This window comes from Hypanus sabinus, chromosome 8 (assembly GCF_030144855.1).
Source record: "Hypanus sabinus isolate sHypSab1 chromosome 8, sHypSab1.hap1, whole genome shotgun sequence".
Taxonomy (NCBI): domain Eukaryota; kingdom Metazoa; phylum Chordata; class Chondrichthyes; order Myliobatiformes; family Dasyatidae; genus Hypanus; species Hypanus sabinus.
Window position 1 is genome coordinate 76,344,248 of NC_082713.1, and position 68,452 is coordinate 76,412,699.

Below are 68,452 nucleotides of genomic sequence, written 5' to 3' on the forward strand. Positions count from 1 at the left end.
AAGGAGATGTCTTCCTTTTTTAAACAAAGGGGCTTCCCTTCGTCCACCATCAACTCTGCTCTCAAACGCATCTCTCCCATCTCCCGCACATCTGCCCTCACCCCATCCACCCGCCACCCCACTCGGGATAGGGTTCCCCTTGTCCTCACCTACCACCCCATCACCCTCCAGGTCCAATGTATAATTCTCTGTAACTTTCACCACCTCCAATGGGATCCCACTACCAAGCACATCTTTCCCTCCCCCCCTTTCTGCTTTCCACAGGGATCACTCCCTATGTGACTTCTGTGTCCACTCCCTTCCCACCGATCTCCCTCTTGGCACTTATCCTTGTAAGCGGAACGAGTGTTACACCTGCCCTTACATTTCCTCCCTCACCACCATTCAGGGCCCAGACAGTCCTTCCAGGTGAAACAACACTTCACCTGTGAGTCGGCTGGTGTGATATACTGCGTCCAGTGCTTCCGGTGTGGCTTTTTATATATTGGTGAGACCCGACACAGACTGGGAGACCATTTCGCTGAACACCTATGCTCTGTCCGCCAGAGAAAGCAGGATCTCCCAATGGCCACACATTTTAATTCCAGGTCCCATTCCCATTCTGATATGTGTATCCATGGCCTCCTCTACTGTCAAGATGAATCCACACTCAGGTTGGAGGAACAACAACTTATATACCGGCTGGGTAGCCTCCAACCTGATGGCATGAACATTGACTTCTCTAACTTCTGTTAATGCCCTTCCTCCCCTTCTTACCCCATTCCTGACATATTTAGTTGTTTGTTTTTTCTCTCTCTCTCTCTCTCTCTCTCTCTCTCTCTGCCCATCACCCTGCCTGTTCTCCATCTCCCTCTGGTGCTCCCCCCTCCCCTTTTCTTTCTTCCGAGGCCTCCCGTCCCATGATCCTTTCCCTTCTCCAACTCTGTATCACTTTCGCCAATCACCTTTCCAGCTCTTAGCTTCATCCCACCCCCTCCGGTCTTCTCCCATCTTTTCGCATTTCCCCCTCCCCCCACTACTTTCAAATCTTTTAGTATGTCTCCTTTCAGTTAGTCCTGATGAAGGGTCTCAGCCTGAAATGTCGACAGTGCTTCTCCTTAAAGATGCTGCCTGATCTGCTGTGTTCCACCAGCATTTTGTGTGTGTTTTCCATATTTTAGAGGGGCTATTTTGGATTGGGTGTTGTGCAATGAACCAGCGTTTATTAGAGTGCTTAAGGTAGAAGAACCCAGAGGGGTAAATGCTCATAATATGATTGAATTCACCCTGAAATTTGAGAAGGAAAGGGTGAAGTCAGATGTCTCAGTATTATAGTTGAGTAAAGGGAATTACAAAGCCATGAGTGAAAAGCTGACCAAATTTGATTGGATAAGTTTGAAATGATTCATTTTGGTAGGGCAAATATGATGATAGAATATAGTATTAATGATAAGACTCCTGGCAGTGTGGAGGATCAGAGGGATCTTGGGGTCCAAGTCCATAGGACACTCAAAGCTGCTACGCAGGTTGACCCTGTGGTTAAGAAGGCATATGGTGCATTGGCCTTCATCAATCATAGGATTGAGTTTAAGAGCTGAGAGGTAATGTTGCAGCTATATAGAAAAATGGTCAGACCACATGTGGAGTACTGTGCTCAGTTCTGGTCACCTCACTACAGGAAGGATGTAAAAACCATAGAAAGGGTGCAGAGGAGATTTACAAGGATGTTTCCTGGATTGGGGAGCATGCCTTATGAGAACAGGTTGAGTGAACTCAGCCTTTTCTCCTTGGAAAGACGGAGGATGAGAGGTGACCTGATAGAGGTGTATAAGATGATGAGAGGCATTGATCATGTGAATAGTCAGAGGCTTTTTCCCAGGGCTGAAATGGTTGCCACAAAAAGGACACAAGTTTAAGGTGCTGGGGAGAAGGTACAGAGGAGATGTCAGGGGTAACTTTTTACGCAGAGCGTGGTGAGTGCATGTAATGGGCTCCTGGCAACGGTGGTGGAGGTGGAAACGATAGGGTCTTTTATGAGACTTTTGGATAGGTACATGGAGCTTAGAAAAATAGAGGGCTATGGGTAAGCCTAGTAATTTCTAAGGTAAGGATATGTTTGGCTCAACTTTGTGGCCCGAAGGGCTTGTATTGTGCTGTAGGTTTTCTATGTTTCTATGAAAAAAACACTGGCAGGGATGACAGCAGAGCAGCAATAGCTGGAATTTCTGGAAGCAATTCAGAAATCATGGGATATATACATCCCAAAGAGAAGGTAGTAATCTAAAGACAAGATGATCAATGGTGGCTAACAAGAGAAAACGCCAATACAAAAGCCAAAGAAGGGGCACATAATAGTGCAAAAAATAGTGTGAAGTCAGAGGATTGGGAAGCTTTAAAAAACCAACAGAAGTCAACTAAAAAGCTATTAACAAGGTAAAGATGGAATACAAAAGTAAGCTAGCCAATAGTATTATAGACAATAACAAATGTTTCTCAGATACATCAAGTGAAAAAGAGATTCGAGATTGGATATTGGACCACTGGAAAATGATGCTGGAGTGAAGAGGTACTAATGGGAGATAAGAAAATTGTGGATGAACTGAATGAGTATTTTGCATCCGTCTTCACTGTGGAAGACATAAACAGTTTGCCATAAGTTCAAGAGTGTCAGGGGTCAGAAGTGTATGAAGTTGCTATTAATAGGGAGAAGGTTTTTGCTATACAGGAAGTTCTGAAGGTAGATAAATCACCTGAAGCAGGTGGTTAACACCCCAGGGTTCTGAAAGGGATGGCTGAAGAGATTGTGGAGACATGAGTAATTATCTTTTAAGAATCGTCAGATCTGGAATGGTTCTGGAAGAACTTGAGAATTTTAAGTGTCCCTCCACTCTTCAAGAAGGGATAGAATCAGAAGAAGGGAAACTTTAGGCAATTTAGTCAGACTTCTGTGGTTGGGAAGATATTGCAGTCGATTGATAAGGATGTGTTTTCGGGATACTTGGTTGCAGATGATAAAATAGCCACAGTCAGCGTGGTTTCAGCAAGGGAAAATCTTCCCAAACAAATCTGTTGGAATTCTTTGAAGAAATAACAAGCATGATAGACAAAGAGGAATCAGTGAATGTTATGCGTTTTCATTTTTAGAACAAGAAACATACTAGCATGGATAATTCAGTGGCTGATTAGCAGACACAAAGAATGGAAACAAGGGGAGCCTTTTCTGGATGGCTGCTGTTGACTAGTGGTGTTCCACTGGGGTCAGTGTTGGAACCACTTCTCCTTATGTCGTATGTCAATGACTTGGATGATGGAATTGATTCTTTGTTGCTAAGTTTGTGGATGATACAAAGATATGTGAAGGGACAGGTAGTTTTGAGGAAACAGAGAATCTGCATAAGGACTTAGACAGATTAGGAGAATGGTCAAAACAGTGGCAGGTGCGATACAGTGTTGTGAAGTGTATGGTCATGCACTTTAGTAGAAGAAATAAAAAGGTAGTCTATTTTTTATATGGAGAGAAAATACAAAAATCTGAGGTGCGATCAGAAGTGGGAGTCCTTCTGCAGGATTTCTTAAAGGTTAATTTGCAGATTAATTCGGTGGTAAGGAAGGCATTTCTAGTGACTCCTGGATCAATTGGCTTGTCATATGAAGAGCATTTGATGGCTCTGGGCCTGTATTCACTGAAATTCAGAAGAATGAGGGATGACATATTTGAATTCTATTGAATTTTGAAAGGCCTCGATTAGATTGGATGTGGAACGGAGATTTCCTCTGGTGGATGAATCTTTTACCAGAGGACACAAAATCAGAATAGAAGGGCTTCCTTTTAGAACAGAGATGAGGAGGTATTTCTGTAGCCAGAGAGTGGCAGCTCTGTGGAATTCATTGCAACAGGCAGATGTGGAAGCCATGACATCACTTCTTATCAATGATCTTGATGGTGGATTCAGGTGTACCCATGACAGAACTGGCTGAGACCGCTACTCTCTGTAGCATTTTGTATTCTTGTACATTTGAGTTTCCATATGAGGCCATGGTATAATCAGTCAGAATGCTTTCTACTGTACATCTGTCAAAGTTTGCTGGTCTTTGATTACAAGCTGAATCTCATTTAATAACATTGTGTTGAGCATTCTTCATGATTGTCTCAAATGTTCCGGCCCAGGATAGATCATGCTAAATAGTGACACCCAGGTACGTGAAGCTGCTCAATCTATCCACCACATTCTTCAATGAGACTAGTATGTGTTTATCTCTCTTCTCCTTCCTAAAATCTACAGTCAGTTCTGTCATGGTCCGAATCGGATCCCCTTTAAATTTAGTTAGGTTGCGATCCAGACCATTGACTCCTTGTTCCCTTCTAATTCCGTTTCAGTATCCCTTGAGCTTGGCAATCAAGGTAATCTACTCTCGACCTGACCCGGCAGTTTATAAGCCCCTGGCTTTAGCCGTTCGGGGCGAGAGTGTTAAGAAGCCTTCGCAAGTCGCCACTGCTACGACAAGCCAGAGTCATTCAGCCCGCATCGGAGTACCAGCAATTCGCCTTCCTGCGCCAGGGTGTAGTCCAGGCTCCTCAGCGAAGGGAAAGGGAAGCAGAGGCTGCCCCCCAGTAATGAATGGCTTCCGATGCCGTTGCTTGCGCAAAGAGGTCGTGGCCCAGATTCTGTTGCAAGGAGTCACTCGAGATCACTAGGAAACATAAGCTATTCACCAGCGGTCTCCACTAAACTGGAAAACACTTCCCCGGTGGTGAAGTCAAAGAAAAAGGAGATATTTCGTAAGTTGAATTCCTCTGGCGGCGGGGTGTCTGCATTGCTAATGCTCAACCTGGGACTGAGATATTTAACCTTCCTGCAGCTACCACATCAGGTGTGGTTTCATACAAGACAGGCGGAGTCCTGACTCGACGTTCATGCCCCTTGTCCATGTCTACCCCTTGAAGAGTTCTGGCTCGGTGCCTGAGTGAAAGGCGGAGTTCCGGCTCGAGGTCATTCTCGGTGTCTGTGTCTACCAACCGAAGAATAGTCCCGGCTCGGTGCCTGAGTGGGAGGTGGAGTTCCGGCTCGACGTTCATGCCCATTATCTGTGTCTACCCCTCGATAAAGAGTCCCGGCTCGATGCCTGATCTGGAGGAGTCCTGGCTCAAGGTTCCTTGTCCTATGTTTTGGTGTCCACGTTTCTGGTGACGACGATCCATGGTGTCCTCGTTTCTGGCTGGTGAATCAAGTTCCTAGTCTCCTACCCCAGGGTCTGCGAAGATCCAGGTTCCATGTTCTCGGCTGCGATGATCCATATTCCCACTGTCCAAGGTCTGCGGCTATCCATGTTCCCGCTGTCCAACTCATGGCCGCGGCGATCCCAATTCATCTGCTTCCAAGTCCCCTGTCCGCGGTGATCCAAGTCCCTAGTCCCCTAGTCCAAGGTTCGTATTCCCCTTTGTCGTCCTTGATTTCCCGATCTTCTGTGTAGTGATTAATAAACATTATTTTATTGTACCTAAGAAAGACGTGTTTGTGTCCTGCTTGTGGGTCCTCTCTCCCAACACTCTTGTCCCCACCACGTGACAAGTTCAGCTTGTCAATGGATTCAAAATTCTTTCACACTCTTGCCTCAAACTCAGTTGCATATGCCATTAGTGTCCTTGTCCTGTTTGCCTGAGCCTGTGTATTTAGCCTGATTTAGTCGATCTGTCCAAGCACTCTGGCGAAGTGTGTCTGAAGTCCCGTGGCAAATGTTATGAGATGTCCAATCTTCCATTGTCTAAATTTATTTTAACTGTCCAGTGACCCCCTGTTGTGACAAATGGCCATCAGGATCACTGCCTTAAGTTCCTTGAGCACCCTCTCCATCCCATTTCATAGTCATGTCAAATTAAAAATTGGTGATATTTTCCATTGTCTATTAAATGAAGACAATGAAAAGACAGTGTGAGAAGGAGGATAAGCAGGTGATAGAGAAGGGACACAGACAGACTGATGGTCTGAGATGTGTCTATTTTAATGGAAGGAGTATTATGAACAAAGTGGATGAGATGAGATGAGATTGTGTGGATCATTACAGAGACTTGGATGGCTCAGGGGCAGGAATGGTTACCTCAACTGCCAGGCTTTAGATATTTCAGAAAACATAAGGAGGGAGGGAGGCAAAAGAGGTGGGGGCATGGCACTGTTGACCAGAGATAGTGTCACATCTGCAGAAAAGGGCAAGGTCATGGAGGGATTGTCTGAGTTTCTATGGCTGGAAGTTAGGAACAGGAAGGGGCAATAACACTACTGGGTGTTTTTTATAGACCACTCAATAGTAACAGATGTCAAGGAGCAGATAGGGAGACTGTCATATGGGGGTGTTGTATCAGGACCCAAATGCAGAACGCAGACACAGCAGTGCTAGGAACAGGACAGGATGAGGGACTGGGAACAATGACCCTGGGGTGAACTCTGAGCCCGAGACTAGACAAGGACCTAGAACCTGGGTCTTTCCTCTGGCTCGGACCCCCAAACCCAGGCGAAGATGTGATGAGGCTTGGCTAGAGACTCGGGGTCTTGAGGCCTGGCCTGAGGCTGGGGTCAAAGCTTGGCTGGAGGCTTCAGGCTGGGGTTGAGGCTTGTCTGGAGGCTTGAGGCTGGGGTCGAGGCTTGGCTGGAGGCTTGAGGCTGGGGTTGAGGCTTGGCTGGAGGCTTGAGGCTGGGGTTGAGGCTTGGCTGGAGGCTTCAGGCTGGGGTCGAGGCTTGGCTGGAGGCTTCAGGCTGGGGTCGAGGCTTGGCTGGAGGTTTGAGGCTGGGGTTGAGGCTTGGCTGGAGGCTTCAGGCTGGGGTCGAGGCTTGGCTGGAGCTTGGAGGCAGACTAGGAACTGTACATAAACATAGAGCCAGAACTCATCTTTAACCCCACACGGAGTTGGGGCACAACCATCTGTCGGGTAATGGCAGAACGGCCGGAATTACCCGACGGAGGCCAAGACAAGACAGATCCCCCCGCAGGGCAATGGCAGAATGGCCTGACTTACCCCGATGAGGCAAGAATAAATCAAGACAGATTTCCCCCGCAGGGCAATGGCAGGGGCGAGGACAGGAAGAGACAAACACTGAAGAACAACAGACAGTTCCATCTCTGCATCGGGGCTGCTCCGAGTAGCCGTTACGGCCAGCAACCTTGACTGGCAATGGAAACAACCGGATCCCTACCTAGCTCAGAGTGGCTGACAGCCACCCAGCTGACCCAGGAAATGGATGAATCCATACCACAATGACAGCTCCAACTATGGACAGTAACGCTCCCAGAAGCAATGGTTCTCCAATGCAACCTAAAGATGACAAGTGGCTGTACCAGCCTTCCACCAGCCATTTGCTCCATGAGAATCTTTCCAAGGAAGCTTGACAAGACAACCCCCCAACCACACTCAATCCCAGGGCCACTTATATTCACAGCCAACAAGATAAGTATCAGGCATTTTTGGTTTAGTCCAACCGAAACTAAGGACAGCTGGAGGACCCGAAGTCCGGAGCCCGCAGATCGTGAACCGCAACGCAGACCCCGGACCGGACCATGACAGAGACAGATTCTAGAAAGATATAATAATATTAGGGTAGTCATGGTGGGAGATTTTAATTTTTCAAATATTGATTGGCATCTCCCTACAGCAAGGGGTTTAGATGGGGTGGAGTTTGTTTGGTGTGTTCAGGAAGGTTTCTTGACACAATATGTAGATACACCTAGAAAAGGAGAGGCTGTACTTGATGTGGTATTGGGAAATGAACCTGGTCAGTTGTCAGATCACTCAGTGGGAGAGCATGTTGGAGATAATGATCACAACTCTATCTCCTTTACAAAAGAATTGGAGAGGGATAGAAACAAACAGGTTAGGAAAGTGTTTAGCTGAAGTAAGGAGAAGTATGAGGCTATCAGGCAGAAACTTGGAAGCATAAATTGAGAACACATGTTCTCAGGGAAATGCATGGCAGAAATGTGGCAGATGGTTAGGGGATATTTGCATGGAGTTCTGCATAGGTACGTTCCAATGAGACAGGGAAATGATGGTAGGTACAGGAATCATGGTGTGCGAAGACTGTTGCAAATCTAGTCAAAAACAAAAGAAAAGCTTACAAAAGGTTCGATAAACTAGTGAATGATAGACATCTGGAAGTTTATAAGGCTAGCAGGAAAGAGCTTAAGAATAAAATTAGGAGAGCTATAAGGGGCCATGAGAAGGCCTTGGTGGACAGGGTTAAGGAAAACCCCAAGTCATTCTGCAAGTATATGAAGAGCAAGGGGATAAGACATAAGAGAATAGGACCAAACAAATGTGACAGTGGAAAAGTGTGTATGGAACTGGAGCAGATAGCAGAACTACTTAATGAACACTTTGCTTCAGTATTCACTGAGGAAAAGGATCTTGGCAATTGTATGATTTACAGCAGACTGAAAAGCTTGAGTATGTAGATATTAAGCTTGAGTATGTAGTATATGAGGATATGCTAGAACTTTTGGAAAGCATCAAGTTGGATAAGTCACTGGGACTGGATGAGATGTACCTCAGGCTACTGTGGGAAGTGAGGGAAAAGATTGCTGAGCCTCTGGCAATGATTGTTGCATCATCAATGGGAACAGGAGAGGTTTCGTTGGATTTGAGGGTTGTGGATGTTGTTCCCTTATTCAAGAAAGGGTGCAGAGATAGCCCAGGAAATTATAGACCAGCAATTCATACTTCAGTGGTTGGTAAGTTGATGGAGAAGATCCTGTGAGGCAACTTTTATGAACATTTGGTGAGGCATAATATGATGAGGAATAGTCAGCATGGCTTTGTCAAGGGCAGGTCGTGCCTTCTGAGCCTGATTGAATTTTTTGAGGATGTAACTAAACTCATTGATGAAGGAAGAACAGTAGATGTAGTGTATATGGATTTCAGCAAGGCATTTGATAAGGTACCCCATGAAAGGCTTATTGAGAAAGTAAGGTGGCATGGGATCCAAGGGGACGTCACTTTGTAGATCCAGAACTGGCTTGCCCACAGAAGGCAAAGAGTGGTTGCAGACAGGTCATATTCTGCATGGAGGTTGGTGACCAGTGGTGTGCCTCAGGGATCTGTTCTGGGACCCCTACTCTTTGGATATTTGTAAATGACCTAGATGAGGAAGTGGAGGGATGGGTTTGTAAATTTACTGAAGGTTGTGAGTGTTGTGGATAGAGTGGAAGGATGTCAAAGGTTACAGTGGGACTTCGATAGGATGCAAATCTGGGCTGAAGAATGGTAGATGGAGTTCAATCCAGATAAGTGTGAGGTCACACTTTTTGGTAGGTCAGATATAATGGCAGTATATAGTATTAATTGTAAGACGCTTGGCAGTGTGGAGGATCAGAGGGATCTTGGGGTCTGAGTCCATAGGACACTCAAAGCTGCTGCGCAGGTTGACTCTGTGCTTAAGAAGGTGTATGGTGTATTGACCTTCACCAATCATGGAATTGAATTTAGGAGCCGAGAGGTAACGTTGCAGCTATATAGGACTCTGGTCAGACCACACTTGGAGTACTGTGCTCAGTTCTGGTCACCTCACTACAGGAAGGATGTGGAAACCACAAAAAGCGTGCAGAGGATATTTACAAGGATGTTGCCTGGATTGGGGACCATGCCTTATGAGAATAAACTGAGTTAACAGACTTTTCTCCTTGGAGTGACAGAAGATGAGAGGTGACCTGATAGAGGTGTATAAGATGATGAGAGGCATTGATTATGTGGATATTTAGAGGCTTTTTTCCCAGGGCTGAAATGGCTAGTACAAGAGGGCACAGTTTTATGGTGCTAGGAAGTAGGTACAGAGGAGAAGTCAAGGCTAAGTTTTTTTACACAGTGAGTGGGGAGTATATGGAATGGGCTGGTGGTGATTGTGGTGGAGGCAGATACAATAGGGTCCTTTAAGAGACTCCTGAATACGTACATGGAGCTTAGAAAAATAGAGGGCTATGGGTAACCTGAGGCAATTTCTGAGGTAAGGACATGTTTGCACAGTTTTGTGTGCTAAAGGGCCTGTATTGGCCTGTAGGTTTTCTATGTTTCTGTTACCCAAATATCTGCCCTCATCACATCCTATAACAGGGATAGGGTTCCCCTTGTCCTTACCTATCCCCACACAGGCCTCTGTATCCAGCATATCATTCTTCATAATATTCACCATTTCCAATGGGTTCCTATCACTAAACACATCTTTCTAGTCCACTGTACCCCAACCCAACCCACGCTCTGCGTTTCCACAGGAAATGCTCACTACGTGATTCCCCTGACCTCTCTTCCTTCTCCACTGACCTCTCTGTCAAATGGTATCCCTGTATGCATGTTTTCTAAACCTATCCCTACACCTCCTCCCTCTTTGATGAAGGCAGAGCAGTGGATGTGTGTATATGGATCTCAGGAAGGCATTTGATAAGTTCCCCCTTTTGAGGCTCATTCAGAAATTAATGAGGCAGGGGGTCCAAGGAGACCTTGCTTTGTGGATCCAGAACCAGTGATCACAGAAGGCAAAGATTGGTTCTGGATGGCTTGTATTTTACATGGAGGACATGTCCTGTGGTGTTCCACAGGGATCTGTTCTGGGACCCCTCCTCTTTGTCATTTTTATAAATGATCTGGATGAGGAAGTAGAAGGTTGGGTTAGTAAGTTTGCTGAAGACACAGAAGATGGGGTGTTGTGGATAGTCTGGAGGGTTGTCAGAGGTTACAGCATGACATCAATAGGATGCAGGACTGGGCTGAGAAGTGGCAGATGGAGTTTAACTCATATAAGGGTGAGTTAGTTCATTTTGGTACGTCAAATATGATGGCAGAATATACTATAAATGCTAAGACTCAGGAGAGTGTGGAAAAGCAGCAAAATCTTGGGGTCCATGACGATAGGGCGCTCAAAGCTGCTGCGCAGGTTGACAGCACTGTTAAGAAGGCGTTTGGTGTGTTGGCCTTCATCAACTGTCGGATTGAGTTCATCAGCCTTGAGGTAATGTTATAGCTATATAAGACCTTAGACGCCACTTGGAGTACTGTGTTCAGTTCTGATCACCTTATTACAGGAAGGATGTTGATACTATAGAGAGAGTGTAGAGGAGATTTACAAGGATATTGCCTGGATTGGAGAACATCCCTTAGGAGAATAAATTGAGTGAACTCGGCCTTTTCTGCTTGGAGTGACAGAAGATGAGAGGTGACCTGATGGAGGAGTATAAGATGATGAGAGGCATTGATCATGAGGCTTTTTCCCAAGGCTGAAATGACTAATAAGAAGGGGCATAGGCTTCAGGTGCTTGGAAGTAGGTACAATGGGGATGTCAGAGTAAGTTTTTCACACAGAGTGGTGGGTGTGTGGAATGCACTGCCAGTGAAGTTGGTAGATGCTGATACAATAGGGTCTTTTAAAAGACTCTTCGATAGGTACATGAGCTTTGAAAAATAGAGGGCTATGTGGTAGGCAAATTCTAGGCAGCTTCTAGAGTAGATTCCATGGTTGGTGCAACATTGTGGGCCGAAGGGACTATGTTACATCATCCTTCAGGGAGAAGCAGTCCTTCCAAGTGAAACAACACTAAACCTATGAGTCTGTCGGCATCATCTACTCTATCCAGTGCTCACAGTGTGGCCTCTGGTACATCAGGGAAACTTAATGTAGAAGGAGAACCACTTCATTGAGGACCTTTGCTCCATCTATAACTAAAGGTGGGATTTACCGGTGATCAGCTTTTATTTCAACTTCCCATTCCCATTCTGAAATGTCTGTCCACGGCCTCCTCTAGTGCCATGATGAGACCACACTCAGTTTGGAGGAACAAAACTGTTATGTTTTGTAACCCGAAAACATAAAACTAATCAAAAGAAAAACATGGAGAGACTGGGACAAACGTGCTCTCTTCATTTTTACTTTTACTGAGGCGTGCACAAATGATGTGGTGATGTGATGATGTATGACATTCATGCACTGTTACATATAACCCATAATTATTATTAAATAAAAACAAAGAATGCTTAATCAAACAATACATTTGCAATATTACTCAAATGCACACACACACACACACACACACAGTTTACTACAGAATCCAACTGCTATATAGATATCTACAGAATAACTGGTGAGTTGTTGATTGTGGAGTGTGTTGCTTTACGACATGCAAGGACAAAATTGGTGAGTTTCTTAATCAAATTTCAAAGTACATTTATTATCAAAGAATGAATGAATCATACAATCTTGAGATTTGTTTTCTTACAGGCAACCACAAAGCAAGAAACCAAAAAGAACCCAATGAAAAGAAAATCAGATAAAGACCAACACCTGGTGCAGAGAGAAAGGGAGAAATAAACACAGATCATTCAAACAATAGAAGTCAGCAACAGCATTCTGAACCAAAATGAGTCATTCACTCCAAACCCCAGAGCAGCCCATAGTGGACCCAAAGCCTCAGTATCAGTTCATTACATTAGTGGGTACAGAGGACAACATCCAGGGCAGTCTTCATAGCCCCAGCACCATGGAGAGAGGAGTGGTCATTGCGGGACAACGAGTGATATCAGCTGTCGCCTGCAATCCTGACATCCTGTCTTTCCAGTATATCTAGGCCAGTGTTTAAATTGCCCAAACAGTGTGTCATACTTTGCACTGGGACCCAGGCACCGCTGAAGGGGAAGGCTCCAAGCCTAGACAATCTATCAGCATTTTCATGATTTGTCATCCACTTGAATTTGATCTTGTAATTGTGTCCTCCAAGAATCAGAGCCCGTCTTTGCATTTGTGCAGCTGAAGTTAATGGAATATTCTTCAGTGGACTGAAAATGGACACCAGTGGTTGATAATCAGTAGTGATGGTAAACTCTCTACAGATCGTGGTTGTATCATTTTACTCCCCAAACAAGACTCAAGGCCTCTCTGTCAATCTGTGCATTATTTTTCTCTGCAGCGGTGAGGAAACATGACACAACAACTATGGAACATTCACATACATCACTCATCACTTTTGCCTTGAATGCACCTGTGCCTAAGACAAGGCATCACAGACAAGCTTCATGGGATGGTGTGATTCATAATGTGTGAGTACAGTGACTGATGTCACCATCTGTTGGTCTCAGTTAAGTCCACAGCTGAAAACTTCACTCCAGAGATATCCTCTATCCTGGGCAGAGGGCATTGATCTACTTTCAGGACTGGGTTGGTGTTGACTTTAAAATCACCACAGATCCTGTCAGACCCATTCTTCTTGGCTAATGTGAACACTGCTATTGCCGATGGGCTCCACACAATCTCGAAAATAATTATTTACCCTCCAGCTGATCTAGCTCACTGGCTACTTTATCACTGATGGTAGAAGGAACCAAATGGGCTTTATAAAATTTGGCTGTGGCATTTTCAGTAACACTATTTTACTGTTGATAAGTTTGAGTTTTCCAATGTCATCTTTGAACACTATTTACTTTTGTCTGCCGCACATGCTTTGTGACCTACATTACTGCATTTTCTGCAAGTTTCCCCTTTAAACCTGAAATAGTCTGGTGTATGTGAGCCCTTGCCACAATGGTTACACAATCCGATTGTCAGGCTCATCTCTCTTTAGACGCTGAGATTTAGTTCCAGCTCACTTTCATTCCTGACTGCAACTCAGTCGTGTCTCTGGCTGCTGTTTCATCTGATACTGCAAGTTCTTGCAATGCCAGTCCATTGCCCTTTTTATGATGTCACAATCAGGTCTCTATAGATATTGAAGGGAAAACACAGCCACCAGTTTGTGCACAGCAATATTGCATACACTGTGACCTTATAGTGTCCACACAGTCTGACACTGGGCTATTGATTGACGGGTGAGCATCATTCAGATACCTGAATATAACTTCTCAGCGCTTCTTCAAATTAAAATTACATGTCATATATGTCCATCTGTTTCATGTCTTTAACAGATTGGGACTCCCTCAGTCAGGCACAAGTGTTCCTCAGAAATGGATAAGAAATATTTCAGAAGGAAAGCAGCAAAGGGGAAAGTTGTCATGTAGAATTACAGCAGGGTTCAGTGACAGGCCGATTGAATATTTTTACCGCAGTATAACATGAGCTCATTGTTTTGATGTTGGCGCTGACCAGTTAATCAATGCCATATGCAACCTTCACCACCCTCTCTGCACTCTCTGTAAGGTCCTTCAGAGCATCGGTCAGTATTCTGTAGGTCATGAGAAATGATGATCCTGCTCCAAAAATGGAACCAATGATAGGGATGAAGTTAAGACCAACTTCCAAAGCTGAAACGGCAACAGATGTAGCACCCCAACCTAACCTTTTAATTATATCTTTATTTATTATCCCCAGCAGAAGAGGGTTAACAACGGCCTTAAGCTCTTTAACAGGTTTTTCTGTGATGTTGGCCAGTCTTTGAAGAGAAGCTTCATCCAGACCCAGGTGTTTACGAAAAGAGATTATTTCCTCAATCAGAATGGTGATGTCACAAGCAAGGGAGAGACCAGGAATGGGGACTGCTCCTACAGCTCCCGAAATTGTTGCCGACATCCAGACATGTTGCTGCAGCATCTTGCTTTTCCGCTGAACAATCTCCACACTTCTGTTTGCATAGGCCAGAACAAAGATCCTTTTCTTTATATTCGGGAGATCACCTTCAAGTTTATCATTTAAACAATTGAAATCATATCGATCCTGTTCAAAACTGGATATTAGGAACACAGGTGGGGTCTGAATCCCCACTTTTCTCAAATTATTGACACAGTCACTCCGAATAATATCCAGCTTTTCTTCCACATTAATTTTCTTTTTTCCCCCCTTTGTCATTGAATAAATATCTTGATCAACCTTAGCGCGGACAAAGTAGAAATTTTTCCCAAGCTTTTTAATCTCTTTAGCAAGTATTGCATCATTTTCTTTGAAACGATTCGCTGATATTATGATGAAGAAATCGTACCTTCCAAATTCCATTTTCTTGAGATATTCGCCAGCTGGAAATGTTGTGGATCCGATCCCCGGCAGGTCCCAGTAGCAGACAGTAGACTGATTGGGATGTGGGTACATGGTTGGCTTCATTGTAGTTTCCTTGACATTAACTTCAGCAGCTCCCTCATCGGTGTCCTCAAGTCCTCTCATGGCATTGATGAAGATGGATTTTCCTGTACCTGTTTCTCCTGTCACTGCAATGTTCAGCTCTGTCTGATCCAGTTCTGCTAGCTTCTGTTGTATCAGAAAGGTAACTTTTTCCATGCTGCCTTTTTCATAGTATTTCAGTTTTTCGAGCTGTTCCATTGTGAAAAATGTGGCATTCTCAGACTGAGTGACCAGTTGCCTGAAAGGGAACAGGTTCTGTTAGAATTTCTAAACACAAAAACTTCCATTTCTACAGATCCCTATTTGGTTGTCAACCATCTCATATGTGACAACGTGCGGTGAACAACTAACCCAAAATTCAGCTCATCTTTGGGATGTGGGTGGTAATTGCAACATACAGGCAAACCTACAGGACAAAGAATGCTTGTAAATTTCATGTGGATAACACCATAGGTCAGGCTGCAATCTGGCTCTCTAGAACTATTGCGTATTGGAAATCTATCCATACAACCTCACAATATCAATGCAGAAGTCCTTACATGAGAGCTGCCAGTTCAACCAGTATCAACTCCATCATAAATGACCTTCCTTTCTCCACACGGTCAGATGACAGAGATTTGCTGATAATTACACAAGATTCAATTAGTTTGACAATGAAAACTGAACAAATTCATGCCTGCTGTTACAAAGTGACCCTGGGGGTGCAGTGGACTGACACCACCAGTGACCTGGCTTCATCCTGGTCTCTGGTGCTGTCTGTGTGGAGTCTGCATGCTCTCCTGTGACCGTGTCAATTTCCCATGGGTGATCCTGCCACACTGTATTAGTTGTTACGATAATGTGCCCCTGTAAATTGCTTGTCATGGAGTTGGTGCTGGGGAAGTTGGAAACTGGATGTGTGTGTGAGAGAGAATTTGTTGGATGGAAATAAGCAGGTGCATGGGAAAGGTGGGAATGCTCAGTGTGGGGGGGGGGTGTGGAGGGTGGCAACAGAGATGAGTCTGGTTAACAAAAGACAAATAGAAAAGTATTAGTGATTTGAAAGTACGAAAAATCTGTAAAACATTGATGTCTGCGATAAATAAAGACTAGTAACATATCCTTGTACCAGGCTGTGACCATCTCCAAACATGGAGAGTCTAACCACCTACTCTTGACACCAATACCACACAGACTTGTCAGTGTGTGCCACATACACGTCCCCTACACTGTTTCTTCTTGGCTACTCTGACAGCAACTCACAACCCCCAGACCTCCACTAATAAAACAGGGCACTACTGATCAGGGACAATATCACAGCTGCTCTCATAGGGAATGGATAATAGGGGCTTATCCACTGAACCCATAGGGGTAAATATGGTATCTCTAATACACATTTTTTCAGATATTTGCAGGTTGGGAATTTTTTATGTGATTTTTTTACTGAATTACCCCTTGGCCTGCTTTTTAAATTTGGCTTATGCTATTTTTCAGTTTAAACCCTTTCAAAAATGATTAATAGCTATCATTTATAAACAGTTAATGAATACTTGCATTCACCTAATGATATGGTTCAATGCACCTGGGAAGTAGAACCTGCACATGCACTTTCAGATAATCAATGGAGTAAAATTTATTATTTAGTCAATAATTCATCTATCTGCGCACGCCATATCTTAATTCAGTTTTAGATTGTACACAGGGCCCATATGTTCAAAGATAAATTGGCACATATTTTTCCTAATATAAGCCCTATTTGTGACAGATATAACGCAGAAGTGGCTACTCTAACTCATATGTTTTGGTTATGTTTAAGTTTAAACAATTTTTGGAGGGATGTGTTTGGAATATTATCTAAAGTTATAGATGTGAATGTTCAACCTAATCCACTAACAGCAATTTTTGGAATTGTTCCAAAGGAAGCAAGCAAAGTGTCTGCTTCCACCCAACATGTGATAGTTTTTTCAACTTTACTGGCTAGGAGAGCTATTTTGCTGCACTGGAAAGAATCTAACCCACCTACTGTTTTCTATTGGCTCTCCTCCCTTAAGTCATGTCTAAGCTTGGAGAAAATTAGAAGCCAGACATTTGATACATCCTTTAACTTTGAACAAGTCTGGCAAGGGTAAAACTCAAGGTGCAATTACTCTGAGTGGATTATGTTATAGAGCCCCCAGTAGCAACCAAGATTCTGAGGAATAAACTGCAGGCAGCTGAGGAAAATTTGCAAAAACAGCAGGGTTGTTTTATTGTGTAACTGCCACTTCAACAAATAGACTGGGGTCTTCTTTGTGTAAGACAGGTAAACAGCGCAGAATTGTTAGGTGCATCAAAGACAGTTTCTTAAGACAATATGTGGATAATTCAACTAGAACAACATCCATACTAGACCTGATATTGGGAAGTGCGATTTGTCAGCTGACTGATCTTTCAGTCAGTGGAAATAATTAGAATCAGTAATTACAATAGCTTGAATTCTGATATCTCTGAGTAAATATAGTTGTTGCACAGAAGTATTAAATAGTGGGAGAATAATTCCCTGTGTTTTAAGCAGGAACTAGGTAGAGTTATTCAGGAACAGTTGTTGCCGGGGAAATCTCTTCTGTCCAGGGTGTTCAATGGCCAACATCACAGAGTATGGAATTGATATGATCCAGTAGTTTGGAAGGATAACTGTGGCAAGATAGGGGAGCATTTGAAAGAGGTCAAGAGGAAAAAGGAAGCATATGTACAGTTTATGAAGTTAAAATAATCAAACAGAGTCCCTGAGTGAGAGAAGTACTCAAGAAGGGAATTAGGTGAGTCAGAAAGGGCCACGAAAACTCCTTAGCATGTTCAATTAAATGAATCCCAAGGAATTCTGTACATAATCAAGAGAATAACTAGAGATTGCATAAAACTAGTCAAGGACATATGATTTGAGATATGTTTGGAGGTGGAAAATGCAGAGAAATTCTAAATGAGTACCAGACAACTTGTTGGAGGAACTCAGTCGATCATACAATATCCATGCTTGACCTACAGAATTCCTACAGGATCTTGTGTATTGATCCTGATCTCCCACATCCACAGTTTCTCTGGTGTCTCGTAAATGAGTACTTACAGTAAGCATCCAACAAGGTGAAAGTCATGGAGAACAGTGTGGGGCATGTTAATATGCTGGGGAATTGTCAGATAAAGAAAAAGGTAATGTTGGATCTTTTGAAGAATGTTAAAGTGAAAGGGGTGTTGACCATAGAAATGATTGAGGTGTTTAAAAGGTTCTTTGATAAGCATGTATAATTGTAGGGAATGGAGAGGTGTGGACCATGTGAAGGCAGAATGAAACTTGTAGGGGGAGGGATGAAGTAAAGAGCTGGGAGGATGATTGCTGAAAGGGAACGAGGCCATCCAATGTCATAATGAGGCCACAATAATGCTTCAGGGAAAACACCTTATATTCTGTTTGGGTAGCCTCCAATTGATGGCATGAACATCCATTGCTCAAACCTTACATATGGCCTCCCAGTCCCATCACCCCCTTCACCATTTTCCATCCCCTTTTCCCTTTCTTGCCTTATCTCCTTGCCCATCCATCACCTCCCACTGCTGCTCACCACCCCCTTTTAATTTGCTTCCATGTCCTTGTGTCTCTTTCACCAATCAACTTGCCAGCTCTTTGCTTCATCCCTCCAAGTTTCACCTATCACCTGGTGTTTCTCTCTCCCCTCCTCCTGCCTTTTAAATCTACTCCTCAGCTTTTCTTTTCCAGTCCTGCTGAAGGATTTTGGCCTGAAACATCAACTGTACTTTTTCCAAAGATGCTGCCTGGCCCATTGAGTTCCTCCAGCAGATTGTGTGTGTTGATTGGATTTCCAGCGTCTGCAGATTTTCTCTTGCTTGCAGGCAAGAGAATTTGTTTGAGTCATCATTAGCTCAAATGGTGTGGCGTAACATTACGTGCTGAGGGGTTTGTTCCTATGCCTGGACATTCTGTGCTCTATGATAAGGGTTTTGATGGAAGGGAACACCACCACTTACAGCTTCCCCTCCATCATACACTGATATCATTGCTCCACACGGTCACTGGGTCCACACTCAGGAATTCCAGATCCAACCCCACAATGGGATCAGATTTATCAGGATGGCAGCTGATCAGCAAAGCAGATCCCATGCACCAATGAGAATGCTGAGCACTCAGTGTGCAGTGCACTGGCAGGAGTTGCTGAGGTGGGGTTCATTGTAGAGACACACGGTATGGCATGTTCTGACCTACCTGGAGCTTGCTCCTTCCATTCTTGATGGCTGTTTCTCACGGTGTGGCCTGTGTGACAATCCAGTAATCCCAGCACCAAATGTGCAGAGTGGTTGGGGGCTCGAGCGTCCTCTTTGTCTTTTTGTTGCTGTCTCCTTGAAGGAAGTAAAAAGAGCGACTGATGGTTCTTTGTCTAGCAAGATTATTTAATGATGCTCAGCAAATCACCTTTAATCACTGGAGAATAATGCAAGAAACCAGTGTATAGAACAGTACGGCGTAGAAACAGGGTCCTTGGCTCATATTGTTCCTGCTGACCATGATGACAAAATTAACTCATCCCATCGACCTGAACAAGATACATAGCTTTGCATTCCCTGTATGTTCATGTCTCTGTCTAAATGTCTTTTAAATGCTACTGTTATGTCTGCTTCCACCACTGTCCAAGGCAGAAAGCCCCAGGCAATACCAGTCTCTGAGTAAAACATTACCTTTAAACACGCCTGTCACCGCATCTCAACCTTCTAGTATTTGATATTTCTGGGAAAATAACTCCTTCCAGGCCTAGGCAAAGTATCCAAGGCTGGAATTGAGATATAATTTTGAGACTGAGACAAGAACAAGGTTCCTGTCTCGATGCCATATGAGCCTGATGAGACTAGATGAGAACACAAAAGAAACAGAAATCCTGAACACAATTGCAATCTGAACCAAAGTTGAGCTGATGATTGAGCTCCAAATCTGAATTCAAATGTGCATTAAATATCGAAATTATGGCACCATAACATGGCCACCAATTTGTGGAGCGGGCCAGAATCTTTAAAGGGACCATGCCACTTATTGACGATCTGGAGAATTGGAGCATCTAAACCCCAGAGTGCATACTATAACAGATCCCTAGGGTATTTAGAAAATACAATGGATTCTGTTTAATTGGGACACATCAGGACCACTGCATTTTCACCCAATTAGCCGAAGTTTCATGTAAGTAGCTGAAATGGAATAAAAAAGAGAAACTGAGTAACACATTATGTAGTTAAATGAAAAACAGAACAAAGTTGAATGCTACCAAGAACATTGCAGTATTATAAAACCGTGTATGAGTTCTAAATAGTTATCAACAGGGGAATTCTTTCAGTGTGCACAAAGAGCAAAATCATTGCAGACATCCAGTACAGATAATGGATTGCATTCATGCAATGCTCTTGATGATTGCATCTTTCAAGCGTTCATTTTCATTGTAACATTCAAAATAATTGTTGATACTTTCAAATTCTTCATAGTGCCTAACTTGTTGAAGCAGTGAAATGGTTTTGTTTTCACTCCTGCCATCTCCAAGACTGAATGCTTGCAACTACAGTCATCAAAACAGTTCAGAATTGTCTTACTGCTTATTTCTCATCAACTATCAGTGACAAAAAGCACTGCTTTTGAACACAAACACACACTCACACACACACACTGATGCTATTTAAAAACTATTTAGTTTAAGCAAGGTGTAGCATCCAACTAGCAACTAAAGCTAGTTAAACTGTTCAACAACAATCTCCTTCCCCAATTCAGCAGCATAGTGTCCCAAGTAAAGGAAGGGAATCCTGACAGTTTCCTCTATTAGGATTTGTTCTTTAAGCATTATCCCAAATAACTGGCTGACCTGATTTAACACTGGCCAAATTAACCAGAATCTACAGTATCTGTATTCCAGAAGTGAGCAACAAGTCAGTCTAGGCTTCTTTCCTCCTTCATTTGATTGACAATTATAAGAGGAAACTTTCAGCAAGAGCTGTAATTTGCTGTGTTCGAAGTTCAAACTTCAAAATAAAGTTATTATCAAAATTTGGATATGTTACCATATACGACTATTCTGATGGTCAGTTCTGAAGCCAGTGTGTTTAGTTTTAGGGAAATACTATGCAGCACAGAAATAGACCCTTCAGCCCACCATGTCCATTCCGGTCAACAGATACTCATCTGGAATAATCCTCTTTTCCAGCACGTGGTCAGAGAATACAATGACAGCGAAACAGAACTTTGAACAGTGACCAATTAGTGTTTGGAATTGATTGGCAAATTAATGGAAGGCAGGACCAAATGCAGCAGCCGTTGTCTGAGTGAACGTTGTCAGAGTCACGATCTTGAGGCTTCAGCGAAGAGAAGCTTCAGTCAGAGAACGCTGAGGAAAGAAAAGGTCAAGTTTTTTTGTTCCCTTCAATATATCTGCACAGCTAGGACAGTATAGATGATAGGCAGAATAGTGGAATTCTCCTCTTCAGGAGGTGGGATTGAAGAGAGGATGTCCAGGCCCCTGACAACTACAACTGCGAGAAATGCATTCAGCTGTAGCTCCTAACAAACCATGTTTAAGGAGTTAGAGCTGGAACTGGTTAAACTCCACATCATTTCGGAGACTGGTGGGGTGATAGATAGGACATACAGAGAGATAGTTACACCCAAGGTGCAAGACATAGACAACTGGGAGATTGTCAGGAAGCAGAAAGGAATTAAAGAGCCAGAGGCTATCTCCCTCAATAATAAGAATATCACTGCATATTGTTCAGGGAAAGACATAGCAGAGGAAAGTCACAGCAGTTGGGTCTCTGGCATGGAGTCTGCCTCTGTGAGTCAAAGGAAAGTGGGGAGAAGAGGCACGCTGGGATGTCAGGGGATTCATTAGTTAGGAGTATGGGCAGGATGTTCTGTGAGCGAGAACGAGATTCCAGGATGGTATGTTGCCTCCCAGGTATCAAAATCCGGGTTATCTCAGATCGAGTCCTCAGCATTCATAAGTCAGAGGGTGAACAACCAGAGGTTATAGTCCAATGTAGGTACTAATGACCTGGGTAGGACAAGTGACAAGATTCTGTGTAGGGAGATTCTGTGAGTTCAAAGAGTTAGTGCTAAGTTGAAGAGTGGGATCTCTGGAGTTTTGATCTCAGGATTGCTACCAGTGTCATGTGTTAGTGAGGCCAGAACTAGGAAGAATATGCAGTTTAAAACATGGCAAAGGAGTTAGTGTAGGAGGGAGGGCATAAGACTTTTTGGATCATTGTGCTCTCTTCCAGGGAAGGTGGGATTTGTACAGAAGGGTCAGCATGCACATGAACTTGAGGGGGACTAATATCCTAGGAAGGAAGGTTTGGTAGTGCTGCATGATGGGGTTTAAACTGGAGGTGCAGTGGGATGGGAACCAGAATGCCAGAACAGTTAGTGGAGAGGCTGTGGAGGCAGATGTTGGTAAGAACTCAGCCAAAATTAGGAATCAAAAGGTTACACATGGTGTGACTAGTGTCCTGAGCTGCATATATTTCAATACATGATTGTAGGAAAGGCAGAAATAGTGCTGAAGATGAGTTAGCTGGTTTACAGAGGGAATCTGTAGTGTCAAGAGGCTGTTGATAGGACAGAATTGCAGTCAATAGGATGAGTTGTAACGTAAAAGGTGGACAGAATAGAGAAAGAGTGAATACAGGACTGAAGTTGTATTTGAATGACTGCAGTACGTAAAATTGCAGCACAGTTACAGAAATGTCTGGTCATGAACTTTAGTGGACGAAATTAAAGGGTAACTATTTTTTAAATGGAAAAAAAATACAAAAAAAATGAGGTGCCAAGTGACTTGAGAGACCTTGTGCATGATTCCCTAAAGATTAATTTGCAGGTTGAGTCTGTGGTGAGGAAGGCAAATGAAATGTTAGCATTCGTTTCAAGAGGACAAGAACATAAAAGCAAGGAGGTAAAGTTGAGATTGATAAAGCACTGGTGAGGCCTCACTTGGATAATTGTGAAGTTTTGGGCCCCTTATCTTAGAAAGGCTGTGCCGAAAGTGAAGAGGGTTCAAAGGAGGTTCATGAAAATGATTTCAGGATGGAATGGTTTGTCAAATGGCTCTGGGGCTGTATTCACAGGAAATCAGAAAAATGACCTCATTGAAACCTATCTTGATAGAGCAGATGAGGAGAGGATGATTCTTATTGTTGGAGACTCTAAGCAAATCAGATGTTCCCATTTCCAAGACCTACATCTGAAGAGCTGCCTCATCTATGGAAGGCACAAGTCTTTTGGCCTCTGCAGTCCACTGGCTGTCAGCGGAAACGGAGAAGGGCAGTCTCAGGAAGAGGAGGATGTCACCTGAGGGTTTAGGGGAGCTTTTAAATCGTTCCCTGAAGTTTTCTGCCAGGCTCGTCACCAAATCCTTCATCACTGGATCCTCCCGCATTTCGTTCTTCTCGCAATGTTCCCGCAGACATGGAGAATGCAACTTTCTCCCGTGAGTGTCTCTCTCCAGAAGGTTCCGCTCCGACCGGAAAGCTTCAATCGCCTCGTACATGTCCGCAACAGTGTGGTTGTTGCCTTGTAATCGCAGATTAAGTTGATTTAGATGAGACATGATGTCACACAAAATAAGAACATGTGCCATCACCTTGGTGTCACTTGAAAACCTCTTAAACCCTTGTGCTTTTTGACTCTGCAGGCTGGATAAAAATGAGACAAGCTCATCGCGCAGATCGCACACCCTCTCCAACACACGACCAAAACTAACCAGCCAGTGTACGGTGTGAGATGAGATTAAAATAAATTAGAGCAGAGCGCACTTTATTTACATGTTATGAAAGGTGCGATCACGTAATTGCCAACGGGTCGGCGCGGTCCCGATATTTGGTTCTCAGGGTCCGGACCTGGCCCGATGTCCGCCTGTTGGGGTTGTCTGTCCTACGTGATGAGGCCAAACTTCCCGTAGACTTGCTTAAAGTTGTAATAGAATATAAAAACCGACTCTATTATAATACAAGTACATATTTAAGGTCACATTTTCTGCATATACCCAACTTGGTTCACAGATTAGACAAAATCACGAAACAAAGTATTACATACACTCTTGGAGGTCTACGGCGGGGGGAGGGGGGGGGTGGCTAAGGGGTTGCGGGTGCGGGCGGGGGTGCTACCTCCCTGAAATGAGTTTTTGTAGGGTGGGATGTCTGGTAACTGCCGTCTGTAAATCAGTCAATACCCTGCGGGGAGGTTCACCGCTCCCGGAATTCCCCCTCTGTACCCATTGCGACCGCCCCAAAGACAGGCGGGCATGAACGTATCCTCGGCAAAGGGGCAGGCAGTCGGCCTGGGCAGCGCCCTCCACTTTCCGCAGCGTCGGCCCGTGAATGGCATAGGTTTCACATGCTAGGCCTATATTGAGCCTGATCATGTTACTTAGTAAGAAAATGTTCTCTCAAAATCTTGTAAAAAATGTGTCTTTCGTTACATTCTTACTCATATAACTTTTGCTTAAGGTTTTTAGTAACTTTACTATTCAACATTGTTAATAAACTTTCATTTTGTAAATACAATTAAGTAAAATCTGTTTCCAACCTATACTTAAATTAAACCAACCGAGACGAGGTTTAGAAAAGTAGATAAAATTTTGGCTTTAACCAGTTATTTAACAGAAATTGATTATGGTTGCCTTTTGAGTTTTTAAAATTTATGAAAGGGAAAGAAAGATTAATTTCAAGAAAGGTAAACTAAGCGTAACAACCTGTTGTTTTATTTTCCAAGTAGGATTGGCTAAAAAAAAATTATCTGCTAAAGAAGCATTGACAACTATTTTTGGATTGTTCTTTCTGAAACTTATTGATCACGCTAACGTACTGTGAGCTGTAGATTATTTCATCCAGGGCAAAATGTTGAACGGGATTGGTGCCGAGGATTTGTTTTCCTCCGAATCCTTCTAAACATCTTCCCATTCAATCCGCGCCCTTTGAATTCACAAAATCTCCGTTAGGGGGCAACGTCTGTCGGTATCTAATATCGTTCACATTTCCTCTCACCTTTTCTATGAAATAAATATTTAAAATTCTAGCGTTCATACAACATTGTCCTCTCGTTCACGGATGCGCGTCACCTCCAAAACTAGGGCGCACTTAGAAAAGCGGGAGGCTTCTCGGCTCTGCCGTCAACACGGTCCCCGCGAACCCGGAGGTTTGAGTTGATCTACTTTTACCCGGTGTTCAGCAGGCTTGACCCCGCACTGAAAATAATCAAACGGACTGAGAAAGTAAATGGAAGCAGGAACAATAACTTGCTTATCTTACTCGCTTCTACATGCGTCGCACGTTCCCGTACTGAGTGCAAAACTTCCCGGCTTCTCTGAATGTTGTTTAATACACCAACCCCAATACGCGGAAACATTCCATCTTGATCTTATTTTCATTAGTTTCACAGCCCTGTGAACTATCCCACTGGTCCAGAAGGCACAACGAAGTCAAAGTAAAACTTAAAGTGTGTCTATGTTACCATACACTGCACTACCTACAGATAGGTTTTTGCAGTAATTTACAGGAAACTAAATAAATTTATGCAAACATACTCTACTTACTCAAAGAAGGACAAGCAAGTTATGCGCTAAAGAAGACACATTATGTAAACAGAAAAATAATGCTCGAGAAAGGATGGTCTAACTCGAGAGGATTTGTTTTCCTCTGAACATCTTACCCTTCAAAATGTGCCCTTTGAATTCACGGGTCTCCGTTATGGGACAACGTTTCCCGATATCTAATGCCTTTCAAACTTACCTGTAAAATAAATGTTTAAAATGCCAACGCCCATAAAATGTCGTTCTCTCTCTCTCACGGATGCGTACCACCTTCAAGACCAGGGCGCCCTTAGAAAAGCGGGAGGCTTCTCGGCCGCAGCACTCTCCCCGCGAACCCCGAGGTTTGAGTTGATCTCCTTTCACCCAATGTTCGACAGTCTTGTGAATGAAACCCAGTGTTGCCTCATTCAGCGCTGAGAAAGCGAATGGAAGCAGGATCAGTAACTTGTTTATCTTATTGGTTTTGGTCTGTTTCGCAAAAGTTCCGGCTTCTCTGAATGTTGCACCAACCCCAATGCGGGGAAACACTCCACCCTGAGTTGTTTCCGTTCGTTTCGGGGAATTGCTTTCCTGATGTGAAAGTTTAGTTTCGCTTTCACTCGAACTCTGAAAACAGCGACAGAGAAGCCAAGTGTGCCGGCAATTATGGGAGGACACTCTGCTCCAGAGAGAGAAATGCGGGGAGCTCCATAACACTGAAGCACAGGTTCGGGTGGTCAGGCATCGACTCCCGGTCAGTGCCAACGTGAGAAAACATCCCGTGAACTATCCCACTGTTCCAGAAGGCACAACAAAGTCAAAGTAAAACTTGGTATCATATACTGCATTTCCATATCCTGCATTACCTTGAGATAAATTTTAGCAGTAATCTACAGGAAAATAAAGACATACAATTGAACATGTGGAAACATATACTGTACATACACAAAGATGGACAAAAATATGTTCAGAGTTGTGGTGAGCGAAGTTATCCACGTCATTATAGAAACCTGATGACTTCAGGGTAATAACTGTTTCTGAATCTGATTCTGTGGGACCTCTGACTCCTCCTCTTATCCGATGGTAGTCGTGAGGAGAGAATAGCCTGGATTGCAGGGTCCTTGGTGATGGATGCTGCTCCCTGTGGCAGCGCTCCATGTCAGTATTCTCAATGGTCATGAGGAGTTGGCATGTGATGGACTGGATTGTTTCCACCTCTTTCTGTGGAGCAGTGATTCCCACCGGGGGCAGTTTTGTGTTCCAACTCCGGGTCTTCCAGTTGTCCCATGTTTCTTTGGGTTTAATCATAGGCACCTGATGCTCATCTTGGGGCCGGGAATATAAGTGGCCCTGGGTTCGAGTGTAGGTGCTGGTTTGTCTGGTCAGTATCCCGTCCTCGCCTCTGTGGGGTAATTCAGGCAGACTTTGTCATTACCCGGCAGTTGGATCTATCCCTTCTTGTCCTTGCCTCCGTTGGGTAAGACAGGCCTTCTTTGTTGTTACCCTGAGGCTGGACTGTTCCCTTCCCTTCCACTTTTTCTGTAGCCCTTGGCTGGAGCCTTGCCTGCATACCTCCCTATTCTCGCTGTCAAGTTCTACTGCAAGAGCAAGACCGGAGCTTTGCTGTGTCCAGATAAGGAACTGTCTCTTTCTGTCCACACCATTGTTAGGCAGATCTGGCTGTTTGCCGCTACTGAGTGCTGGGAACTGTCTCATTGTGTTCAGCTTTCTGTGTATGAGTCCCGGCCCTAGGTCCTGTTCCCAAGGAGGGGTCCCGGCTCTGTGCTCGGCATTCCTGTCTCCCAAGGCTCTGTGTTCAGCATTCCTGTCTCCCGAGACCAAGGCTCTGTGTTCGTCATTCCTGTCCCCCTAGACCAAGGCTCTGTGTTCAGCATTCCTGTCCCCCGAGACCAAGGCTCTGTGTTCGGCATTCCTGTCTCCCAAGACCAAGGCTCTGTGTTTGGCATTCCTGTCTCCCGAGACCAAGGCTCTGTGTTCAACGTTCCTGACTCCCAAGGACAAGGCTCTGTGCTCGGGATTCCTGTCTCCCAAGGCTCTGTGTTCAGCATTCCTGTCTCCCGAGACCAAGGCTCTGTGTTCAGCATTCCTGTCTCCCGAGACCAAGGCTCTGTGTTCAGCGTTCCTGTCTCCCGAGACCAAGGCTCTGTGTTCAGCATTCCTGTCTCCCGAGACCAAGGCTCTGTGTTCAGCATTCCTGTCTCCCGAGACCAAGGCTCTGTGTTCAGCATTCCTGGCTCCCAAGGCCAAGGCTCAGTGTTCAGCGTTCCTGTCTCCCAAGGCCAAGGCTCAGTGCTCGGCGTTCCTGTCTCCCAAGGCTCTGTGTTCAGCATTCCTGTCTCCCGAGACCAAGGCTCTGTGTTCAGCGTTCCTGTCTCCCAAGGCCAAGGCTCTGTGCTCAGCATTCCTGTCTCCCGAGACCAAGGCTCTGCGTTCAGCGTTGCTGTCTCCCAAGGCCAAGGGTCTGTGCTCGGCATTCATTTCTCCCAAGGCTCTATATTCAGCATTCCTGTCTCCCGAGACCAAGGCTCTGTGTTCAGCGTTCCTGTCCCCCGAGACCAAGGCTCTGTGTTTAGCGTTCCTGTCTCCCGAGACCAAGGCTCTGTGTTCAGCGTTCCTGTCTCCCGAGACCAAGGCTCTGTGTTCAGCGTTCCTGTCCCACGAGACCAAGGCTCTGTGCTCGGCATTCCTGTCTCCCAAGACCAAGGCTCTGTGTTCAGCGTTCCTGTCTCCCGAGACCAAGGCTCTGTGTTCAGCGTTCCTGTCTCCCAAGGCCAAGGCTCTGAGCTCGGCATTCCTGTCTCCCAAGGCTCTGTGTTTGTCGTTCCTGTCTCCCAAGACCAAGGCTCTGTGTTCAGCGTTCCTGTCCCCCGAGACCAAGGCTCTGTGCTCGGCATTCCTGTCTCCCAAGACCAAGGCTCTGTGTTCAGCGTTCCTGTCTCCCGAGACCAAGGCTCTGTGTTCAGCATTCCTGTCTCCCAAGGCCAAGGCTCTGAGCTCGGCATTCCTGTCTCCCAAGGCTCTGTGTTCAGCGTTCCTGTCTCCCGAGACCAAGGCTCTGTGTTTAGCATTCCTGTCTCCCAAGACCAAGGCTCTGTGTTCAGCGTTCCTGTCCCCCGAGACCAAGGCTCTGTGCTCGGCATTCCTGTCTCCCAAGACCAAGGCTCTGTGTTCAGCGTTCCTGTCTCCCGAGACCAAGGCTCTGTGTTCAGCGTTCCTGTCTCCAGAGACCAAGGCTCTGTGTTCAGCGTTCCTGTCTCCCGAGACCAAGTCTCTGTGTTCAGCGTTCCTGTCTCCCGAGACCAAGGCTCTGTGTTCAGCGTTCCTGTCACCGAAGACCAAGGCTCTGTGTTCAGCGTTCCTGTCTCCCAAGGCCAAGGCTCTGTGCTCGGCATTCCTGTCTCCCAAGGCACTGTGTTCAGCGTTCCTGTCTCCTGAGACCAAGGCTCTGTGTTCAGCGTTCCTGTCTCCCAAGACCAAGGCTCTGTGTTCAGCGTTCCTGTCTCCCAAGGCCAAGGCTCTGAGCTCGGCATTCCTGTCTCCCAAGGCTCTGTGTTCAGCGTTCCTGTCTCCCGAGACCAAGGCTCTATGTTCAGCGTTCCTGTCTCCCGAGACCAAGGCTCTGTGTTCAGCGTTCCTGTCTCCCAAGGCCAAGGCTCTGTGCTCGGCATTCCTGTCTCCCAAGGCTCTGTGTTCAGCGTTCCTGTCTCCCGAGACCAAGGCTCTGTGTTCAGCGTTCCTGTCTCCCGAGACCAAGGCTCTGTGTTCGTCGTTCCTGTCTCCCGAGACCAAGGCTCTGTGTTCAGCATTCCTGTCGCCCGAGACCAAGGCTCTGTGTTCGTCGTTCCTGTGTCCCAAGACCAAGGCTCTGTGTTCAGCGTTCCTGTCCCCCGAGACCAAGGCTCTGTGTTCAGAATTCCTGTCTCCCAAGGCCAAGGCTCTGTGTTCAGCGTTCCTGTCTCCCGAGACCAAGGCTCTGTGTTTAGCATTCCTGGCTCCCGAGACCAAGGCTCTGTGTTCGTCGTTCCTGTCTCCCGAGACCAAGGCTCTGTGCTCGGCATTCCTGTCTCCCAAGGCCAAGGCTCTGTGTTCAGCATTCCTGTCACCCGAGACCAAGGCTCTGCGTTCAGCGTTCCTGTCTCCCAACGCCAAGGCTCTGTGCTCGGCATTCCTGTCTCCCAAGGCTCTGTGTTCAGCAATCCTGTCTCCCGAGACCAAGGCTCTGTGTTCGTCGTTCCTGTGTCCCAAGGCCAAGGCTCTGTGTTCAGCGTTCCTGTCTCCCGAGACCAAGGCTCTGTGTTCAGCGTTCCTGTCTCCCGAGACCAAGGCTCTGTGTTCAGCGTTCCTGCCGCCGAGACCAAGGCTCTGTGTTCAGCGTTCCTGTCTCCCGAGACCAAGGCTCTGTGTTCAGCGTTCCTGCCGCCGAGACCAAGGCTCTGTGTTCAGCATTCCTGTCCCCGAGACCAAGGGTCTGTGTTCAGCATTCCTGTCCCCGAGACCAAGGCTCTGTGTTCAGCATTCCTGTCTCCCGAGACCAAGGCTCTGTGTTCAGCGTTCCTGACCCCGAGACCAAGGCTCTGTGTTCGTCGTTCCTGTCCCCCGAGACCAAGGCTCTGTGTTCGGCATTCCTGTCTCCCGAGACAAAGGCTCTGTGTTCAGCGTTCCTGCCCCCGAGACCAAGGCTTTGCGTTCAGCGTTCCTGTCTCCCAAGGCTCTGTGTTCAGCGTTCCTGTCTCCCGAGACCAAGGCTCTGTGTTCAGCATTCCTGTCTCCCGAGACAAAGGCTCTGTGTTCAGCGTTCCTGTCTCCCGAGACCAAGTCTCTGTGTTCAGCGTTCCTGCCCCCGAGACCAAGGCTTTGCGTTCAGCGTTCCTGTCTCCCAAGGCCAAGGGTCTGTGCTCGGCATTCCTGTCTCCCGAGACCAAGGCTGTGCGTTCAGCGTTCCTGTCTCCCGAGACCAAGGCACTGTGTTCAGCGTTCCTGTCTCCCAAGGCCAAGGCTCTGAGCTCGGCATTCCTGTCTCCCAAGGCTCTGTGTTCAGCGTTCCTGTCTCCCGAGTCCAAGTCTCTGTGTTCAGCGTTCCTGTCTCCCGAGACAAAGGCTCTGTGTTCAGCGTTCCTGTCTCCCAAGGCCAAGGCTCTGTGCTCGGCATTCCTGTCTCCCAAGGCACTGTGTTCAGCGTTCCTGTCTCCTGAGACCAAGGCTCTGTGTTCAGCATTCCTGTCTCCCGAGTCCAAGGCTCTGTGTTCAGCGTTCCTGTCTCCCAAGGCCAAGGCTCTGAGCTCGGCATTCCTGTCTCCCAAGGCTCTATGTTCAACGTTCCTGTCTCCGGAGACCAAGGCTCTGTGTTCAGCGTTCCTGTCTCCCGAGACCAAGGCTCTGTGTTCAGCGTTCCTGTCTCCCAAGACCAAGGCTCTGTGTTCAGCGTTCCTGTCTCCCAAGGCCAAGGCTCTCTGTTCGGCATTCCTGTCTCCCGAGACCAAGGCTCTGTGTTCAGCGTTCCTGTCTCCCGAGACCAAGGCTCTGTGTTCAGCGTTCCTGTCTCCCAAGACCAAGGCTCTGTGTTCAGCGTTCCTGTCTCCCAAGGCCAAGGCTCTGTGTTCGGCATTCCTGTCTCCCAAGACCAAGGCTCTGTGTTCAGCGTTCCTGTCTCCCGAGACCAAGGCTCTGTGTTCAGCGTTCCTGTCTCCCGAGACCAAGGCTCTGTGTTCAGCGTTCCTGTCTCCCAAGGCCAAGGCTCTGTGTTCAGCGTTCCTGTCTCCCGAGACCAAGGCTCTGTGTTCAGCGTTGCTGTCTCCGAAGGCAAGGGTCTGTGCTCGGCATTCCTGTCCCCCAAGGCTCTATATTCAGCATTCCTGTCTCCCGAGACCAAGGCTCTGTGTTCAGCGTTCCTGTCCCCCGAGACCAAGGCTCTGTGTTCAGCGTTCCTGTCTCCCAAGGCCAAGGCTCTGAGCTCGGCATTCCTGTGTCCCAAGGCTCTGTGTTCAGCGTTCCTGTCTCCCGAGACCAAGCATCTCTGTTCAGCATTCCTGTCCCCAGAGACCAAGGCTCTGTGTTTGTCGTTCCTGTCTCCCAAGACCAAGGCTCTGTGTTCAGCGTTCCTGTCCCCCGAGACCAAGGCTCTGTGTTCAGCGTTCCTGTCTCCCGAGACCAAGGCTCTGTGTTCAGCGTTCCTGTCTCCCGAGACCAAGGCTCTGTGTTCAGCGTTCCTGTCCCCCGAGACCAAGGCTCTGTGTTCAGCATTCCTGCCGCCGAGACCAAGGCTCTGTGTTCAGCATTCCTGCCGCCGAGACCAAGGCTCTGTGTTCAGCATTCCTGTCCCCGAGACCAAGGCTCTGTGTTCAGCGTTCCTGACCCCGAGACCAAGGCTCTGTGTTCGTCGTTCCTGTCCCCCGAGACCAAGGCTCTGTGTTCAGCATTCCTGTCTCCCGAGACCAAGGCTCTGTGTTCAGCGTTCCTGACCCCGAGACCAAGGCTCTGTGTTCGTCGTTCCTGTCCCCCAAGACCAAGGCTCTGTGTTCAGCATTCCTGTCTCCCGAGACCAAGGCTCTGTGTTCAGCGTTCCTGCCCCCGAGACCAAGGATCTGTGTTCAGCGTTCCTGTCTCCGAGACCAAGGCTCTGCGTTCAGCGTTCCTGTCTCCCAAGGCCAAGGGTCTGTGCTCGGCATTCCTGTCTCCCGAGACCAAGGCTGTGCGTTCAGCGTTCCTGTCTCCCGAGACCAAGGCACTGTGTTCAGCGTTCCTGTCTCCCAAGGCCAAGGCTCTGAGCTCGGCATTCCTGTCTCCCAAGGCTCTGTGTTCAGCGTTCCTGTCTCCCGAGTCCAAGTCTCTGTGTTCAGCGTTCCTGTCTCCCGAGACCAAGGCTCTGTGTTCAGCGTTCCTGTCTCCCAAGGCCAAGGCTCTGTGCTCGGCATTCCTGTCTCCCAAGGCACTGTGTTCAGCGTTCCTGTCTCCTGAGACCAAGGCTCTGTGTTCAGCATTCCTGTCTCCCGAGTCCAAGGCTCTGTGTTCAGCGTTCCTGTCTCCCAAGGCCAAGGCTCTGAGCTCGGCATTCCTGTCTCCCAAGGCTCTATGTTCAACGTTCCTGTCTCCGGAGACCAAGGCTCTGTGTTCAGCGTTCCTGTCTCCCGAGACCAAGGCTCTGTGTTCAGCGTTCCTGTCTCCCGAGACCAAGCATCTGTGTTCAGCGTTCCTGTCTCCTGAGACCAAGGCTCTGTGTTCAGCATTCCTGTCCCCCGAGACCAAGGCTCTGTGTTTGTCGTTCCAGTCTCCCAAGACCAAGGCTCTGTGTTCAGCGTTCCTGTCTCCCGAGACCAAGGCTCTGTGTTCAGAGTTCCTGTCTCCCAAGACCAAGGCTCTGTGTTCAGCGTTCCTGTCTCCCAAGGCCAAGGCTCTGTGCTCGGCGTTCCTGTCTCCCAAGGCCAAGGCTTTGTGCTCGGCGTTTCTGTCTCCCAAAGCTCTGTGTTCAGCGTTCCTGTCTCCCGAGACCAAGGCTCTGTGTTCGGCATTCCTGTCTCCCGAGTCCAAGGCTCTGTGTTCAGCGTTCCTGTCTCCCAAGGCCAAGGCTCAGTGCTCGGCGTTCCTGTCTCCCAAGGCTCTGTGTTCAGCATTCCTGTCTCCCGAGACCAAGGCTCTGTGTTCAGCGTTCCTGTCTCCCAAGGCCAAGGCTCTGTGCTCAGCATTCCTGTCTCCCGAGACCAAGGCTCTGTGTTCAGCGTTGCTGTCTCCCAAGGCCAAGGGTCTGTGCTCGGCATTCCTGTCTCCCAAGGCTCTATATTCAGCATTCCTGTCTCCCGAGACCAAGGCTCTGTGTTAAGCGTTCCTGTCTCCCGAGACCAAGGCTCTGTGTTCAGCGTTCCTGTCTCCCAAGGCCAAGGCTCTGAGCTCGGCATTCCTGTGTCCCAAGGCTCTGTGTTCAGCGTTCCTGTCTCCCGAGACCAAGGCTCTGTGTTCAGTATTCCTGTCCCCCGAGACCAAGGCTCTGTGTTTGTCGTTCCTGTCTCCCAAGACCAAGGCTCTGTGTTCAGCGTTCCTGTCCCCCGAGACCAAGGCTCTGTGCTCGGCATTCCTGTCTCCCAAGACCAAGGCTCTGTGTTCAGCGTTCCTGTCTCCCGAGACCAAGGCTCTGTGTTCAGCGTTCCTGTCTCCAAAGGCCAAGGCTCTGAGCTCGGCATTCCTGTCTCCCAAGGCTCTGTGTTCAGAGTTCCTGTCTCCCGAGACCAAGGCTCTGTGTTCAGCGTTCCTGTCTCCCGAGACCAAGGCTCTGTGCTCGGCATTCCTGTCTCCCAAGACCAAGGCTCTGTGTTCAGCGTTCCTGTCTCCCGAGACCAAGGCTCTGTGTTCAGCGTTCCTGTCTCCCAAGGCCAAGGCTCTGAGCTCGGCATTCCTGTCTCCCGAGACCAAGGCTCTGTGTTCAGCGTTCCTGTCTCCCAAGGCTCTGTGTTCAGAGTTCCTGTCTCCCGAGACCAAGTCTCTGTGTTCAGCGTTCCTGGCTCCCGAGACCAAGGCTCTGTGTTCAGCGTTCCTGTCTCCCGAGACCAAGTCTCTGTGTTCAGCGTTCCTGTCTCCCGAGACCAAGGCTCTGTGTTCAGCGTTCCTGTCACCGAAGACCAAGGCTCTGTGTTCAGCGTTCCTGTCTCCCAAGGCCAAGGCTCTGTGCTCGGCATTCCTGTCTCCCAAGGCACTGTGTTCAGCGTTCCTGTCTCCTGAGACCAAGGCTCTGTGTTCAGCGTTCCTGTCTCCCAAGACCAAGGCTCTGTGTTCAGCGTTCCTGTCTCCCAAGGCCAAGGCTCTGAGCTCGGCATTCCTGTCTCCCAAGGCTCTATGTTCAGCGTTCCTGTCTCCCGAGACCAAGGCTCTGTGTTCAGCGTACCTGTCTCCCAAGGCCAAGGCTCTGTGCTCGGCATTCCTGTCTCCCAAGGCTCTGTGTTCAGCGTTCCTGTCTCCCGAGACCAAGGCTCTGTGTTCGTCGTTCCTGTCTCCCGAGACCAAGGCTCTGTGTTCAGCATTCCTGTCCCCCGAGACCAAGGCTCTGTGTTCGTCGTTCCTGTGTCCCAAGACCAAGGCTCTGTGTTCAGCGTTCCTGTCCCCCGAGACCAAGGCTCTGTGTTCAGAATTCCTGTCTCCCGAGACCAAGGCTCTGTGTTCAGCGTTCCTGTCTCCCGAGACCAAGGCTCTGTGTTCAGCGTTCCTGTCTCCCAAGGCCAAGGCTCTGTGTTCAGCGTTCCTGTCTCCCGAGACCAAGGCTCTGTGTTCAGCATTCCTGTCTCCCGAGACCAAGGCTCTGTGTTCAGCGTTCCTGTCTCCCGAGACCAAGGCTCTGTGTTCAGCATTCCTGTCTCCCGAGACCAAGGCTCTGTGTTCAGCATTCCTGTCGCCCGAGACCAAGGCTCTGTGTTCAGCGTTCCTGCCCCCGAGACCAAGGCTCTGTGTTCAGCGTTCCTGCCCCCGAGACCAAGGCTCTGCGTTCAGCGTTCCTGTCTCCCAAGGCCAAGGGTCTGTGCTCGGCATTCCTGTCTCCCGAGACCAAGGCTGTGCGTTCAGCGTTCCTGTCTCCCGAGACCAAGGCACTGTGTTCAGCGTTCCTGTCTCCCAAGGCCAAGGCTCTGAGCTCGGCATTCCTGTCTCCCAAGGCTCTGTGTTCAGCGTTCCTGTCTCCCGAGTCCAAGTCTCTGTGTTCAGCGTTCCTGTCTCCCGAGACCAAGGCTCTGTGTTCAGCGTTCCTGTCTCCCAAGGCCAAGGCTCTGTGCTCGGCATTCCTGTCTCCCAAGGCACTGTGTTCAGCGTTCCTGTCTCCTGAGACCAAGGTTCTGTGTTCAGCATTCCTGTCTCCCGAGTCCAAGGCTCTGTGTTCAGCGTTCCTGTCTCCCAAGGCCAAGGCTCTGAGCTCGGCATTCCTGTCTCCCAAAGCTCTATGTTCAGCGTTCCTGTCTCCGGAGACCAAGGCTCTGTGTTCAGCGTTCCTGTCTCCCGAGACCAAGGCTCTGTGTTCAGCGTTCCTGTCTCCCGACCAAGGCTCTGTGTTCAGCGTTCCTGTCTCCCAAGGCCAAAGCTCTGAGCTCGGCATTCCTGTCTCCCTAGACCAAGGCTCTGTGTTCAGCGTTCCTGTCTCCCGAGACCAAGCATCTGTGTTCAGCGTTCCTGTCTCCCGAGACCAAGGCTCTGTGTTCAGCATTCCTGTCCCCCGAGACCAAGTCTCTGTGTTTGTCGTTCCTGTCTCCCAAGACCAAGGCTCTGTGTTCAGCGTTCCTGTCTCCCGAGACCAAGGCTCTGTGTTCAGCATTCCTGTCTCCCAAGGCCAAGGCTCTGAGCTAGGCATTCCTGTCTCCCAAGGCTCTGTGTTCAGCGTTCCTGTCTCCCGAGATCAAGGCTCTGGGTTCAGCGTTCCTGTCTCCCAAGGCCAAGGCTCTGAGCTAGGCATTCCTGTCTCCCAAGGCTCTGTGTTCAGCGTTCCTGTCTCCCGAGACCAAGGCTCTGGGTTCAGCGTTCCTGTCTCCCGAGACCAAGGCTCTGTGTTCAGCGTTCCTGTCTCCCGAGACCAAGGCTCTGTGTTCAGCGTTCCTGTCTCCCGAGACCAAGGCTCTGTGTTCAGTGTTCCTGTCTTCCAAGGCCAAGGCTCTGTGCTCGGTGTTCCTGTCTCCCGAGACCAAGGCTCTGTGTTCGGCATTCCTGTCTCCCGAGACCAAGGATCTGTGTTCAGCGTTCCTGTCTCCCAAGGCCAAGGCTCTGTGCTCGGCATTCCTGTCTCCCGAGGCTCTGTGTTCAGCGTTCCTGTCTCCCGAGACCAAGGCTCTGTGTTCAGCGTTCCTGTCTCCCGAGACCAAGGCTCTGAGCTCGGCATTCCTGTCTCCCAAGACCAAGGCTCTGTGTTCGGCATTCCTGTCTCCCGAGACCAAGGCTCTGTATTCAGCGTTCCTGTCTCCAAAGGCCAAGGCTCTGTGCTCGGCGTTCCTGTCTACCAAGGCTCTGTGTTCAGCATTCCTGTCTCCCGAGACCAAGGCTCTGTGTTCAGCGTTCCTGTCTCCCAAGGCCAAGGCTCTGTGCTCAGCATTCCTGTCTCCCGAGACCAAGGCTCTGCGTTCAGCGTTGCTGTCTCCCAAGGCCAAGGGTCTGTGCTCGGCATTCCTGTCTCCCAAGGCTCTATATTCAGCATTCCTGTCTCCCGAGACCAAGGCTCTGTGTTCAGCGTTCCTGTCTCCCGAGACCAAGGCTCTGTGTTCAGCATTCCTGTCTCCCGAGACCAAGGCTCTGTGTTCAGCGTTCCTGTCTCCCAAGGCCAAGGCTCTGAGCTCGGCATTCCTGTCTCCCAAGGCTCTGTGTTCAGCGTTCCTGTCTCCCGAGACCAAGCATCTGTGTTCAGCGTTCCTGTCTCCCGAGACCAAGGCTCTGTGTTCAGCATTCCTGTCCCCCGAGACCAAGGCTCTGTGTTTGTCGTTCCTGTCTCCCAAGACCAAGGCTCTGTGTTCAGCGTTCCTGTCCCCCGAGACCAAGGCTCTGTGCTCGGCATTCCTGTCTCCCAAGACCAAGGCTCTGTGTTCAGCGTTCCTGTCTCCCGAGACCAAGGCTCTGTGTTCAGCGTTCCTGTCTCCCAAGGCCAAGGCTCTGAGCTCGGCATTCCTGTCTCCCAAGGCTCTGTGTTCAGCGTTCCTGTCTCCCGAGACCAAGGCTCTGTGTTCAGCGTTCCTGTCTCCCGAGACCAAGTCTCTGTGTTCAGCGTTCCTGTCTCCCGAGACCAAGGCTCTGTGTTCAGCGTTCCTGTCTCCCAAGGCCAAGGCTCTGTGCTCGGCATTCCTGTCTCCCAAGGCACTGTGTTCAGCGTTCCTGTCTCCCAAGACCAAGGCTCTGTGTTCAGCGTTCCTGTCTCCCAAGGCCAAGGCTCTGAGCTCGGCATTCCTGTCTCCCAAGGCTCTGTGTTCAGCGTTCCTGTCTCCCGAGACCAAGGCTCTGTGTTCAGCGTTCCTGTCTCCCAAGGCCAAGGCTCTGTGTTCGTCGTTCCTGTCTCCCAAGGCCAAGGCTCTGTGTTCAGCGTTCCTGTCTCCCGAGACCAAGGCTCTGTGTTCAGCGTTCCTGTCTCCCGAGACCAAGGCTCTGTGTTCGTCGTTCCTGTCTCCCGAGACCAAGGCTCTGTGTTCAGCATTCCTGTCCCCCGAGACCAAGGCTCTGTGTTCGTCGTTCCTGTGTCCCAAGACCAAGGCTCTGTGTTCAGCATTCCTGTCTCCCAAGCCCAAGGCTCTGTGTTCAGCGTTCCTGTCCCCCGAGACCAAGGCTCTGTGTTCAGAATTCCTGTCTCCCAAGGCCAAGGCTCTGTGTTCAGCGTTCCTGGCTCCCGAGACCAAGGCTCTGTGTTCGTCGTTCCTGTCTCCCGAGACCAAGGCTCTGTGCTCGGCATTCCTGTCTCCCAAGGCCAAGGCTCTGTGTTCAGCATTCCTGTCACCCGAGACCAAGGCTCTGCGTTCAGCGTTCCTGCCTCCCAAGGCCAAGGCTCTGTGCTCAGCATTCCTGTCTCCCAAGGCTCTGTGTTCAGCAATCCTGTCTCCCGAGACTAAGGCTCTGTGTTCGTCGTTCCTGTCTCCCGAGACCAAGGCACTGTGTTCGGCATTCCTGTCTCCCGAGACCAAGGCTCTGTGTTCAGCATTCCTGTCTCCCGAGACCAAGGCTCTGTGTTCGGCATTCCTGTCTCCCAAGGCCAAGGCTCTGTGTTCAGCGTTCCTGTCTCCCGAGACCAAGGCTCTGTGTTCAGCATTCCTGTCTCCCGAGACCAAGGCTCTGTGTTGAGCATTCCTGTCTCCCGAGACCAAGGCTCTGTGTTCAGCGTTCCTGTCTCCCAAGGCCAAGGCTCTGTGTTCAGCGTTCCTGTCTCCCGAGACCAAGGCTCTGTGTTCAGCGTTCCTGTCTCCCGAGACCAAGGCTCTGTGTTCAGCATTCCTGACCCCGAGGCCAAGGCTCTGTGTTCGTTGTTCCTGTCTCCCGAGACCAAGGCTCTGTGTTCAGCATTCCTGACCCCGAGACCAAGGCTCTGTGTTCAGCGTTCCTGACTCCCAAGGCCAAGGCTCTGTGTTCGTCGTTCCTGTCTCCCGAGACCAAGGCTCTGTGTTCAGCGTTCCTGTCTCCCGAGACCAAGGCTCTGTGTTCAGCGTTCCTGCCCCCGAGACCAAGGCTCTGTGTTCGTCGTTCCTGTCTCCCGAGACCAAGGCTCTGAGTTCGGCATTCCTGTCTCCCAAGGCTCTGTGTTCAGCGTTCCTGTCTCCCGAGACCAAGGCTCTGTGTTCAGCGTTCCTGTCTCCCGAGACCAAGGCTCTGTGTTCAGCGTTCCTGTCTCCCGAGACCAAGGCTCTGTGTTCAGTGTTCCTGTCTTCCAAGGCCAAGGCTCTGTGCTCGGTGTTCCTGTCTCCCGAGACCAAGGCTCTGTGTTCGGCATTCCTGTCTCCCGAGACCAAGGATCTGTGTTCAGCGTTCCTGTCTCCCAAGGCCAAGGCTCTGTGCTCGGCATTCCTGTCTCCCGAGGCTCTGTGTTCAGCGTTCCTGTCTCCCGAGACCAAGGCTCTGTGTTCAGCGTTCCTGTCTCCCGAGACCAAGGCTCTGAGCTCGGCATTCCTGTCTCCCAAGACCAAGGCTCTGTGTTCGGCATTCCTGTCTCCCGAGACCAAGGCTCTGTATTCAGCGTTCCTGTCTCCAAAGGCCAAGGCTCTGTGCTCGGCGTTCCTGTCTACCAAGGCTCTGTGTTCAGCATTCCTGTCTCCCGAGACCAAGGCTCTGTGTTCAGCGTTCCTGTCTCCCAAGGCCAAGGCTCTGTGCTCAGCATTCCTGTCTCCCGAGACCAAGGCTCTGCGTTCAGCGTTGCTGTCTCCCAAGGCCAAGGGTCTGTGCTCGGCATTCCTGTCTCCCAAGGCTCTATATTCAGCATTCCTGTCTCCCGAGACCAAGGCTCTGTGTTCAGCGTTCCTGTCTCCCGAGACCAAGGCTCTGTGTTCAGCATTCCTGTCTCCCGAGACCAAGGCTCTGTGTTCAGCGTTCCTGTCTCCCAAGGCCAAGGCTCTGAGCTCGGCATTCCTGTCTCCCAAGGCTCTGTGTTCAGCGTTCCTGTCTCCCGAGACCAAGCATCTGTGTTCAGCGTTCCTGTCTCCCGAGACCAAGGCTCTGTGTTCAGCATTCCTGTCCCCCGAGACCAAGGCTCTGTGTTTGTCGTTCCTGTCTCCCAAGACCAAGGCTCTGTGTTCAGCGTTCCTGTCCCCCGAGACCAAGGCTCTGTGCTCGGCATTCCTGTCTCCCAAGACCAAGGCTCTGTGTTCAGCGTTCCTGTCTCCCGAGACCAAGGCTCTGTGTTCAGCGTTCCTGTCTCCCAAGGCCAAGGCTCTGAGCTCGGCATTCCTGTCTCCCAAGGCTCTGTGTTCAGCGTTCCTGTCTCCCGAGACCAAGGCTCTGTGTTCAGCGTTCCTGTCTCCCGAGACCAAGTCTCTGTGTTCAGCGTTCCTGTCTCCCGAGACCAAGGCTCTGTGTTCAGCGTTCCTGTCTCCCAAGGCCAAGGCTCTGTGCTCGGCATTCCTGTCTCCCAAGGCACTGTGTTCAGCGTTCCTGTCTCCCAAGACCAAGGCTCTGTGTTCAGCGTTCCTGTCTCCCAAGGCCAAGGCTCTGAGCTCGGCATTCCTGTCTCCCAAGGCTCTGTGTTCAGCGTTCCTGTCTCCCGAGACCAAGGCTCTGTGTTCAGCGTTCCTGTCTCCCAAGGCCAAGGCTCTGTGTTCGTCGTTCCTGTCTCCCAAGGCCAAGGCTCTGTGTTCAGCGTTCCTGTCTCCCGAGACCAAGGCTCTGTGTTCAGCGTTCCTGTCTCCCGAGACCAAGGCTCTGTGTTCGTCGTTCCTGTCTCCCGAGACCAAGGCTCTGTGTTCAGCATTCCTGTCCCCCGAGACCAAGGCTCTGTGTTCGTCGTTCCTGTGTCCCAAGACCAAGGCTCTGTGTTCAGCATTCCTGTCTCCCAAGCCCAAGGCTCTGTGTTCAGCGTTCCTGTCCCCCGAGACCAAGGCTCTGTGTTCAGAATTCCTGTCTCCCAAGGCCAAGGCTCTGTGTTCAGCGTTCCTGGCTCCCGAGACCAAGGCTCTGTGTTCGTCGTTCCTGTCTCCCGAGACCAAGGCTCTGTGCTCGGCATTCCTGTCTCCCAAGGCCAAGGCTCTGTGTTCAGCATTCCTGTCACCCGAGACCAAGGCTCTGCGTTCAGCGTTCCTGCCTCCCAAGGCCAAGGCTCTGTGCTCAGCATTCCTGTCTCCCAAGGCTCTGTGTTCAGCAATCCTGTCTCCCGAGACTAAGGCTCTGTGTTCGTCGTTCCTGTCTCCCGAGACCAAGGCACTGTGTTCGGCATTCCTGTCTCCCGAGACCAAGGCTCTGTGTTCAGCATTCCTGTCTCCCGAGACCAAGGCTCTGTGTTCGGCATTCCTGTCTCCCAAGGCCAAGGCTCTGTGTTCAGCGTTCCTGTCTCCCGAGACCAAGGCTCTGTGTTCAGCATTCCTGTCTCCCGAGACCAAGGCTCTGTGTTGAGCATTCCTGTCTCCCGAGACCAAGGCTCTGTGTTCAGCGTTCCTGTCTCCCAAGGCCAAGGCTCTGTGTTCAGCGTTCCTGTCTCCCGAGACCAAGGCTCTGTGTTCAGCGTTCCTGTCTCCCGAGACCAAGGCTCTGTGTTCAGCATTCCTGACCCCGAGGCCAAGGCTCTGTGTTCGTTGTTCCTGTCTCCCGAGACCAAGGCTCTGTGTTCAGCATTCCTGACCCCGAGACCAAGGCTCTGTGTTCAGCGTTCCTGACTCCCAAGGCCAAGGCTCTGTGTTCGTCGTTCCTGTCTCCCGAGACCAAGGCTCTGTGTTCAGCGTTCCTGTCTCCCGAGACCAAGGCTCTGTGTTCAGCGTTCCTGCCCCCGAGACCAAGGCTCTGTGTTCGTCGTTCCTGTCTCCCGAGACCAAGGCTCTGAGTTCGGCATTCCTGTCTCCCAAGGCTCTGTGTTCAGCGTTCCTGTCTCCCGAGACCAAGGCTCTGTGTTCACTATTCCTGCCCCCGAGACCAAGGATCTGTGTTCAGCATTCCTGCCCCCGAGACCAAGGCTCTGCGTTCAGCGTTCCTGTCTCCCAAGGCCAAGGGTCTGTGCTCGGCATTCCTGTCTCCCGAGACCAAGGCTGTGCGTTCAGCGTTCCTGTCTCCCGAGACCAAGGCACTGTGTTCAGCGTTCCTGTCTCCCAAGGCCAAGGCTCTGAGCTCGGCATTCCTGTCTCCCAAGGCTCTGTGTTCAGCGTTCCTGTCTCCCGAGTCCAAGTCTCTGTGTTCAGCGTTCCTGTCTCCCGAGACCAAGGCTCTGTGTTCAGCGTTCCTGTCTCCCAAGGCCAAGGCTCTGTGCTCGGCATTCCTGTCTCCCAAGGCACTGTGTTCAGCGTTCCTGTCTCCTGAGACCAAGGCTCTGTGTTCAGCGTTCCTGTCTCCGGAGACCAAGGCTCTGTGTTCAGCGTTCCTGTCTCCCGAGACCAAGGCTCTGTGTTCAGCGTTCCTGTCTCCCGAGACCAAGGCTCTGCGTTCAGCGTTCCTGTCTCCCAAGGCCAAAGCTCTGAGCTCGGCATTCCTGTCTCCCTAGACCAAGGCTCTGTGTTCAGCGTTCCTGTCTCCCGAGACCAAGCATCTGTGTTCAGCGTTCCTGTCTCCCGAGACCAAGGCTCTGTGTTCAGCATTCCTGTCCCCCGAGACCAAGTCTCTGTGTTTGTCGTTCCTGTCTCCCAAGACCAAGGCTCTGTGTTCAGCGTTCCTGTCTCCCGAGACCAAGGCTCTGTGTTCAGCATTCCTGTCTCCCAAGGCCAAGGCTCTGAGCTAGGCATTCCTGTCTCCCAAGGCTCTGTGTTCAGCGTTCCTGTCTCCCGAGACCAAGGCTCTGGGTTCAGCGTTCCTGTCTCCCAAGGCCAAGGCTCTGAGCTAGGCATTCCTGTCTCCCAAGGCTCTGTGTTCAGCGTTCCTGTCTCCCGAGACCAAGGCTCTGGGTTCAGCGTTCCTGTCTCCCGAGACCAAGGCTCTGTGTTCAGCGTTCCTGTCTCCCGAGACCAAGGCTCTGTGTTCAGCGTTCCTGTCTCCCGAGACCAAGGCTCTGTGTTCAGTGTTCCTGTCTTCCAAGGCCAAGGCTCTGTGCTCGGTGTTCCTGTCTCCCGAGACCAAGGCTCTGTGTTCGGCATTCCTGTCTCCCGAGACCAAGGATCTGTGTTCAGCGTTCCTGTCTCCCAAGGCCAAGGCTCTGTGCTCGGCATTCCTGTCTCCCGAGGCTCTGTGTTCAGCGTTCCTGTCTCCCGAGACCAAGGCTCTGTGTTCAGCGTTCCTGTCTCCCGAGACCAAGGCTCTGAGCTCGGCATTCCTGTCTCCCAAGACCAAGGCTCTGTGTTCGGCATTCCTGTCTCCCGAGACCAAGGCTCTGTATTCAGCGTTCCTGTCTCCCAAGGCCAAGGCTCTGTGCTCGGCGTTCCTGTCTTCCAAGGCTCTGTGTTCAGCATTCCTGTCTCCAGAGACCAAGGCTCTGTGTTCAGCGTTCCTGTCTCCCAAGGCCAAGGCTCTGTGCTCAGCATTCCTGTCTCCCGAGACCAAGGCTCTGCGTTCAGCGTTGCTGTCTCCCAAGACCAAGGGTCTGTGCTCGGCATTCCTGTCTCCCAAGGCTCTATATTCAGCATTCCTGTCTCCCGAGACCAAGGCTCTGTGTTCAGCGTTCCTGTCTCCCGAGACCAAGGCTCTGTGTTCAGCGTTCCTGTCTCCCGAGACCAAGGCTCTGTGTTCAGCGTTCCTGTCCCCCAAGGCCAAGGCTCTGAGCTCGGCATTCCTGTCTCCCAAGGCTCTGTGTTCAGCGTTCCTGTCTCCCAAGGCCAAGGCTCTGTGCTCGGCATTCCTGTCTCCCAAGGCACTGTGTTCAGCGTTCCTGTCTCCTGAGACCAAGGCTCTGTGTTCAGCGTTCCTGTCTCCGGAGACCAAGGCTCTGTGTTCAGCGTTCCTGTCTCCCGAGACCAAGGCTCTGTGTTCAGCGTTCCTGTCTCCCGAGACCAAGGCTCTGCGTTCAGCGTTCCTGTCTCCCAAGGCCAAAGCTCTGAGCTCGGCATTCCTGTCTCCCTAGACCAAGGCTCTGTGTTCAGCGTTCCTGTCTCCCGAGACCAAGCATCTGTGTTCAGCGTTCCTGTCTCCCGAGACCAAGGCTCTGTGTTCAGCATTCCTGTCCACCGAGACCAAGTCTCTGTGTTTGTCGTTCCTGTCTCCCAAGACCAAGGCTCTGTGTTCAGCGTTCCTGTCTCCCGAGACCAAGGCTCTGTGTTCAGCATTCCTGTCTCCCAAGGCCAAGGCTCTGAGCTAGGCATTCCTGTCTCCCAAGGCTCTGTGTTCAGCGTTCCTGTCTCCCGAGACCAAGGCTCTGGGTTCAGCGTTCCTGTCTCCCAAGGCCAAGGCTCTGAGCTAGGCATTCCTGTCTCCCAAGGCTCTGTGTTCAGCGTTCCTGTCTCCCGAGACCAAGGCTCTGGGTTCAGCGTTCCTGTCTCCCGAGACCAAGGCTCTGTGTTCAGCGTTCCTGTCTCCCGAGACCAAGGCTCTGTGTTCAGCGTTCCTGTCTCCCGAGACCAAGGCTCTGTGTTCAGTGTTCCTGTCTTCCAAGGCCAAGGCTCTGTGCTCGGTGTTCCTGTCTCCCGAGACCAAGGCTCTGTGTTCGGCATTCCTGTCTCCCGAGACCAAGGATCTGTGTTCAGCGTTCCTGTCTCCCAAGGCCAAGGCTCTGTGCTCGGCATTCCTGTCTCCCGAGGCTCTGTGTTCAGCGTTCCTGTCTCCCGAGACCAAGGCTCTGTGTTCAGCGTTCCTGTCTCCCGAGACTAAGGCTCTGAGCTCGGCATTCCTGTCTCCCAAGACCAAGGCTCTGTGTTCGGCATTCCTGTCTCCCGAGACCAAGGCTCTGTATTCAGCGTTCCTGTCTCCCAAGGCCAAGGCTCTGTGCTCGGCGTTCCTGTCTTCCAAGGCTCTGTGTTCAGCATTCCTGTCTCCAGAGACCAAGGCTCTGTGTTCAGCGTTCCTGTCTCCCAAGGCCAAGGCTCTGTGCTCAGCATTCCTGTCTCCCGAGACCAAGGCTCTGCGTTCAGCGTTGCTGTCTCCCAAGACCAAGGGTCTGTGCTCGGCATTCCTGTCTCCCAAGGCTCTATATTCAGCATTCCTGTCTCCCGAGACCAAGGCTCTGTGTTCAGCGTTCCTGTCTCCCGAGACCAAGGCTCTGTGTTCAGCGTTCCTGTCTCCCGAGACCAAGGCTCTGTGTTCAGCGTTCCTGTCCCCCAAGGCCAAGGCTCTGAGCTCGGCATTCCTGTCTCCCAAGGCTATGTGTTCAGCGTTCCTGTCTCCCGAGACCAAGCATCTGTGTTCAGCGTTCCTGTCTCCCGAGACCAAGGCTCTGTGTTCAGCATTCCTGTCCCCCGAGACCAAGGCTCTGTGTTTGTCGTTCCTGTCTCCCAAGACCAAGGCTCTGTGTTCAGCGTTCCTGTCCCCCGAGACCAAGGCTCTGTGCTCGGCATTCCTGTCTCCCAAGACCAAGGCTCTGTGTTCAGCGTTCCTGTCTCCCGAGACCAAGGCTCTGTGTTCAGCATTCCTGTCCCCCGAGACCAAGGCTCTGTGTTCGTCGTTCCTGTGTCCCAAGACCAAGGCTCTGTGTTCAGCATTCCTGTCTCCCAAGGCCAAGGCTCTGTGTTCAGCGTTCCTGTCCCCCGAGACCAAGGCTCTGTGTTCAGAATTCCTGTCTCCCAAGGCCAAGGCTCTGTGTTCAGCGTTCCTGGCTCCCGAGACCAAGGCTCTGTGTTCGTCGTTCCTGTCTCCCGAGACCAAGGCTCTGTGCTCGGCATTCCTGTCTCCCAAGGCCAAGGCTCTGTGTTCAGCATTCCTGTCACCCGAGACCAAGGCTCTGCGTTCAGCGTTCCTGCCTCCCAAGGCCAAGGCTCTGTGCTCAGCATTCCTGTCTCCCAAGGCTCTGTGTTCAGCAATCCTGTCTCCCGAGACTAAGGCTCTGTGTTCGTCGTTCCTGTCTCCCGAGACCAAGGCACTGTGTTCGGCATTCCTGTCTCCCGAGACCAAGGCTCTGTGTTCAGCATTCCTGTCTCCCGAGACCAAGGCTCTGTGTTCGGCATTCCTGTCTCCCAAGGCCAAGGCTCTGTGTTCAGCGTTCCTGTCTCCCGAGACCAAGGCTCTGTGTTCAGCATTCCTGTCTCCCGAGACCAAGGCTCTGTGTTGAGCATTCCTGTCTCCCGAGACCAAGGCTCTGTGTTCAGCGTTCCTGTCTCCCAAGGCCAAGGCTCTGTGTTCAGCGTTCCTGTCTCCCGAGACCAAGGCTCTGTGTTCAGCGTTCCTGTCTCCCGAGACCAAGGCTCTGTGTTCAGCATTCCTGACCCCGAGGCCAAGGCTCTGTGTTCGTTGTTCCTGTCTCCCGAGACCAAGGCTCTGTGTTCAGCATTCCTGACCCCGAGACCAAGGCTCTGTGTTCAGCGTTCCTGACTCCCAAGGCCAAGGCTCTGTGTTCGTCGTTCCTGTCTCCCGAGACCAAGGCTCTGTGTTCAGCGTTCCTGTCTCCCGAGACCAAGGCTCTGTGTTCAGCGTTCCTGCCCCCGAGACCAAGGCTCTGTGTTCGTCGTTCCTGTCTCCCGAGACCAAGGCTCTGAGTTCGGCATTCCTGTCTCCCAAGGCTCTGTGTTCAGCGTTCCTGTCTCCCGAGACCAAGGCTCTGTGTTCACTATTCCTGCCCCCGAGACCAAGGATCTGTGTTCAGCATTCCTGCCCCCGAGACCAAGGCTCTGCGTTCAGCGTTCCTGTCTCCCAAGGCCAAGGGTCTGTGCTCGGCATTCCTGTCTCCCGAGACCAAGGCTGTGCGTTCAGCGTTCCTGTCTCCCGAGACCAAGGCACTGTGTTCAGCGTTCCTGTCTCCCAAGGCCAAGGCTCTGAGCTCGGCATTCCTGTCTCCCAAGGCTCTGTGTTCAGCGTTCCTGTCTCCCGAGTCCAAGTCTCTGTGTTCAGCGTTCCTGTCTCCCGAGACCAAGGCTCTGTGTTCAGCGTTCCTGTCTCCCAAGGCCAAGGCTCTGTGCTCGGCATTCCTGTCTCCCAAGGCACTGTGTTCAGCGTTCCTGTCTCCTGAGACCAAGGCTCTGTGTTCAGCGTTCCTGTCTCCGGAGACCAAGGCTCTGTGTTCAGCGTTCCTGTCTCCCGAGACCAAGGCTCTGTGTTCAGCGTTCCTGTCTCCCGAGACCAAGGCTCTGCGTTCAGCGTTCCTGTCTCCCAAGGCCAAAGCTCTGAGCTCGGCATTCCTGTCTCCCTAGACCAAGGCTCTGTGTTCAGCGTTCCTGTCTCCCGAGACCAAGCATCTGTGTTCAGCGTTCCTGTCTCCCGAGACCAAGGCTCTGTGTTCAGCATTCCTGTCCCCCGAGACCAAGTCTCTGTGTTTGTCGTTCCTGTCTCCCAAGACCAAGGCTCTGTGTTCAGCGTTCCTGTCTCCCGAGACCAAGGCTCTGTGTTCAGCATTCCTGTCTCCCAAGGCCAAGGCTCTGAGCTAGGCATTCCTGTCTCCCAAGGCTCTGTGTTCAGCGTTCCTGTCTCCCGAGACCAAGGCTCTGGGTTCAGCGTTCCTGTCTCCCAAGGCCAAGGCTCTGAGCTAGGCATTCCTGTCTCCCAAGGCTCTGTGTTCAGCGTTCCTGTCTCCCGAGACCAAGGCTCTGGGTTCAGCGTTCCTGTCTCCCGAGACCAAGGCTCTGTGTTCAGCGTTCCTGTCTCCCGAGACCAAGGCTCTGTGTTCAGCGTTCCTGTCTCCCGAGACCAAGGCTCTGTGTTCAGTGTTCCTGTCTTCCAAGGCCAAGGCTCTGTGCTCGGTGTTCCTGTCTCCCGAGACCAAGGCTCTGTGTTCGGCATTCCTGTCTCCCGAGACCAAGGATCTGTGTTCAGCGTTCCTGTCTCCCAAGGCCAAGGCTCTGTGCTCGGCATTCCTGTCTCCCGAGGCTCTGTGTTCAGCGTTCCTGTCTCCCGAGACCAAGGCTCTGTGTTCAGCGTTCCTGTCTCCCGAGACCAAGGCTCTGAGCTCGGCATTCCTGTCTCCCAAGACCAAGGCTCTGTGTTCGGCATTCCTGTCTCCCGAGACCAAGGCTCTGTATTCAGCGTTCCTGTCTCCCAAGGCCAAGGCTCTGTGCTCGGCGTTCCTGTCTTCCAAGGCTCTGTGTTCAGCATTCCTGTCTCCAGAGACCAAGGCTCTGTGTTCAGCGTTCCTGTCTCCCAAGGCCAAGGCTCTGTGCTCAGCATTCCTGTCTCCCGAGACCAAGGCTCTGCGTTCAGCGTTGCTGTCTCCCAAGACCAAGGGTCTGTGCTCGGCATTCCTGTCTCCCAAGGCTCTATATTCAGCATTCCTGTCTCCCGAGACCAAGGCTCTGTGTTCAGCGTTCCTGTCTCCCGAGACCAAGGCTCTGTGTTCAGCGTTCCTGTCTCCCGAGACCAAGGCTCTGTGTTCAGCGTTCCTGTCCCCCAAGGCCAAGGCTCTGAGCTCGGCATTCCTGTCTCCCAAGGCTCTGTGTTCAGCGTTCCTGTCTCCCAAGGCCAAGGCTCTGTGCTCGGCATTCCTGTCTCCCAAGGCACTGTGTTCAGCGTTCCTGTCTCCTGAGACCAAGGCTCTGTGTTCAGCGTTCCTGTCTCCGGAGACCAAGGCTCTGTGTTCAGCGTTCCTGTCTCCCGAGACCAAGGCTCTGTGTTCAGCGTTCCTGTCTCCCGAGACCAAGGCTCTGCGTTCAGCGTTCCTGTCTCCCAAGGCCAAAGCTCTGAGCTCGGCATTCCTGTCTCCCTAGACCAAGGCTCTGTGTTCAGCGTTCCTGTCTCCCGAGACCAAGCATCTGTGTTCAGCGTTCCTGTCTCCCGAGACCAAGGCTCTGTGTTCAGCATTCCTGTCCACCGAGACCAAGTCTCTGTGTTTGTCGTTCCTGTCTCCCAAGACCAAGGCTCTGTGTTCAGCGTTCCTGTCTCCCGAGACCAAGGCTCTGTGTTCAGCATTCCTGTCTCCCAAGGCCAAGGCTCTGAGCTAGGCATTCCTGTCTCCCAAGGCTCTGTGTTCAGCGTTCCTGTCTCCCGAGACCAAGGCTCTGGGTTCAGCGTTCCTGTCTCCCAAGGCCAAGGCTCTGAGCTAGGCATTCCTGTCTCCCAAGGCTCTGTGTTCAGCGTTCCTGTCTCCCGAGACCAAGGCTCTGGGTTCAGCGTTCCTGTCTCCCGAGACCAAGGCTCTGTGTTCAGCGTTCCTGTCTCCCGAGACCAAGGCTCTGTGTTCAGCGTTCCTGTCTCCCGAGACCAAGGCTCTGTGTTCAGTGTTCCTGTCTTCCAAGGCCAAGGCTCTGTGCTCGGTGTTCCTGTCTCCCGAGACCAAGGCTCTGTGTTCGGCATTCCTGTCTCCCGAGACCAAGGATCTGTGTTCAGCGTTCCTGTCTCCCAAGGCCAAGGCTCTGTGCTCGGCATTCCTGTCTCCCGAGGCTCTGTGTTCAGCGTTCCTGTCTCCCGAGACCAAGGCTCTGTGTTCAGCGTTCCTGTCTCCCGAGACTAAGGCTCTGAGCTCGGCATTCCTGTCTCCCAAGACCAAGGCTCTGTGTTCGGCATTCCTGTCTCCCGAGACCAAGGCTCTGTATTCAGCGTTCCTGTCTCCCAAGGCCAAGGCTCTGTGCTCGGCGTTCCTGTCTTCCAAGGCTCTGTGTTCAGCATTCCTGTCTCCAGAGACCAAGGCTCTGTGTTCAGCGTTCCTGTCTCCCAAGGCCAAGGCTCTGTGCTCAGCATTCCTGTCTCCCGAGACCAAGGCTCTGCGTTCAGCGTTGCTGTCTCCCAAGACCAAGGGTCTGTGCTCGGCATTCCTGTCTCCCAAGGCTCTATATTCAGCATTCCTGTCTCCCGAGACCAAGGCTCTGTGTTCAGCGTTCCTGTCTCCCGAGACCAAGGCTCTGTGTTCAGCGTTCCTGTCTCCCGAGACCAAGGCTCTGTGTTCAGCGTTCCTGTCCCCCAAGGCCAAGGCTCTGAGCTCGGCATTCCTGTCTCCCAAGGCTATGTGTTCAGCGTTCCTGTCTCCCGAGACCAAGCATCTGTGTTCAGCGTTCCTGTCTCCCGAGACCAAGGCTCTGTGTTCAGCATTCCTGTCCCCCGAGACCAAGGCTCTGTGTTTGTCGTTCCTGTCTCCCAAGACCAAGGCTCTGTGTTCAGCGTTCCTGTCCCCCGAGACCAAGGCTCTGTGCTCGGCATTCCTGTCTCCCAAGACCAAGGCTCTGTGTTCAGCGTTCCTGTCTCCCGAGACCAAGGCTCTGTGTTCAGCGTTCCTGTCTCCCAAGGCCAAGGCTCTGAGCTCGGCATTCCTGTCTCCCAAGGCTCTGTGTTCAGCGTTCCTGTCTCCCGAGACCAAGGCTCTGTGTTCAGCGTTCCTGTCTCCCGAGACCAAGTCTCTGTGTTCAGCGTTCCTGTCTCCCGAGACCAAGGCTCTGTGTTCAGCGTTCCTGTCTCCCAAGGCCAAGGCTCTGTGCTCGGCATTCCTGTCTCCCAAGGCACTGTGTTCAGCGTTCCTGTCTCCCAAGACCAAGGCTCTGTGTTCAGCGTTCCTGTCTCCCAAGGCCAAGGCTCTGAGCTCGGCATTCCTGTCTCCCAAGGCTCTGTGTTCAGCGTTCCTGTCTCCCGAGACCAAGGTTCTGTGTTCAGCGTTCCTGTCTCCCAAGGCCAAGGCTCTGTGCTCGGCATTCCTGTCTCCCGAGGCTCGGTGTTCAGCATTCCTGTCTCCCGAGACCAAGGCTCTGTGTTCAGCGTTCCTGTCTCCCAAGGCCAAGGCTCTGTGCTCAGCATTGCTGTCTCCCGGGACCAAGGCTCTGCGTTCAGCGTTCCTGTCTCCCAAGGCCAAGGGTCTGTGCTCGGCATTCCTGTCTCCCGAGACCAAGGCTCTGTGTTCAGCGTTCCTGTCTCCCGAGACCAAGGTACTGTGTTCAGCGTTCCTGTCTCCCAAGGCCAAGGCTCTGAGCTCGGCATTCCTGTCTCCCAAGGCTCTGTGTTCAGCGTTCCTGTCACCCGAGACCAAGTCTCTGTGTTCAGCATTCCTGTCTCCCGAGACCAAGGCTCTGTGTTCAGCGTTCCTGTCTCCTGAGACCAAGGCTCTGTGTTCAGCGTTCCTGTCTCCCGAGACCAAGGCTCTGTGTTCAGCGTTCCTGTCTCCCGAGACCAAGGCTCTGTGTTCAGCGTTCCTGTCTCCCAAGGCCAAGGCTCTGAGCTCGGCATTCCTGTCTCGCAAGGCTCTGTGTTCAGCGTTCCTGTCTCCCGAGACCAAGGCTCTGTGTTCGGCGTTCCTGTCTCCCGAGACCAAGTCTCTGTGTTCAGCGTTCCTGTCTCCCGAGACCAAGGCTCTGTGTTCAGCGTTCCTGTCTCCCAAGGCCAAGGCTCTGTGCTTGGCATTCCTGTCTCCCAAGTCACTGTGTTCAGCGTTCCTGTCTCCCAAGACCAAGGCTCTGTGTTCAGCGTTCCTGTCTCCCAAGGCCAAGGCTCTGAGCTCGGCATTCCTGTCTCCCAAGGCTCTGTGTTCAGCGTTCCTGTCTCCCGAGACCAAGGCTCTGTGTTCAGCGTTCCTGTCTCCCGAGACCAAGGCTCTGTGTTCAGCGTTCCTGTCTCCCGAGACCAAGGCTCTATGTTCAGCGATCCTGTCTCCCGAGACCAAGGCTCTGTGTTCAGCGTTCCTGTCTCCCAAGGCCAAGGCTCTGTGCTCGGCATTCCTGTCTCCCAAGGCTCTGTGTTCAGCGTTCCTGTCTCCCGAGACCAAGGCTCTGTGTTCGTCGTTCCTGTCTCCCGAGACCAAGGCTCTGTGTTCAGCATTCCTGTCCCCCGAGACCAAGGCTCCGTGTTCGTCGTTCCTGTGTCCCAAGACCAAGGCTCTGTGTTCAGCATTCCTGTCTCCCAAGGCCAAGGCTCTGTGTTCAGCGTTCCTGTCCCCCGAGACCAAGGCTCTGTGTTCAGAATTCCTGTCTCCCAAGGCCAAGGCTCTGTGTTCAGCGTTCCTGGCTCCCGAGACCAAGGCTCTGTGTTCGTCGTTCCTGTCTCCCGAGACCAAGGCTCTGTGCTCGGCATTCCTGTCTCCCAAGGCCAAGGCTCTGTGTTCAGCATTCCTGTCACCCGAGACCAAGGCTCTGCGTTCAGCGTTCCTGCCTCCCAAGGCCAAGGCACTGTGCTCGGCATTCCTGTCTCCCAAGGCTCTGTGTTCAGCAATCCTGTCTCCCGAGACCAAGGCTCTGTGTTCGTCGTTCCTGTCTCCCGAGACCAAGGCACTGTGTTCGGCATTCCTGTCTCCCGAGACCAAGGCTCTGTGTTCAGCATTCCTGTCTCCCGAGACCAAGGCTCTGTGTTCGGCATTCCTGTCTCCCAAGGCCAAGGCTCTGTGTTCAGCGTTCCTGTCTCCCGAGACCAAGGCTCTGTGTTCAGCATTCCTGTCTCCCGAGACCAAGGCTCTGTGTTCAGCATTCCTGTCTCCCGAGACCAAGGCTCTGTGTTCAGCGTTCCTGTCTCCCAAGGCCAAGGCTCTGTGTTCAGCGTTCCTGTCTCCCGAGACCAAGGCTCTGTGTTCAGCGTTCCTGTCTCCCGAGACCAAGGCTCTGTGTTCAGCATTCCTGACCCCAAGGCCAAGGCTCTGTGTTCGTTGTTCCTGTCTCCCGAGACCAAGGCTCTGTGTTCAGCATTCCTGACCCCGAGACCAAGGCTCTGTGTTCAGCGTTCCTGACTCCCAAGGCCAAGGCTCTGTGTTCGTCGTTCCTGTCTCCCGAGACCAAGGCTCTGTGTTCAGCGTTCCTGTCTCCCGAGACCAAGGCTCTGTGTTCAGCGTTCCTGCCCCCGAGACCAAGGCTCTGTGTTCGTCGTTCCTGTCTCCCGAGACCAAGGCTCTGAGTTCGGCATTCCTGTCTCCCAAGACCAAGGCTCTGTGTTCAGCATTCCTGCCCCCGAGACCAAGGATCTGTGTTCAGCATTCCTGCCCCCGAGACCAAGGCTCTGCGTTCAGCGTTCCTGTCTCCCAAGGCCAAGGGTCTGTGCTCGGCATTCCTGTCTCCCGAGACCAAGGCTGTGCGTTCAGCGTTCCTGTCTCCCAAGACCAAGGCTCTGTGTTCAGTGTTCCTGTCTTCCAAGGCCAAGGCTCTGTGCTCGGCATTCCTGTCTCCCAAGACCAAGGCTCTGTGTTCGGCATTCCTGTCTCCCGAGACCAAGGTTCTGTGTTCAGCGTTCCTGTCTCCCAAGGCCAAGGCTCTGTGCTCGGCATTCCTGTCTCCCGAGGCTCGGTGTTCAGCATTCCTGTCTCCCGAGACCAAGGCTCTGTGTTCAGCGTTCCTGTCTCCCAAGGCCAAGGCTCTGTGCTCAGCATTGCTGTCTCCCGGGACCAAGGCTCTGCGTTCAGCGTTCCTGTCTCCCAAGGCCAAGGGTCTGTGCTCGGCATTCCTGTCTCCCGAGACCAAGGCTCTGTGTTCAGCGTTCCTGTCTCCCTAGACCAAGGTACTGTGTTCAGCGTTCCTGTCTCCCAAGGCCAAGGCTCTGAGCTCGGCATTCCTGTCTCCCAAGGCTCTGTGTTCAGCGTTCCTGTCACCCGAGACCAAGTCTCTGTGTTCAGCATTCCTGTCTCCCGAGACCAAGGCTCTGTGTTCAGCGTTCCTGTCTCCTGAGACCAAGGCTCTGTGTTCAGCGTTCCTGTCTCCCGAGACCAAGGCTCTGTGTTCAGCGTTCCTGTCTCCCGAGACCAAGGCTCTGTGTTCAGCGTTCCTGTCTCCCAAGGCCAAGGCTCTGAGCTCGGCATTCCTGTCTCGCAAGGCTCTGTGTTCAGCGTTCCTGTCTCCCGAGACCAAGGCTCTGTGTTCAGCGTTCCTGTCTCCCGAGACCAAGTCTCTGTGTTCAGCGTTCCTGTCTCCCGAGACCAAGGCTCTGTGTTCAGCGTTCCTGTCTCCCAAGGCCAAGGCTCTGTGCTCGGCATTCCTGTCTCCCAAGGCACTGTGTTCAGCGTTCCTGTCTCCCAAGACCAAGGCTCTGTGTTCAGCGTTCCTGTCTCCCAAGGCCAAGGCTCTGAGCTCGGCATTCCTGTCTCCCAAGGCTCTGTGTTCAGCGTTCCTGTCTCCCGAGACCAAGGCTCTGTGTTCAGCGTTCCTGTCTCCCGAGACCAAGGCTCTGTGTTCAGCGTTCCTGTCTCCCGAGACCAAGGCTCTATGTTCAGCGATCCTGTCTCCCGAGACCAAGACTCTGTGTTCAGCGTTCCTGTCTCCCAAGGCCAAGGCTCTGTGCTCGGCATTCCTGTCTCCCAAGGCTCTGTGTTCAGCGTTCCTGTCTCCCGAGACCAAGGCTCTGTGTTCGTCGTTCCTGTCTCCCGAGACCAAGGCTCTGTGTTCAGCATTCCTGTCCCCCGAGACCAAGGCTCCGTGTTCGTCGTTCCTGTGTCCCAAGACCAAGGCTCTGTGTTCAGCATTCCTGTCTCCCAAGGCCAAGGCTCTGTGTTCAGCGTTCCTGTCCCCCGAGACCAAGGCTCTGTGTTCAGAATTCCTGTCTCCCAAGGCCAAGGCTCTGTGTTCAGCGTTCCTGGCTCCCGAGACCAAGGCTCTGTGTTCGTCGTTCCTGTCTCCCGAGACCAAGGCTCTGTGCTCGGCATTCCTGTCTCCCAAGGCCAAGGCTCTGTGTTCAGCATTCCTGTCACCCGAGACCAAGGCTCTGCGTTCAGCGTTCCTGCCTCCCAAGGCCAAGGCTCTGTGCTCGGCATTCCTGTCTCCCAAGGCTCTGTGTTCAGCAATCCTGTCTCCCGAGACCAAGGCTCTGTGTTCGTCGTTCCTGTCTCCCGAGACCAAGGCACTGTGTTCGGCATTCCTGTCTCCCGAGACCAAGGCTCTGTGTTCAGCATTCCTGTCTCCCGAGACCAAGGCTCTGTGTTCGGCATTCCTGTCTCCCAAGGCCAAGGCTCTGTGTTCAGCGTTCCTGTCTCCCGAGACCAAGGCTCTGTGTTCAGCATTCCTGTCTCCCGAGACCAAGGCTCTGTGTTCAGCATTCCTGTATCCCGAGACCAAGGCTCTGTGTTCAGCGTTCCTGTCTCCCAAGGCCAAGGCTCTGTGTTCAGCGTTCCTGTCTCCCGAGACCAAGGCTCTGTGTTCAGCGTTCCTGTCTCCCGAGACCAAGGCTCTGTGTTCAGCATTCCTGACCCCGAGGCCAAGGCTCTGTGTTCGTTGTTCCTGTCTCCCGAGACCAAGGCTCTGTGTTCAGCATTCCTGACCCCGAGACCAAGGCTCTGTGTTCAGCGTTCCTGACTCCCAAGGCCAAGGCTCTGTGTTCGTCGTTCCTGTCTCCCGAGACCAAGGCTCTGTGTTCAGCGTTCCTGTCTCCCGAGACCAAGGCTCTGTGTTCAGCGTTCCTGCCCCCGAGACCAAGGCTCTGTGTTCGTCGTTCCTGTCTCCCGAGACCAAGGCTCTGAGTTCGGCATTCCTGTCTCCCAAGACCAAGGCTCTGTGTTCAGCATTCCTGCCCCCGAGACCAAGGATCTGTGTTCAGCATTCCTGCCCCCGAGACCAAGGCTCTGCGTTCAGCGTTCCTGTCTCCCAAGGCCAAGGGTCTGTGCTCGGCATTCCTGTCTCCCGAGACCAAGGCTGTGCGTTCAGCGTTCCTGTCTCCCGAGACCAAGGCACTGTGTTCAGCGTTCCTGTCTCCCAAGGCCAAGGCTCTGAGCTCGGCATTCCTGTCTCCCAAGGCTCTGTGTTCAGCGTTCCTGTCTCCCGAGTCCAAGTCTCTGTGTTCAGCGTTCCTGTCTCCCGAGACCAAGGCTCTGTGTTCAGCGTTCCTGTCTCCTGAGACCAAGGCTCTGTGTTCAGCGTTCCTGTCTCCCGAGACCAAGGCTCTGTGTTCAGCGTTCCTGTCTCCCGAGACCAAGGCTCTGTGTTCAGCGTTCCTGTCTCCCAAGGCCAAGGCTCTGAGCTCGGCATTCCTGTCTCGCAAGGCTCTGTGTTCAGCGTTCCTGTCTCCCGAGACCAAGGCTCTGTGTTCGGCGTTCCTGTCTCCCGAGACCAAGTCTCTGTGTTCAGCGTTCCTGTCTCCCGAGACCAAGGCTCTGTGTTCAGCGTTCCTGTCTCCCAAGGCCAAGGCTCTGTGCTTGGCATTCCTGTCTCCCAAGTCACTGTGTTCAGCGTTCCTGTCTCCCAAGACCAAGGCTCTGTGTTCAGCGTTCCTGTCTCCCAAGGCCAAGGCTCTGAGCTCGGCATTCCTGTCTCCCAAGGCTCTGTGTTCAGCGTTCCTGTCTCCCGAGACCAAGGCTCTGTGTTCAGCGTTCCTGTCTCCCGAGACCAAGGCTCTGTGTTCAGCGTTCCTGTCTCCCGAGACCAAGGCTCTATGTTCAGCGATCCTGTCTCCCGAGACCAAGGCTCTGTGTTCAGCGTTCCTGTCTCCCAAGGCCAAGGCTCTGTGCTCGGCATTCCTGTCTCCCAAGGCTCTGTGTTCAGCGTTCCTGTCTCCCGAGACCAAGGCTCTGTGTTCGTCGTTCCTGTCTCCCGAGACCAAGGCTCTGTGTTCAGCATTCCTGTCCCCCGAGACCAAGGCTCCGTGTTCGTCGTTCCTGTGTCCCAAGACCAAGGCTCTGTGTTCAGCATTCCTGTCTCCCAAGGCCAAGGCTCTGTGTTCAGCGTTCCTGTCCCCCGAGACCAAGGCTCTGTGTTCAGAATTCCTGTCTCCCAAGGCCAAGGCTCTGTGTTCAGCGTTCCTGGCTCCCGAGACCAAGGCTCTGTGTTCGTCGTTCCTGTCTCCCGAGACCAAGGCTCTGTGCTCGGCATTCCTGTCTCCCAAGGCCAAGGCTCTGTGTTCAGCATTCCTGTCACCCGAGACCAAGGCTCTGCGTTCAGCGTTCCTGCCTCCCAAGGCCAAGGCACTGTGCTCGACATTCCTGTCTCCCAAGGCTCTGTGTTCAGCAATCCTGTCTCCCGAGACCAAGGCTCTGTGTTCGTCGTTCCTGTCTCCCGAGACCAAGGCACTGTGTTCGGCATTCCTGTCTCCCGAGACCAAGGCTCTGTGTTCAGCATTCCTGTCTCCCGAGACCAAGGCTCTGTGTTCGGCATTCCTGTCTCCCAAGGCCAAGGCTCTGTGTTCAGCGTTCCTGTCTCCCGAGACCAAGGCTCTGTGTTCAGCATTCCTGTCTCCCGAGACCAAGGCTCTGTGTTCAGCATTCCTGTCTCCCGAGACCAAGGCTCTGTGTTCAGCGTTCCTGTCTCCCAAGGCCAAGGCTCTGTGTTCAGCGTTCCTGTCTCCCGAGACCAAGGCTCTGTGTTCAGCGTTCCTGTCTCCCGAGACCAAGGCTCTGTGTTCAGCATTCCTGACCCCGAGGCCAAGGCTCTGTGTTCGTTGTTCCTGTCTCCCGAGACCAAGGCTCTGTGTTCAGCATTCCTGACCCCGAGACCAAGGCTCTGTGTTCAGCGTTCCTGACTCCCAAGGCCAAGGCTCTGTGTTCGTCGTTCCTGTCTCCCGAGACCAAGGCTCTGTGTTCAGCGTTCCTGTCTCCCGAGACCAAGGCTCTGTGTTCGTCGTTCCTGTCTCCCGAGACCAAGGCTCTGAGTTCGGCATTCCTGTCTCCCAAGACCAAGGCTCTGTGTTCAGCATTCCTGCCCCCGAGACCAAGGATCTGTGTTCAGCATTCCTGCCCCCGAGACCAAGGCTCTGCGTTCAGCGTTCCTGTCTCCCAAGGCCAAGGGTCTGTGCTCGGCATTCCTGTCTCCCGAGACCAAGGCTGTGCGTTCAGCGTTCCTGTCTCCCGAGACCAAGGCACTGTGTTCAGCGTTCCTGTCTCCCAAGGCCAAGGCTCTGAGCTCGGCATTCCTGTCTCCCAAGGCTCTGTGTTCAGCGTTCCTGTCTCCCGAGTCCAAGTCTCTGTGTTCAGCGTTCCTGTCTCCCGAGACCAAGGCTCTGTGTTCAGCGTTCCTGTCTCCTGAGACCAAGGCTCTGTGTTCAGCGTTCCTGTCTCCCGAGACCAAGGCTCTGTGTTCAGCGTTCCTGTCTCCCGAGACCAAGGCTCTGTGTTCAGCGTTCCTGTCTCCCAAGGCCAAGGCTCTGAGCTCGGCATTCCTGTCTCGCAAGGCTCTGTGTTCAGCGTTCCTGTCTCCCGAGACCAAGGCTCTGTGTTCGGCGTTCCTGTCTCCCGAGACCAAGTCTCTGTGTTCAGCGTTCCTGTCTCCCGAGACCAAGGCTCTGTGTTCAGCGTTCCTGTCTCCCAAGGCCAAGGCTCTGTGCTTGGCATTCCTGTCTCCCAAGTCACTGTGTTCAGCGTTCCTGTCTCCCAAGACCAAGGCTCTGTGTTCAGCGTTCCTGTCTCCCAAGGCCAAGGCTCTGAGCTCGGCATTCCTGTCTCCCAAGGCTCTGTGTTCAGCGTTCCTGTCTCCCGAGACCAAGGCTCTGTGTTCAGCGTTCCTGTCTCCCGAGACCAAGGCTCTGTGTTCAGCGTTCCTGTCTCCCGAGACCAAGGCTCTATGTTCAGCGATCCTGTCTCCCGAGACCAAGGCTCTGTGTTCAGCGTTCCTGTCTCCCAAGGCCAAGGCTCTGTGCTCGGCATTCCTGTCTCCCAAGGCTCTGTGTTCAGCGTTCCTGTCTCCCGAGACCAAGGCTCTGTGTTCGTCGTTCCTGTCTCCCGAGACCAAGGCTCTGTGTTCAGCATTCCTGTCCCCCGAGACCAAGGCTCCGTGTTCGTCGTTCCTGTGTCCCAAGACCAAGGCTCTGTGTTCAGCATTCCTGTCTCCCAAGGCCAAGGCTCTGTGTTCAGCGTTCCTGTCCCCCGAGACCAAGGCTCTGTGTTCAGAATTCCTGTCTCCCAAGGCCAAGGCTCTGTGTTCAGCGTTCCTGGCTCCCGAGACCAAGGCTCTGTGTTCGTCGTTCCTGTCTCCCGAGACCAAGGCTCTGTGCTCGGCATTCCTGTCTCCCAAGGCCAAGGCTCTGTGTTCAGCATTCCTGTCACCCGAGACCAAGGCTCTGCGTTCAGCGTTCCTGCCTCCCAAGGCCAAGGCACTGTGCTCGACATTCCTGTCTCCCAAGGCTCTGTGTTCAGCAATCCTGTCTCCCGAGACCAAGGCTCTGTGTTCGTCGTTCCTGTCTCCCGAGACCAAGGCACTGTGTTCGGCATTCCTGTCTCCCGAGACCAAGGCTCTGTGTTCAGCATTCCTGTCTCCCGAGACCAAGGCTCTGTGTTCGGCATTCCTGTCTCCCAAGGCCAAGGCTCTGTGTTCAGCGTTCCTGTCTCCCGAGACCAAGGCTCTGTGTTCAGCATTCCTGTCTCCCGAGACCAAGGCTCTGTGTTCAGCATTCCTGTCTCCCGAGACCAAGGCTCTGTGTTCAGCGTTCCTGTCTCCCAAGGCCAAGGCTCTGTGTTCAGCGTTCCTGTCTCCCGAGACCAAGGCTCTGTGTTCAGCGTTCCTGTCTCCCGAGACCAAGGCTCTGTGTTCAGCATTCCTGACCCCGAGGCCAAGGCTCTGTGTTCGTTGTTCCTGTCTCCCGAGACCAAGGCTCTGTGTTCAGCATTCCTGCCCCCGAGACCAAGGCTCTGCGTTCAGCGTTCCTGTCTCCCAAGGCCAAGGGTCTGTGCTCGGCGTTCCTGTCTCCCGAGACCAAGGCTCTGTGTTCAGCGTTCCTGTCTCCCGAGACCAAGGCTCTGTGTTCAGCGTTCCTGCCCCCGAGACCAAGGCTCTGTGTTCGTCGTTCCTGTCTCCCGAGACCAAGGCTCTGAGTTCGGCATTCCTGTCTCCCAAGACCAAGGCTCTGTGTTCGGCATTCCTGTCTCCCGAGACCAAGGTTCTGTGTTCAGCGTTCCTGTCTCCCAAGGCCAAGGCTCTGTGCTCGGCATTCCTGTCTCCCGAGGCTCGGTGTTCAGCATTCCTGTCTCCCGAGACCAAGGCTCTGTGTTCAGCGTTCCTGTCTCCCAAGGCCAAGGCTCTGTGCTCAGCATTGCTGTCTCCCGGGACCAAGGCTCTGCGTTCAGCGTTCCTGTCTCCCAAGGCCAAGGGTCTGTGCTCGGCATTCCTGTCTCCCGAGACCAAGGCTCTGTGTTCAGCGTTCCTGTCTCCCTAGACCAAGGTACTGTGTTCAGCGTTCCTGTCTCCCAAGGCCAAGGCTCTGAGCTCGGCATTCCTGTCTCCCAAGGCTCTGTGTTCAGCGTTCCTGTCACCCGAGACCAAGTCTCTGTGTTCAGCATTCCTGTCTCCCGAGACCAAGGCTCTGTGTTCAGCGTTCCTGTCTCCTGAGACCAAGGCTCTGTGTTCAGCGTTCCTGTCTCCCGAGACCAAGGCTCTGTGTTCAGCGTTCCTGTCTCCCGAGACCAAGGCTCTGTGTTCAGCGTTCCTGTCTCCCAAGGCCAAGGCTCTGAGCTCGGCATTCCTGTCTCGCAAGGCTCTGTGTTCAGCGTTCCTGTCTCCCGAGACCAAGGCTCTGTGTTCAGCGTTCCTGTCTCCCGAGACCAAGTCTCTGTGTTCAGCGTTCCTGTCTCCCGAGACCAAGGCTCTGTGTTCAGCGTTCCTGTCTCCCAAGGCCAAGGCTCTGTGCTCGGCATTCCTGTCTCCCAAGGCACTGTGTTCAGCGTTCCTGTCTCCCAAGACCAAGGCTCTGTGTTCAGCGTTCCTGTCTCCCAAGGCCAAGGCTCTGAGCTCGGCATTCCTGTCTCCCAACGCTCTGTGTTCAGCGTTCCTGTCTCCCGAGACCAAGGCTCTGTGTTCAGCGTTCCTGTCTCCCGAGACCAAGGCTCTGTGTTCAGCGTTCCTGTCTCCCGAGACCAAGGCTCTATGTTCAGCGATCCTGTCTCCCGAGACCAAGACTCTGTGTTCAGCGTTCCTGTCTCCCAAGGCCAAGGCTCTGTGCTCGGCATTCCTGTCTCCCAAGGCTCTGTGTTCAGCGTTCCTGTCTCCCGAGACCAAGGCTCTGTGTTCGTCGTTCCTGTCTCCCGAGACCAAGGCTCTGTGTTCAGCATTCCTGTCCCCCGAGACCAAGGCTCCGTGTTCGTCGTTCCTGTGTCCCAAGACCAAGGCTCTGTGTTCAGCATTCCTGTCTCCCAAGGCCAAGGCTCTGTGTTCAGCGTTCCTGTCCCCCGAGACCAAGGCTCTGTGTTCAGAATTCCTGTCTCCCAAGGCCAAGGCTCTGTGTTCAGCGTTCCTGGCTCCCGAGACCAAGGCTCTGTGTTCGTCGTTCCTGTCTCCCGAGACCAAGGCTCTGTGCTCGGCATTCCTGTCTCCCAAGGCCAAGGCTCTGTGTTCAGCATTCCTGTCACCCGAGACCAAGGCTCTGCGTTCAGCGTTCCTGCCTCCCAAGGCCAAGGCTCTGTGCTCGGCATTCCTGTCTCCCAAGGCTCTGTGTTCAGCAATCCTGTCTCCCGAGACCAAGGCTCTGTGTTCGTCGTTCCTGTCTCCCGAGACCAAGGCACTGTGTTCGGCATTCCTGTCTCCCGAGACCAAGGCTCTGTGTTCAGCATTCCTGTCTCCCGAGACCAAGGCTCTGTGTTCGGCATTCCTGTCTCCCAAGGCCAAGGCTCTGTGTTCAGCGTTCCTGTCTCCCGAGACCAAGGCTCTGTGTTCAGCATTCCTGTCTCCCGAGACCAAGGCTCTGTGTTCAGCATTCCTGTCTCCCGAGACCAAGGCTCTGTGTTCAGCGTTCCTGTCTCCCAAGGCCAAGGCTCTGTGTTCAGCGTTCCTGTCTCCCGAGACCAAGGCTCTGTGTTCAGCGTTCCTGTCTCCCGAGACCAAGGCTCTGTGTTCAGCATTCCTGACCCCGAGGCCAAGGCTCTGTGTTCGTTGTTCCTGTCTCCCGAGACCAAGGCTCTGTGTTCAGCATTCCTGACCCCGAGACCAAGGCTCTGTGTTCAGCGTTCCTGACTCCCAAGGCCAAGGCTCTGTGTTCGTCGTTCCTGTCTCCCGAGACCAAGGCTCTGTGTTCAGCGTTCCTGTCTCCCGAGACCAAGGCTCTGTGTTCAGCGTTCCTGCCCCCGAGACCAAGGCTCTGTGTTCGTCGTTCCTGTCTCCCGAGACCAAGGCTCTGAGTTCGGCATTCCTGTCTCCCAAGACCAAGGCTCTGTGTTCAGCATTCCTGCCCCCGAGACCAAGGATCTGTGTTCAGCATTCCTGCCCCCGAGACCAAGGCTCTGCGTTCAGCGTTCCTGTCTCCCAAGGCCAAGGGTCTGTGCTCGGCATTCCTGTCTCCCGAGACCAAGGCTGTGCGTACAGCGTTCCTGTCTCCCGAGACCAAGGCACTGTGTTCAGCGTTCCTGTCTCCCAAGGCCAAGGCTCTGAGCTCGGCATTCCTGTCTCCCAAGGCTCTGTGTTCAGCGTTCCTGTCTCCCGAGTCCAAGTCTCTGTGTTCAGCGTTCCTGTCTCCCGAGACCAAGGCTCTGTGTTCAGCGTTCCTGTCTCCCAAGGCCAAGGCTCTGTGCTCGGCATTCCTGTCTCCCAAGGCACTGTGTTCAGCGTTCCTGTCTCCTGAGACCAAGGCTCTGTGTTCAGCGTTCCTGTCTCCCGAGTCCAAGGCTCTGTGTTCAGCGTTCCTGTCTCCCAAGGCCAAGGCTCTGAGCTCGGCATTCCTGTCTCCCAAGGCTCTATGTTCAGCGTTCCTGTCTCCGGAGACCAAGGCTCTGTGTTCAGCGTTCCTGTCTCCCGAGACCAAGGCTCTGTGTTCAGCGTTCCTGTCTCCCAAGGCCAAAGCTCTGAGCTCGGCATTCCTGTCTCCCTAGACCAAGGCTCTGTGTTCAGCGTTCCTGTCTCCCGAGACCAAGCATCTGTGTTCAGCGTTCCTGTCTCCCGAGACCAAGGCTCTGTGTTCAGCATTCCTGTCCCCCTGACCAAGGCTCTGTGTTTGTCGTTCCTGTCTCCCAAGACCAAGGCTCTGTGTTCAGCGTTCCTGTCCCCCAAGACCAAGGCTCTGTGTTCAGCGTTCCTGTCTCCCAAGGCCAAGGCTCTGAGCTAGGCATTCCTGTCTCCCAAGGCTCTGTGTTCAGCGTTCCTGTCTCCCGAGACCAAGGCTCTGGGTTCAGCGTTCCTGTCTCCCGAGACCAAGGCTCTGTGTTCAGCGTTCCTGTCTCCCGAGACCAAGGCTCTGTGTTCAGCGTTCCTGTCTCCCGAGACCAAGGCTCTGTGTTCAGTGTTCCTGTCTTCCAAGGCCAAGGCTCTGTGCTCGGCATTCCTGTCTCCCAAGACCAAGGCTCTGTGTTCGGCATTCCTGTCTCCCGAGACCAAGGTTCTGTGTTCAGCGTTCCTGTCTCCCAAGGCCAAGGCTCTGTGCTCGGCATTCCTGTCTCCCGAGGCTCGGTGTTCAGCATTCCTGTCTCCCGAGACCAAGGCTCTGTGTTCAGCGTTCCTGTCTCCCAAGGCCAAGGCTCTGTGCTCAGCATTGCTGTCTCCCGGGACCAAGGCTCTGCGTTCAGCGTTCCTGTCTCCCAAGGCCAAGGGTCTGTGCTCGGCATTCCTGTCTCCCGAGACCAAGGCTCTGTGTTCAGCGTTCCTGTCTCCCGAGACCAAGGTACTGTGTTCAGCGTTCCTGTCTCCCAAGGCCAAGGCTCTGAGCTCGGCATTCCTGTCTCCCAAGGCTCTGTGTTCAGCGTTCCTGTCACCCGAGACCAAGTCTCTGTGTTCAGCATTCCTGTCTCCCGAGACCAAGGCTCTGTGTTCAGCGTTCCTGTCTCCTGAGACCAAGGCTCTGTGTTCAGCGTTCCTGTCTCCCGAGACCAAGGCTCTGTGTTCAGCGTTCCTGTCTCCCAAGGCCAAGGCTCTGAGCTCGGCATTCCTGTCTCCCAAGGCTCTGTGTTCGGCATTCCTGTCTCCCGAGACCAAGGCTCTGTGTTCAGCAATCCTGTCTCCCGAGACCAAGGCTCTGTGTTCGTCGTTCCTGTCTCCCGAGACCAAGGCTCTGTGTTCAGCGTTCCTGTCTCCCAAGGCTCTGTGCTCAGCGTTCCTGTCTCCCGAGACCAAGGCTCTGTGTTCAGCATTCCTGTCCCCGAGACTAAGGGTCTGTGTTCAGCATTCCTGTCTCCCGAGACCAAGGCTTTGTGTTCAGCGTTCCTGCCCGCGAGACCAAGGCTCTGTGTTCAGCATTCCTGTCCCCGAGACCAAGGCACTGTGTTCGGCATTCCTGTCTCCCAAGGCTCTGTGTTCAGCGTTCCTGTCTCCCCAGACCAAGGCTCTGTGTTCAGCGTTCCTGTCTCCCGAGACCAAGTCTCTGTGTTCAGCGTTCCTGTCTCCCAAGGCCAAGGCTCTGTGCTCGGCATTCCTGTCTCCCGAGACCAAGGCTCTGTGCTCGGCATTCCTGTATCCCAAGGCTCTGTGTTCAGCATTCCTGTCTCCCGAGACCAAGGCTCTGCGTTCAGCGTTCCTGTCTCCCAAGGCCAAGGCTCTGTGCTCGGCGTTCCTGTCTCCCAAGGCACTGTGTTCAGCGTTCCTGTCTCCCGAGACCAAAGCTCTGTGTTCAGCATTCCTGTCTCCCGAGACCAAGGCTCTGTGTTCAGCGTTCCTGCCCCCGAGACCAAGGCTCTGTGTTCAGCGTTCCTGCCCGCGAGACCAAGGCTCTGTGTTCAGCATTCCTGTCCCCGAGACCAAGGCTCTGTGTTCGGCATTCCTGTCTCCCAAGGCTCTGTGTTCAGCATTCCTGTCTCCCGAGACCAAGGCTCTGTGTTCAGCGTTCCTGCCCCCGAGACCAAGGCTCTGTGTTCAGCGTTCCTGTCTCCCGAGACTAAGGCTCTGTGTTCAGCATTCCTGTCTCCCGAGACCAAGGCTCTGTGTTCAGCATTCCTGTCTCCCGAGACCAAGGCTCTGTGTTCAGCGTTCCTGCCGCCGAGACCAAGGCTCTGTGTTCAGCATTCCTGTCCCCGAGACCAAGGCTCTGTGTTCAGCATTCCTGTCTCCCGAGACCAAGGCTCTGTGTTCAGCGTTCCTGCCCCCGAGACCAAGGCTCTGTGTTCGTCGTTCCTGTCTCCCGAGACCAAGGCTCTGTGATCGGCGTTCCTGTCTCCCGAGACCAAGGCTCTGTGTTCAGCGTTCCTGCCCCCGAGACCAAGGCTCTGTGTTCAGCGTTCCTGTCTCCCGAGACCAAGGCTCTGTGTTCAGCATTCCTGTCTCCCGAGACCAAGGCTCTGTGTTCAGCGTTCCTGTCTCCCAAGACCAAGGCTCTGTGTTCAGCATTCCTGTCTCCCGAGACCAAGGCTCTGTGTTCAGCGTTCCTGCCCCCGAGACCAAGGCTCTGTGTTCAGCATTCCTGTCTCCCGAGACCAAGACTCTGCGTTCAGCGTTCCTGTCTCCCAAGGCCAAGGGTCAGTGCTCGGCATTCCTGTCTCCCGAGCCCAAGGCTGTGCGTTCAGCGTTCCTGTCTCCCGAGACCAAGGCACTGTGTTCAGCGTTCCTGTCTCCCAAGGCCAAGGCTCTGAGCTCGGCATTCCTGTCTCCCAAGGCTCTGTGTTCAGCGTTCCTGTCTCCCGAGTCCAAGTCTCTGTGTTCAGCGTTCCTGTCTCCCGAAACCAAGGCTCTGTGTTCAGCGTTCCTGTCTCCCAAGGCCAAGGCTCTGTGCTCGGCATTCCTGTCTCCCAAGGCACTGTGTTCAGCGTTCCTGTCTCCTGAGACCAAGGCTCTGTGTTCAGCATTCCTGTCTCCCAAGGCTCTATGTTCAGCGTTCCTGTCTCCGGAGACCAAGGCTCTGTGTTCAGCGTTCCTGTCTCCCGAGACCAAGGCTCTGTGTTCAGCGTTCCTGTCTCCCAAGGCCAAAGCTCTGAGCTCGGCATTCCTGTCTCCCTAGACCAAGGCTCTGTGTTCAGCGTTCCTGTCTCCCGAGACCAAGCACCTGTGTTCAGCGTTCCTGTCTCCCGAGACCAAGGCTCTGTGTTCAGCATTCCTGTCCCCCGAGACCAAGGCTCTGTGCTCGGCATTCCTGTCCCCCAAGACCAAGGCTCTGTGTTCAGCGTTCCTGTCTCCCGAGAACAAAGCTCTGTGTTCAGCGTTCCTGTCTCCCAAGGCCATGGCTCTGAGCTAGGCATTCCTGTCTCCCAAGGCTCTGTGTTCAGCGTTCCTGTCTCCCGAGACCAAGGCTCTGTGTTCAGCGTTCCTGTCTCCCGAGACCAAGGCTCTGTGTTCAGTGTTCCTGTCTTCCAAGGCCAAGGCTCTGTGCTCGGCATTCCTGTCTCCCAAGACCAAGGCTCTGTGTACGGCATTCCTGTCTCCCGAGACCAAGGCTCTGTGTTCAGTGTTCCTGTCTCCCAAGGCCAAGGCTCTGTGCTCGGCATTCCTGTCTCCCGAGGCTCTGTGTTCAGCATTCCTGTCTCCCGGGACCAAGGCTCTGCGTTCAGCGTTCCTGTCTCCCAAGGCCAAGGCTCTGTGCTCAGCATTCCTGTCTCCCGGGACCAAGGCTCTGCGTTCAGCGTTCCTGTCTCCCAAGGCCAAGGGTCTGTGCTCGGCATTCCTGTCTCCCGAGACCAAGGCTCTGTGTTCAGCGTTCCTGTCTCCCGAGACCAAGGTACTGTGTTCAGCGTTCCTGTCTCCCAAGGCCAAGGCTCTGAGCTCGGCATTCCTGTCTCCCAAGGCTCTGTGTTCAGCGTTCCTGTCTCCCGAGACCAAGTCTCTGTGTTCAGCGTTCCTGTCTCCCGAGACCAAGGCTCTGTGTTCAGCGTTCCTGTCTCCCAAGGCCAAGGCTCTGTGCTCGGCATTCCTGTCTCCCAAGGCACTGTGTTCAGTGTTCCTGTCTCCCGAGACCAAGGCTCTGTGTTCAGCGTTCCTGTCTCCCGAGACCAAGGGTCTGTGTTCAGCGTTCCTGTCTCCCAAGGCCAAGGCTCTGTGCTCGGCATTCCTGTCTCCCAAGGCTCTGTGTACAGCTTTCCTGTCTCCCGAGACCAAGGCTCTGTGTTCGTCGTTCCTGTCTCCATAGACCAAGGCTCTGTGTTCGTCGTTCCTGTCTCCATAGACCAAGGCTCTGTGTTCAGCGTTCCTGTCCCCCGAGACCAAGGCTCTGTGTTCAGCATTCCTGTCTCCCAAGGCCAAGGCTCTGTGTTCAGCGTTCCTGTCTCCCGAGACCAAGGCTCTGTGTTCAGCATTCCTCTCTCCCGAGACCAAGGCTCTGTGTTCGTCGTTCCTGTCTCCCGTGAACAAGGCTCTGAGCTCGGCATTCCTGTCTCCCAAGGCCAAGGCTCTGTGTTCAGCATTCCTGTCTCCCAAGACCAAGGCTCTGTGTTCGTCGTTCCTGTCTCCATAGACCAAGGCTCTGTGTTCAGCATTCCTGTCCCCCGAGACCAAGGCTCTGTGTTCGTCGTTCCTGTCTCCCAAGACCAAGGCTCTGTGTTCAGCGTTCCTGTCCCCCGAGACCAAGGCTCTGTGTTCAGCATTCCTGTCTCCCAAGGCCAAGGCTCTGTGTTCAGCGTTCCTGTCTCCCGAGACCAAGGCTCTGTGTTCAGCATTCCTGTCTCCCGAGACCAAGGCTCTGTGTTCAGCGTTCCTGTCTCCCGAGACCAAGGCTCTGTGTTCGTCGTTCCTGTCTCCCGTGAACAAGGCTCTGTGCTCGGCATTCCTGTCTCCCAAGGCCAAGGCTCTGTGTTCAGCATTCCTGTCCCCCGAGACCAAGGCTCTGCGTTCAGCGTTCCTGTCTCCCAAGGCCAAGGCTCTGAGCTCGGCATTCCTGTCTCCCAAGGCTCTGTGTTCAGCAATCCTGTCTCCCGAGACCAAGGCTCTGTGTTCGTCGTTCCTGTCTCCCGAGACCAAGGCTCTGTGTTCGGCATTCCTGTCTCCCAAGGCTCTGTGTTCAGCGTTCCTGTCTCCCGAGACCAAAGCTCTGTGTTCAGCATTCCTGTCTCCCGAGACCAAGACTCTGTGTTCAGCATTCCTGCCCGCGAGACCAAGGCTCTGTGTTCAGCATTCCTGTCTCCCGAGACCAAGGCTCTGTGTTCAGCATTCCTGTATCCCGAGACCAAGGCTCTGTGTTCAGCGTTCCTGTCTCCCGAGACCAAGGCTCTGTGTTCAGCATTCCTGTCTCCCGAGACCAAGGCTCTGTGTTCAGCGTTCCTGTCTCCCGAGACCAAGGCTCTGTGTTCAGCGTTCCTGTCTCTCGAGACCAAGGCTCTGTGTTCAGCGTTCCTGCCCCCGAGACCAAGGCTCTGTGTTCGTCGTTCCTGTCTCCCGAGACCAAGGCTCTGTGTTCAGCGTTCCTGTCTCCCGAGACCAAGGCTCTGTGTTCAGCGTTCCTGTCTCCCGAGACCAAGGCTCTGTGTTCAGCATTCTTGTCTCCCGAGACCAAGGCTCTGTGCTCGGCATTCCTGTCTCCCAAGGCTCTGTGTTCAGCATTCCTGTCTCCCGAGACCAAGGCTCTGTGCTCAGCATTCCTGTCTCCCGAGACCAAAGCTCTGTGTTCAGTGTTCCTGTCTCCCAAGACCAAGGCTCTGAGTTCAGCGTTCCTGTCTCCCGAGACCAAGGCTCTGTGTTCAGCGTTCCTGTCTCCCGAGACCAAAGCTCTTTGTTCAGTGTTCCTGTCTCCCAAGACCAATGCTCTGAGTTCAGCGTTCCTGTCTCCCGAGACCAAGGCTCTGTGTTCAGCGTTCCTGTCTCCCAAGACCAAGTCTCTGTGTCGTCGTTCCTGTCCCCCGAGACCAAGGCTCTGTGTTCAGCATTCCTGTCTCCCGAGACCAAAGCTCTTTGTTCAGCGTTCCTGTCTCCCAAGACCAAGGCTCTGAGTTCAGCGTTCCTGTCTCCCGAGACCAAGGCTCTGTGTTCAGCGTTCCTGTCTCCCAAGACCAAGTCTCTGTGTCGTCGTTCCTGTCTCCCGAGACCAAGACTCTGTGTTCAGCGTTCCTGTCACACAAGACCAAGGCTCTGTGTTCAGCGT

General features: G+C 52.3%; 1 protein-coding gene across 1 annotated transcript; it reads right to left on the minus strand.

The window, feature by feature from the left end:
• Positions 1–12,156: 12,156 nt before the first annotated feature.
• LOC132398239 (interferon-inducible GTPase 5-like) lies at positions 12,157–26,147 on the minus strand. Its single transcript, XM_059977376.1, has 3 exons — positions 25,827–26,147; positions 19,282–19,415; positions 12,157–15,285 (listed from the first exon to the last, which is right to left on the minus strand). The coding sequence occupies exons 2-3, from the start codon at positions 19,299–19,301 to the stop codon at positions 14,085–14,087; spliced, it is 1,221 nt and encodes a 406-aa protein (XP_059833359.1). The 5' UTR covers positions 19,302–19,415; positions 25,827–26,147; the 3' UTR covers positions 12,157–14,084.
• Positions 26,148–68,452: the final 42,305 nt, after the last annotated feature.

What these genes read in the sequence shown, in the direction of transcription:
- LOC132398239 (XM_059977376.1), bottom strand. Translation starts at nt 19,301, where the DNA reads ATGGAAGGAGCAAGCTCCAG. An exon ending in ATGGAAGGAGCAAGCTCCAG is followed by an intron (nt 15,286 to 19,281) that starts GTAGGTCAGAAC and finishes GTTCCCTTTCAG; the next exon opens with GCAACTGGTCACTCAGTCTG.